The sequence below is a fragment of the Pavona decussata genome, unplaced genomic scaffold (genome assembly GCF_977016875.1).
Source record: "Pavona decussata unplaced genomic scaffold, jaPavDecu1.1 SCAFFOLD_21, whole genome shotgun sequence".
Taxonomy (NCBI): Eukaryota; Metazoa; Cnidaria; class Anthozoa; order Scleractinia; family Agariciidae; genus Pavona; species Pavona decussata.
In genome coordinates, this window is record NW_028145444.1 from 3,802,845 (window position 1) to 3,855,000 (window position 52,156).

Here is a 52,156-nt window from a genome sequence, read left to right on the forward strand (position 1 = left end):
TAAAATATCGTGAGGCCCTCGTCGCTCCACATATACAGCAAATCCTCGCTTCTTGCAATTATGGGTCACAAATAATAAGTGCAAGCAAAACAAAAAATACCTTGAATTTGTTCATCTCTTCTTTTGGTTGTTTTTGCTATTGGATTATTTTTACACACTGGCGACACCACAGTTGAAAAACTACTTGAAAAAATGTAACAACAATAGATAACAATCGCGAAATTGTTAGGTGTTGCGAAAAAGGTTGCGGACGGCGACTTGAAATTTCCCGCCAGTGCGCGCTGACCCATGTCACGTGATCGCGCGAGAACCAATCACACATTTTTCGCCAGTGGTGGCACGGACCATGACGCGCGTATGCCTGTGTGGGATGTCCTAAAATGGCGGCGGAATGTATTGGAAAGACGGGAAAGATCGTGAAAGAGAGCGCTAATTTGCCTTGTGGTTATGATGACGACTTTGTTAGTCCTGTTGACGACGATTTACAATGTTCAATTTGCTTTTTGCCATTACGAGAGCCGGTTCTCACTAGATGTGGGCATAGATTTTGTGGAGAATGCCTTCAGCGGCACTTTACAAGGTGTGTACTTTATTTAAGGACGGTGCCTACTAATACCGAAGTATTTTTGTGCGGTTTATGACTATGCGGGAAAAGTAGTTCTTGGCAAGGACTATGGACATCTAAAAAGAAAATTGGGGCTAACCACGCATTTTTTAGAGATAATTAGGCAACAATTATTCTAAAAAGCAGTAAAATACAAAGCAATGCATGGCCATTTTTCCAAATTGAAGCTTTATTATGCATCAGTCAATTCCAGCTGTGCCCTCCCCCCCCCCCCCGGGCCGACCCCCAGGAATTAGGATATTTTGAAAGTAAGCTGGCAAATGCCCCACAGCCGGGACAAAACGTTGTTCAAATGCCCCGGGGTAGGGGCTCAAAAATGTTTCGTTTTCTTCCTTTCTCGACTTACTTGCAATAAAATCTAAGGTAGTTCAGGCCAAATTTAGTCCCAGCTAGGTCTTGTTTCCCGTATTTAGTGCCAAATAGGTCATTCTGCAGCTCTAGCATCCCATTTGTGTCCTATCTAGACATATTCTAGAAGAAACTAACTGAATTTGCCAATGAATTGGATATTAGAAGAAGCGAAAATGTTATAAGGTAAAAAAAGTGAGATGGTCAAATGCCCCGTAGTCTCCCTCGCAGCCGTTTTTTGGGCTGGGGAGCGTTGCGTGACAGCCCAAAAAACGGCTGCGAGGGAGACTAAATGCCCCGGGGTAATTGGGTGGAAGGCTAATGCCCAACCCCCGACATGGAAAGTGTGGGAAAATGCCCCACTATTGCCCGGAAGGGGGGGGGGGGGGGAGGGTACAGCTGGAATTGACTGATGCATTATCTCTGAAAAATACATTGGTTACCCCCAATTGTTTGTTTGGATACCAAAAGCTTCTGTTTTCCCCAAATAGTTTTAAACCGCGCAAAAATGTCCCTGTATTAGTAGCCACCACCCATAGGAAACCCTAGTATCACGAGATGCGCAGAACATATGCGCAGTAACAATTAAGTAGGCACCATGCTTAAGGAAGCAAGTTTAAGCTTGGACCGTTTGCCGCCCAGGAAATTGCCATTAGGAATTCAGAGGAAGTCAGGAAATTATTTATGTAACTTAAAAGAAGTCATATTTAGTTTGGTAAATGGTTATGTACCAATTAATTCAAAACTTCAACATCCCCAGCTCCAGGCAGGGTAAGAAGAAGGGTGTCAACATCCAGGTAACATTTAAAATCCCCCACCCTCAGGAAGGTCTTTTGCATCAAATGCCCAGTACTCCCTGGGCACAGATAATAGACAAAAATTAATTAATGCCTAGGGTATGCTGGCAGAGGCAGGGGGATGGGGGGGGGGGGATGTTGAAGGCTTGAATTGATTGGCACATTATTTATTGATTATGTGATTCTCTGGAAGACTATTAGCAAGTTTACGCAACAGGACAGCTGATGTGGTTGGGCGGCAAATTGTGCTTGTGTGACCAACATTACCGCCAAGTATTCATGATAACGGATTGTAACATTCCTACAGCTTGTGGTTTTCAGGTTATCACAGATAAGAAAACACCAGTTTTGGTGGAAAATCGCCTAAAAATGCGAAGGTACTAAGATGTTACGTTGGTCACACGACGATATTTCACTGTCTCCTTCCCTCAGCTGACCTGTTGGGTAAACGCACTATTATTAGCGGTGGTCCAAGGGCACCAATATATTGACAGTACAGGAAACTGAATTTTGTAAGTGCAGTAGACTTTTTCCTGGGTAAATTACCTCGGGGAAATCTTATTGTCTATAGCTTGGATATGTCGAGAGAATAAAAGAGTCTAGCTGACCTTTGACAGCTACCCCAAAGAGAGATACAGAAAGTTCAAATCCCAAGGTTGCTGACCGATAGATCAGCCTGCCAGCAAACGCATCAATTACAGAAGTGGGATCTAATACCATAATTATAGTAAAGTAATTTTGCAAACTCTACCACCTGTGTACACCAAGACGATGTCGCAGCTAAGAATAAAAATGTATCTCTTATATTCAGTTTTGATTGCCATTTGTATTCCAGCCATCAGCTCAATCAGCCAATTCATCTCTCCCATTACCTAGTTGGGACTTCAGTTATGAGTGAAAGTTAGTTTTTACATGACAATATAACCCCAGAAAGTGTGACCTTTGAAACCTTTTCACCTAGGAAAATGATTACTAGTTTGGATGCTGATCTACCACTGAGCTACAGGAGACTAGCCGGGAGCTAAACTTCCCAAGTGGCATCATAACTTGACATACGTACAGTTAAATGCATGAATGTGATTGCCAATGAAGATGTACCTGATTTACAACGAACAACTTGCCAAAAGCTGGAAAAAATATAGTTGAAAAAGACGTGAGAAAAAAGTGAAGTTTGCTTATGCCATCAGTGTACTGAGCAAGATTATGATGCATGCTTACATATACTCAAATTATTTGATGTGTGGATTTGCTAGCTGCATGCTTTGTTATTATATTCCTGGAATATTTGTAGTTTTCTGTAGTTTTCTGAAGGTACATGTAATTGTATCATACTGTAATCTTTATTACTTACACTTCAAAAATGTAAACCATTCCTGAAAAAAAGATATAAATAAACATAGTCATACTGTATAAGCTTGATCTGCTTGCAAACCAGTGATTTCTAAGAAAAATTTTCAAGTGGCCCTGACCTGCAGTTCACCGCTGTTAAAAAAATAAGATGTATTTTTTCATTTACATCCATTGTGACATGGGTAAAAAACAATTACTGTCTTGCCTTGGCATAACAATTAACAGTACTGCATTTTCATTTAACAGGCAAGAAAACGAACAACAAGAATGTAATTGTCCTGTAGACAGGGAGAAACTTGTCCGCCACAGGGTAAATAATTATTTATACTTTATTATAAAGAGTAAATTAACATGCAACACTGAACAGAACATGCACATGCACACTAAAATTCTCTTTCCTTAATATTATTATTCTTTTTCTGCTTTAATTTGTCATATATCATTTCTCTTCTCTTTTGGCATCTTAATTCTGTTAACAAAATAGACCCTAGCATACAACCTTATCAATCCAGTTAAAAAAAAAAAAACAAGTTGTTAATGTGGCCAAGTTAGTTTTTCTTCCAATCTTTTTTTGTCGTACATTAATTTTTAATGGTGTGAGTTCAAAACCAATATTATATTAAAGAGCACGATGAAAATTGCCTATACAGTGTACTTGCCAAAAATCAGCATCTTATTGCAATTTGGGAACAAGAAATTAGCTCTGTTATGCCCCGATGACTCCATACAAATCCTTCTAATTTTGTCTCTGCTCTTATTGGTGATTGGAACCATTTATACAGAGCAAATGACATAATCATAAAGCATTCACTGGATTCTTAACAAAACGTTGGGCTCCCAGGGGCCCCCACTCACATATTTTAATGACGGGGGGGGGGGGGGGTCCGAAGGATTTATTTGGGTCTGATATTTTGGCCAAAAGGGATTTTTTTTGGGTCTATGAAAGACGCTGGGATTTTTGGGGGTCGTGAAAACAACACAGGGATTTTTTTGGGTATATTTCTATTTTTCATCAGCTTAAATCAACAATAACATAAGTGTAATTTACTGCTTGTGTGGTATTACGGGATATTTCTCAGATTGTAATCTATTTGTTATAGCTTTCCAGAAGATAAATAAAATTTGCTGATGCAAAAATACTGAGGGATTTTTTTGGGTATGCTAAAAAAAGTAGGGATTTTTTTGGGTAGACAAATTCTGAAGTTGGAATTTTTTGGGGTATAAAATATGAACCTCTGTCAGCCCCCTCCCCCCCCCCCCCCATCATTAAAATATGTAAGTGGGGCCCCTGGGGTTGGGCTAAAACATCATATGCTGGAAATTGATCACCCAACCTTCCCATCACCAAACCGAAATCTTCCCATTTAAACCTTATTTAGCAAGAGTTGGTGACTGATGCTTGGATTCATTTATAAAACTACAGCAAAAGTCACCTACAGCCCCATACTTTTGAGAAAAAACAACTCATCTCCATGAGTTGCCTTACAGGGACTTTATCAGTGACACTTAAGACAATACGAGTAGTCTCTTTGTTCTGGCAGTGTGCAATTGATTTAGTTTACTGTCACTTTGCGCACTTGATCAGATAAATTAATCTTAATAATTTATTTTCTTTGACCCCAGTTTGTTGAATTTAGCGAGACAAAGTAAGAGATATCCTGTTTTCAATCAGGTTGTCCTGGGTACTAAGAAAGTGCACTGTACAGCATGCAATGATGCACATTGCAAATCAAAAAGAAAATAGAAAATTTGTTTGTTATTATTATTATTATTATTAATGATGTACAAGTCATGGTTGATTACTCACGTCTCCCAGACATGTTGCTGCTTTGTGGGTGGTGGGTGCAAAGGCCATATTTGCTCTCTCATAATTCTTCACATTCATAAACATAAGGATGTTGACATTGATAAGGTTGTCACTGATTTGGCAAATGTTAAGGACAGGCGTTTGTCTCGCACGTTGCCTGTAAAGAATCTGATAACAATCTTTAGTTATTTTTTTCTTAATGTGCGAGTTGGTAGAATTCTCTAAATTTAAATCATGCTGAATTTGATTGATTCCAGTAGTGGGCGGAATTTTTCCATCTTGTCCACAAAACCGGAGATATGTCCAGAATGCACGCTAATGAGATTAATGAACTGTATGATAGACATCACAAGGTGTCCCCTAACCTTTATTCTTACTAAAACACAAAATTATAATTCTGTCAGTTGACACATGAAGTCATATGAACACAACAAAAAGGTATGTTTTGTATGAAGTACCCAAATTCAGGGTTAGGTGTATTTCTGGACATAAGTGAAAAACTGGTTGGATTTGTTGTGTGGTTTGTTGCAAGACTTAAGGTGGGCGAACACAGTTTGCGCGCGCTTTACAGATTCTGTTAGTGATGCTAATAAACGCGCGCTAGGGTTGTGGTACGCAGATACGGCAATTGATAAAGTGATCCCTCAATTTCACATGAAATGGATAATAAAGTTAAGTTTTTATCCTAAATAACTAAGTTTCTCATTTCTGGACTCTTTTTTCTTTTCTTTCCGAGCAAAAAAGTCATTCACCAAGACCTTTTGCATGCTTTTCATCTTTGCCATGAAACCCAATTAAAGCCGCGCATGCGTATTTGACCAAAAAATTGTGACTGGTTGTTTTCGTGGAAATGAACTGTTTTCTAAGCAACCGCTCATTAGAATTTCGTGACATTTGGCATGAAAATAGTTCCCTAAAAGCGTAACTCGCCTTTAAAGAGAAACCTAAATCTAACAGAGGGTATCTTCACAGAACATTAAAATGCAAAATCAATATTTACAGGAGATCTCTGTTAAAATTACATGAAAGTAGTGCAATTGTGTCAGTGTTTTTGGTTATTTTACCTGTAAAATATAGTTAACTAATGGGAGCTTAACACAACCTTGGTCCTTAGTGCATATCAGCGACTTCATCGCCACTAAAACATCTATTACACTCATCTCGCACAAACAGGGACCTTGCGTGACATTACTTATTATATAGCTGCCTTGTTCTGCATAGCAGAACATAAACTGACCTTTGTGTCTTTGAACAGTACTTCATTACAACTGGACATTGTTAGTAAAGGTAATCGATACCAAGGTATGCTTATATCCATTAGGTCCGAATTGCGTGCCTCATTGTTTGCCTTGCGAGCACACGTTGCACAATAAGTTTTATCAAGTTTACTTCGCCTTAGTGCTGTATTTTGTCCCACCACTCCCTTTGCCCCCTATTTCAATAAAGCTGGACTACTGGCTTGGGTGCACACCTGCCACTTCCCTTGCATGTTGCAGGCTGGGTGGGGCTCTGCCCCACCTTAGCTTTCACTTACACCCGGGTGGGGACGCACCTCACTCGCTGGCTCATCCATACTTTGCAGGGTGTGTCGCTGCCACCCTTGTTACGTTACTTATCATTGCTAGGGTGTGTTGCTGCCACCCTTGTTGCCTTAATTACTTGTTATTGCTAGGGTGTGTCGCTGCCACCCTTGTTGCGTTACTCATTATCACTAGGGTGTGTCGCTGCCACCCTTATTGCCTCCATTTGCAGGGTGTGTTGCTGCCACCCTCCATTTATGCTAGGGAGCACCCAATGTCTTTAGTCCCATTTACTGCCAAAGATTGTGTTGTGTGTAGTTATAACTACTATGTTTAGCGACAAGTTGTTAAGTTAGTTTTGCTGGATACAAAAAATGGAAAAAATCTAATGAGTACATTTTCTAAAAATAAAGGAAACCTACAATTTATGGACGTTTAATAGTTCGCTGCGTTGCCTTGGAAACGGTACTTAGCTCAACAAGATGTTCGAAAATACATTCCTTCTTAGTTAGTCCTACACCATACCGATTTTGGGCGTCCAGAAGTACATAATATAGTTTCCAAATAACGTCTTCTAACACCTGTACACTAAAAAACTGTATTCGGCCACCTTAATCCTTGTTTTCTTGCAGAAAAAAATTAAAATGTTATTTACTGGCCTAGGCTGGTACATATTGGGAAAACCTGTGCCCTCTAACTTGAGTACAGCCCTTGGCCGGCGCAGTTTTTTAACTTTTTCTCTTCCTTATAGTGATTTTAATTTAGGTCTTCACACTGAAGAGCCCCTGGTTGATGTGTTGCAAATAAACTTTCATTATTACCAGTATATTTGTTATTTTTGTTATCAGTAAAATCCAGAGCAGCTGTTTGGCTTTTCTCAGCAGAAATGGATAACATTCAGGAGGTGATATTTTAGATATATATAATTATATTATTTTGTGAAAGTGTTTATTTAGTAAATCATATACAGTGTAAATGAACTGACTGGGTCTAATCATTTCACCTTTTCAATAGGATATCTTCCCTGACAAAGCCACTGAAAGGAAACTTCACTCTCTTGTCATCAAATGTTCAAGTGCCAGCTGTGAGTGGATAGGTGAACTGAGTCAGAAAGAGGTAAATAAGTAATAGCCTAAGGGTAGCAAGATAGGCCTTAGCATTACCAGGCTTTTTGAAACAACATGTCTTCTTCCAAACAATGTAAACAATGTTTTAAGTGGAGCTGGAGGGAAATGTACTGAAAAAGAGGTGGACTTCAGGAAAAAGGGGGGCTGGAGCTGGGATGAAGTAGCATTTTGGTGTAAGAGGGTGGGAAGTGGAATAGTGGCATTAACATAAGTGGGAGTTGCCAAGGATGGGAACTAGGAGTAAATGGTATGGGAAGGCAGTGACGAATTCTAATCATTCCTTCTGTTAAGGGTGTTGTTTTCAAACTTAAAGAAAGCATTTTAAGCCCCCTTCCTTGCTACAGGACTAAGAGAAAAAGGGAGCCATGTCTTAACGCATCCAAGAAATACCCCGAACCCCCTTCCCCCCTGCCCCTGCCCACAAAAATAAACTGAAAGAAAAGAAAAAAAAAAAAAAAAAAGACGAGAATTACCCTTAGATTTTAAGATAAGGTGTACTATAATTATGTATTTTGTTGTTTTACAGGTTCATCTGTCATCTTGCTCTTTCAAACTTGTTTCCTGCACAAATTTAAACTGTGAAGTCACGATAACCAGAAGATATCTTGAAGAACATTCGACCACAGCATGTCCGTGGAGGATTGCAGCTTGTGAACATTGTAGCGATCGAGTCACATCCAAATTGTCAGCTTCAGGTATTTCACCAACAAAGGAACCGAGTTGATCAATTTACAGATTGTCTCGGTAGACTGCTACAAATTTGTTGCAGTAATAAGAAAACAAAGACCCCTAACTTCAAATTATCATAGCCTATGAGATGGTTTCCTTCAGTGGGTTTAGAGGTCTTTAGTCTAAGGATGAGATGAGAATGACAAGGCTGTGAAGTTTGAGCTGAAGAGACCTTGTAACTCATGCCTTAGTTTTGCAGTCAAACAGAAATCAACATCAAGAAATTAACCTTTTATAGTTCTTATGCAAAAATGGCCGACATTTAAATATTCCCTTGTCTGCATTCAAATTAGCCCTACTAGCCTCGTTTAAGGTAAAGTATTCAATGTTAACATTTTTCCACTCAAACTCTATTCACGCTCGTCGTTTTTGGAAGAGGGTTAATGCTTGTATAATTAATGTATGGGGCTGTGCGGAAATCCTTCACCGAAAACACTGAGTGCTACGGTTGAGTCAAGTTCTGAATTTAAAATTGAAGCACCTATTTTTTTGCCCCTAGGACCATGTTAATAACTGCAAGAAGAAACCTGTGGAATGTCCAAATGGCTGCGGCGAGGTCATTGTTCAAGATGAGGTTGGTGCATTTGTTTAGTCAACTTTCAAGACTAACTTAATTTTTCTTGCACTTTCGTCCCACCTGTTTTTGTCCAGTTGCATTCTCCGATTTAACCTTGAACTTGCACTTTAAATTTAAAACAATTTCGTATTTTGCTCCTTCAGTTGTAAATCATCCTCACTGCCAAAACACCACTCGCTGCCTTAGCAGAATTAAGGTACGGGAGGTAAAACTAAGCCAAGGCACGAGGTCGTAAGTCAGTGAGGAACACAATGCGGAACGTCTTCGAAGGGGTGGAGGGAGGGTAAAAATATTCTATCAGACGAGGCAGAGCGTGTAACTTGGCAAAAGAGGCAAAAAGAACCAGAACAAGAGAGAGCCATTTAGTAATGAACTATTTACAGGGGTTGTTTTAAGGTGTGTGAAAACAGTTTGCGCGCGCTTTACAGGTTCAGTATAACTCAGTTTCTCGTTTTTGAACTCTTTTTTTTATCACCAAGCAAAGAAAGTGGCTTCACGAAGAGCTAAGCCTTTTTGCATGCTTTTATTTTTTATGTAAAGCCACGCTGCACATTTGACTCAGAAATTGTGGAAATGAACTGTTTTCTAAGGGACCGCTCGTTAGTATTTCGTGAATTTGACAAAACAGTAGTTTTCTAAAAGCGGTACTCGCCTACAAACAAAAACCCAAATCTGACAGAGGGTATCTTCCCAAAACAATAAAGTGCAAAACAAATATTTACAGGAGATCTCTCTTTCAAAATTACATGAAAGCAGCGTCACTATGTCAGTATTTTGTGAGTTTCCTTGGAGACAAACAATTGAAAAAAAATCTAACGAGTACATTTTCTAACAAAAATAATTATTTGTGGACGATCAAAAGCTCGGCGCGTTGCCATGCCAACGGTACCAAGCTCAACGACAAGTATCAAAATACATTCCTTCTTAATTAATCTTGCACTCTGCTAATTTCGGGGGCGCAGAAGTACGTAGTTTACAAATAACGTTTACTAACACCTGTATACTAGAAAACTGTGTTCGGCCACCTTAAAGAGGTAAAAATTCTGCCCAGCTGATTACGGGAGTACTTTAGCAGTAAGAATAATTGTATAGAATGGCAAGAAAAGATTAGTGAGAAGTTTTGGTGTGATACAAACTTTTTTCTACGAATACGTGGATTGCATTGCCGCCATGTTGGTGCCAAAACAAAATAAAATTTGCTCACATAGTTTAAAAAGTGGAAGTTAACTCCCAGAGGAAAAAAATGTTATCGTTCCTATCCACCAACATGACCGCCATGACGTCACATGCAATCAACCTATTGGCTACTTTTATTTGAGAGCTATAAATTATCGATAATCATGAAGCTCATCGTTTAAATCTAAAATAGCAAAGCCCTAAAATAAATATTTCTTTTTCTTTCTGTGGCTGATTACGGCCAATCCACCTTTACGTCAGTCGAATTGTTTATTAATATATTTTTCAAATTTCATAGAGTAGACAGACTGACCAATAAAGTAAAACTTGTGGAATGTTGTCAAGATTACTAAACCTGTCCGTTTGCTGTCCATTTAGATCGCGTGTCATATTAACAACGGATGCCCGCTGACTTTGATCTCTTGTCCGTATACTAAGATGGGCTGCAATACAAAGGTACATGTAATTTGCCAATACTTAGACATTGATAATACGTCGCATAGAGAAGAGTCGGCAGCCACGTAATCGAGGGTTTAAGCACTGCTGCGCGTATTTTTTTTTCTTGCCAAAACACGTACGATAGTTTTTTGTAAAATTGAAAATGATGTTATGTTCTGGGGCTCTAGCCTATTACTGTATCATTTGCAAAGCCTGTTTGTTTGTGATTTTGCCAGATTGTCCGCAGTTGTTTTCAATATACATCAATAAAATTTTCCCTCGTTAGCAACCCGGGTGGCACCACTGTCAGTTACCTGGTTGGTTATAAGATAGACTCGTATTTCGGCTGTTCTGGGTCGAAACATAAGCGGAGCTACCTAGTTTTAAATTTTCTTTGACCAACTTTATTTGCTCTATATATTTTGTCATCCATTGCATTGTTGAAAACCTCACAACTAGGCTTGATTGTACCGATTTTTAGACATCAGCAGATCGGAGATTCAAGTTTTACAATTCCTTATTGGAAGCTTATGACCAGGCCATAGTTGTTCAAAGAGCGGATAACTTAATCCAGCGGATAAAATGTATTGGTTGGAGTACATTTTGTCCTCTCGATAGCAAATTATTCGGTGGATAGAATTATCCGCTCCTTAAACAGCCATGACCAGGTGCATATTACTTTGCTGCTTAACACATTTATTGCCCAGTTATTTAGCTGTAAAGATGATTTCGATTTACAAAACTGATTTATTTGTTGCACATGTTTGTTTTAGATTCTGAGGAAGGAAGTTACAGCTCATCTCCAGAGCGCAACAACACTTCATCTTGACTTAGCTTGTGTAACTTTCAAAGAAACAACGGAGAAGCTTGAGCAGAGAGTGAATGGACTCCAGAAGCAAGTCCAACAATTGACGGCTGCTAATTCAGTTCTCAGGTCCAAGGTAGATGCCCAAGAGAAAAAAACTGAATCCACTACATTTGTGTATAGAGTAGATGGCTTTGGCAACGCCTTAAAGGAGGCCAGGTGTGGAAACATTAAGGAATTATTCAGCGAACCATTCTATACTGGAAAACAAGGTTACAAGCTACAAGTTTGTATACACCCGGATAGCGTTCAGGCAAATAAAAACAGGTACCTTTCAGTATATATCGCTGTCATGAAAGGCAAGTTCGATGCCTTATTACCTTGGCCCATTCAACAAAGGATGAAATTTACCTTGATCGATCAGCAAGATGACCCGAGTAAGAGGCAAGACGTGGTTATGTCTTTTATCACAGATTCTTCATGGCCTTCATCTGCGAGGCCCACTGCATACCGAAATGAAGGGCATGGTTTCCCAAGATTTGTGTCACACAAGATTTTGAAGACAAGACGCTACATTGTGCATGATACATTGTTTCTGCAAGCGGACATTAGTTCCCCTGATTGATTGTTATGATTCTGACTCTGCTTGAGATGAGTAGCATCATAGAAGTAGGACTTTTAACTTGAGCCAGTCAGTTTTATTGAGCTAAGGGGCCGTTCATTATTTATCGTAGGGGTGGCTGGGGGTGGGGTGGGGATAGGTGAGAAAAAAGGGGGACTTAAAAATTTTGCCAGTGCTGTGCTGAAAGGGGACTGGCATTACTTGCTGAGTTATTGAGGGAGGCCTTGAAATTTTTAAGAAAGGCAATTTCTCAAACATAAAAAGCAAAATATACACAGTGTACGCGCCCCAGTATTTTGGTGAAATCAAGAAGTAAAATTTGTCATTGCAATTTATTTATTTTTATTTGGTATTTAAGAATCTGTTTATCTAAGAATCTGCACCCAAGATTCTAGAGTTGCTCTCGGCTACGCCTCGAGCAACTCTTACGCTTCTCTCGTGCTCTCCAAACTTCCCAAGTGCTTCTATAACTCGATATACGCACAGCTAAAAGCATGAACCAATTCTTTTTTTAACATAGTGAAAATAAAATGCTATTGAGATCCTAAAATAATCGTATTACAACTATGCAATAGTAACTGAACAACGTTGGAACTCTACTTTTACTATTGCAGCAGTGGATCATTGTTTACTGGGCCTTAAACTTGATTGTCCAACACATTGTACTTTTCATCTTATTCTCATTTTCATCCATGAGTCACCAACCTTTCCAGTAGTGTGTTGTTGTAGCTGGTGGGATGTTGGGGGAAGGCGAAAACTTTGTATTTGCGCGCGGATAGTACCAGCATCTACGCAGGCTACGGAGGATGAAGTAAAGGAAGAATTTGGTAGGTCGGGAGACATATCTGATGACGAGCTGCAGCTCGAACCTTTGGAAAAATGGTATATTTTGAATAAAAAAGTATGGTAAATCACACACAAGTTTTATGTAGCCCACATGGCAGAGCTTAACCCGGTTTCTGTGGCATAAAGCAACTTAGAGTAGTGCTGGATGGGATGCTAGCCGATCGCAAGGTTATCCCCAGCATTTTGTCGCCGATACTCAGTTATACAACTTGGTGGAAAGAAACAATATCGAGCAAAGTTTCTTGTCTAAGAATATAAAACCATGGTAGGGACCAGGCCTCGGCCCACCCACTACACCACTGAAAAACGGTGTGTGTCCATACTATAATGGTACAACTGCATAGTTCGTAGAAATGTTGTAGTGTGTTAGAGGGTAGAGGCCATTGAAATATTCCCCTAATAAAACGGGGGGTCTAAAAATCACTTTTTACTTTTTACTCGCCCATTCCGGGGTGACGTGCACCATTTGCAACGTCTTACATGGTTGGTCGAGAGGACAAAAGAACGAACAACAACAAAACGCCCAAACACCAAAAACAATGCAGCTGCAGGTTATAAGGATGCAGTGAAAATAGAGTTTTTGAAAGCCATAAGGTGCAAATCTACTGCCCATTCCACCCCCACCGACAAATAATGAACGGTTTCTAAGTTTCAAATTCATTTCTTGAGCTACATTCTAGTTTGTTAGTAAAAGCGATTCATGGATTGAGTTCTACTGGCTGTAGTTGATAGTTTTTCTCGAGTAAAACGTTCGGATGCAAACTTATGTCTCATGATTCTTACTTTGATTTACATACTCTGTGAAGGAAATTCTACAGTTTCATGGTTCCAGTGAATGTCACTCATTTAGCAGTGTGCAACTTGTTTTGTTCTTGCCTTGTTCCCAACAATACATGTTTACAACACGACGCCCACCCACCCCCTCCCGAAAAAGGGAATCAAAAACAAATAAGTCCCTCTGCAAACTAGGGGGTAAAAAAAACTTAGCACAGTGATGGGGATTGAATTCTAAATAGATTTGAACGTGATGCAACTTGTCGATTTTGAAGTAAGTAATTATTCACTAACAATTCGTAACTCTGGCGGGTTCAAATTAAATGGCTTGAATTTGCCGGAGACTCGCGGGAAAACAACGTTTTGGGTTAAAGTAAAAAAAAAAAACAAAAAAAAAAAAACTAAAGAAAGAAAGAAAAATCGCGATCTAGAAAGTTTTTAAAACTTGTTTTCTTGAGGAAAAACGACCCCGATCTTGCTCGTACGTTAAGTTTTTCGTGACTCTCTGGACATAATGTTTATACACTGTATCAAGTTCAAACCCGAGTTTCGTGCCAAGAGCTTACACCATCGTAGACGTTATTCAGCTCCGTCAAACAAGAAGGACTCTCACAACCTGGTGAGTTTGTCAGCGGTCTTTTTTCTTTACATCGTATACAATCTCTTACTCAGAGTCTTCAGGCTCTTTGGCTAGCGGTTGGTCGCCAGGAGAGACTCTGTGGAACTGAAATTTCATTCCCGCAGGATTTCTGCGGTAAAATAATGCAAGCCATTACGGAGCAGCTAATTTTTTCGAAGTTCCCAGAGTCTCTCCTGGCGCCCAACCGCTGACCAAAAAGCCTGAGGACTCTGGGTACGAGATTGCATCGTATACTTCCAGAAAGAAAAAATTCACCTATGATGCACCTTCATGTTATCAACTATATGTATGGGCCAACTTGCCATTTTCTAAAGGTAACTACATTGTTAATTTTTAAAAAAGCCGTCCATTTGGGGCTAGGCTGTGGTACGAGTGACCTTTCACAGTATACTGATGTTCCTGAACCAAATTAGTTTCAATAATGTAGGAGTAGATGACCAGGTAATAAGGAGCGTTACACGTTACAGTGTTGAGTAACTCCATTAAACCATAGGGAGACTAGCATCATGGATGCTAAGCTAGTATATTATCTTTCCTGTTGATTAGGTGAAATGGCCCGGAGGGATGGGGAAAGGTTAAGGGTTAGAGAATTGTTGTCAGAGTCAACGTTTTTCAGAAACTTCTCAACCTGCCCATCCAGGCCCCGGTAGTTCAAGGAGTGGATAACTTTATCCAATGGATGAGTCGCTATTCATTGGATAAAATATTCTTCGATTCATCGGGTGCATTTTGTGCCCTGGATGGCGAGTTATCCACTGGATAAAGTTATCCTCGAAAACTGGACGTTACTTCCCACCAAAATGTATGATTCAGTTCAAAGCCACTAGTATCTTTCCCCTGTTCCAGGCGGAAGCGGCGCAAATCAGTAAATCAGCACCCTACATGAAAAGTGAAATAACTTAGAATAAGGGAACTATGTCCAAAAGTTGAAAAAATCATAAGTTCTCCCAATGGGAGTAAAACCAAAGACCGTTATTGACCGCTTACATGGCTTTGTTACAAACGAGTCTTCCATAGTACAGTCACCCAAACGACACCCTGCGGGAAGGTCACGGGTTCGACAACCTTTGCCGGCGGGAGCTGAGGTTTTTGGGTTGAGAACAGTCTTCATTTAAATCTGTACCCAAATCCAGTAAAAACATTTTATTTTCAGACCAAAATGACTCAAAAGCCATAGCCTTTGGTGCCGCAAGTATCTATATCAATTTCTTCCTTCTACAAGGGAGTACCTCCTCTCCCCAAGCATTTCTCCTCTGAAATATTTGTACCTTGAAAAAGCGTATTTCATTATTGCTTGGTCTTCTTTTAATTTTACAATATAGAAAAAGCGTTACGTCGCGTTACTATCCTCGGTATCAGGCATTCAATGTTTAGCTCACACACTGGCCGGCAACCGCACGCTTACAGGCGTCTTCAGTAGGAGGACTACATGTAATTACCATAGTTATACCCATGTAACTTTCGAATACCCAACTTCGCTCAAACACTGCATTTTAATCTCCCAACAACGACCCCGAGTAGTAGCAGCAGCAAACTTTGTCGCCATTACTTTAAACAATTGGTTTATACACGGTGATATGCATGGACATTATTAGATTAGTTTGGCTTAGCCTTTTGAAAAACCAACACCCCAGCGCCTCTCTTAAAGACATCAGTCCATCAGGTTGAAACTGTTTCACAACTGGTTGTAACCGTTTCCAATTATATTTTAATTTTCCTCTTGTCTATCCTTCAATTACTTTGGTCTTGATTTTTATTGATTGAAATATGACAAATTGGGAATAGCGGCGTGTAATCTCGTACCCCGATCTCAGTCGTCGGTTCGGGAATGTCGAAATGTGAGATCTGGTAAAGTTCGATACAACGCCATTTCTGGTTGGTTACCAGAATTAAGAATGCCTCATTCTAATCTGCTCTGTGATTGGCTCTTTCCTTCTGTGTTTGGTTTTCGCTCAGTTCGGGGAAGAAACAAAAACACGGAAAAGTTTTCGCTCCGATTAAGATTGTCATGCGACGTTTTAATACATACATGCCCTTTGTGTGGGGAGAGAATAGTGAGAAATTGTTTTTTCGGAAGACAACAGCGACTTTAGCCGAAAAGAGTTTGCAGTAACGTTTAAACGGCCTTGCCAAATTACGCAAGTTTCCAACACGATGGATATAAGCTTGCTTACTTTTGGGGATAAAATGGAGGTAGGTCATATATTTTTTTTTGGTATTTCTTGACAAAAAATGATTTTTTTTAAAATGATTATTTATTTAGTAAATGCAAATTAATTTCCACAAAATACTTTACCTTGAGTTCCTGAACACGCGCGCCGCATTTGCTAGCATATTTTCAGTTTTTGTCTTCTGCTAAAAGACTATTTTCCTTCTATAAATTGAACTGGACTTTGAGTAAGAGACTTCATAATATAATATTAGTCCTTTCAGACCAGTGTGCTTATTCCTTCAAGATCCATACAACATCTCTCATAGGACTTTGGAGAAATTGATAGAGTGTCCACACAATATTATTATTCATCTGCTGGTGAGATCAATATCCCTCCCACCCCTCAGCTAAGAGAAACGAAAAATGTCCGACTTATGACCGCCAAAATAATAGTAATGAAACCCGTACTACAACAGAGAACACCTTGTGTGAACCGATTAGGGCTCTTTATGTAAGTGTAGTTAGTTTAATTTTATCCCCTCTCTCCCACCTACTGAGTTAAAAAAAATTTGGATCCAAAATATAAAACTAGCCTTCCTCTAAAATAAAAATGGGGACATTGGTTTACATGTCTGTACCACCTAATGTTTTGCAGGTCTATGCTTGTGATAGGCTTTAGAAAAGAAGTAGTTTTAAAAGGAGGACATACCTCTTTGGATTTGACATCACTTATAGTTTTTAGAATCTTTTTGCCATTGTTCTTTTCTTCAAGATAGGGGAATTTCTCCATTATTTTATCATTAGTATGGAGTCCTTGAAGTACTAAACACACTTCATTTACTACTTCCATTGTTAATCCTTAGCACATTCTCTGATACAAATAGTTATCACTGGCCTCAGTTTCTCCTTTATTTCTTGTTAACTCTGCCTTAATTTCTTCCACCTGATTTCTAGGGAGAAGCAAGTTCCTAATTAAAAGTTCCTATCAGTGATGTGAATATCTTCAAGGGCTAAAACAGCTGGACACAGCTCAACACATAATTAAGAGCAATGACAGTCATTTCGGACAACAGATATCACAACAGCTGCATTTCTCACACAAAAGCCAAAACCAAAGTGGTTATAAGCAAAAATTTTCCCCTGCACAGATTTCTGGGGTATTTACACTAATCTGTCATGATGGGTTGCATTTCTTCAATATTTGCACCAATATGATTGTTGTTAAAGTAAAGTTTTGATGTAGCAGGCTTCCCATCTCTTCCACTTTCTTGGAAAAAACTTTCCATGGTTTGCGGAAGACCAAAATGAATAAATTATTATCCTTCCAACACAATGAGAATCAAACCCCATTCCCAAAGATTGTGCCAAATAATATTCATTGTCAGTCTGTAGAGAATGAGACTGAGCCAAAAGTGCATTTTGAGGAATTTGGGGAGTAAGGTAGAACTGGTGATCCCCAAGCTTTCCACCCAAAAAGGCACCCCCAAATCCACACAGTACTAATGATGAGTAAATAATAGGCTGACAGGCTTAATTTTTGACATTGGTGGTGATAAGTTCATCTGCTATGGGCGAAAATATGTAATCAAACTGGTCAACATTACTTTGTGTTAAGATAGGAGGGCCTTTGTAGTACTCCATAAATCTTTCATATTCAAACTTTGTATGATTGTAGTTTGGTTGTTTTTCTGTTGCTGTTGTTGTCATGACAACAATCTTCGCTGTAGGGAATACTGAGGAAAGTGTTCCTCGTTTGCTGTACTCTGAAGTTGTGCCCCCTGAACAAAGATGCAATTAATTAAGAAAAAACTGTAGTCATTCACTGGGATGTTGTTATTCTTTCCATTAGAATAAGACAATATTAAATTACCAGAAAATGGATAATGAGAAGGCTGAGTAAAAAGGGATTCTCAAGTAACTAAGCCCTTTTTGACGCATGGGGTGGTGGAAGGACGAAGCATAAAAGAAGCTGCGATAATCACCAACAATATGGCTCTGTATTTATTAGCTTTTAACCTTTAAGCCTCAGTGTCAACATACAGTTTCTCCTTACTGGTCTCTACATGTCCATTTTTCATAGTAGCATTATAGGGAGGTTGTTGAAATATCAAGAAATTTCACCACTGGTGATCTCATGACCTCTCCTTGATTGTGTATTGATAAATATTAGGAGAAATTTTGATACTGATCACTACTGGGGCTTAAAGGTTCAAGGCTCACTGTTCTGATATTTTTTGTGTACTTGTGTGAAAAGTCCTTGAACATAATTTTGTGTCGCTGGTCTTAATATTAAGAAAAGTTAGGACCTGACATGGGTGCAAATATCAATACAAGAAAATTTTTTTTGCTCAAGGAATTGGCATCAACAAGGAATTTTCATCCAAGACAGACACTGTTTTCAAAGTTTCTTTTCCCCACCACTTCTCTGCAGTGGGTTTGTGTCTGACAGTTTGATTAAATGTTGTTTCCTGGCTATGGAAGGCCATGGTTAAGGAATACTTAGGAATTCATGGTTACTGAAGATCAGCTTACTGTGAAAGCTGTTTTTTTGCTGCAGAAATGGGTGACAGTTCATTAGAACACACAGACATGCACAGGAAAACAAATAGTGGAAATATTTTTTTTTATTTGTTTTCTATTTATCTGCCATTTGCTACTTTTATGAGCCCAAAAGACCTTCACACCTTCCTATTATTATTGTTATTATTGTTTTTTGCTGAAATTAAGGATCCCATCAGAGGTGAGTGTCCAAGCACCAAGATAGCTGCTTTGGACATAAAGAACCTTGTATTATTCTTAGTGTATCATCCTCTATGCATGTACAAATAATGCAATGCTCAGTACAACAATGATTATTTAAGCAGCTCATTGTGCCTTGCAAATCAAATGCAGATAATGACCTCTGTTCTTCATATCAAGAGTCAAATATTATTGGACTTGTGTATTATGTGGTTCTAATTTTCGAGTCTGTGGACTCCTATGTGTTAAATTATAACCTTTATTAACTTGTCATCAAAGAAGCAGTCGAGGGGGCATGTCCCCTAAACTTAACATAAGTTTCAGGTGAAAACTTTTCAAGTGTTATGTGATAAAGGTGAATCAAGAACCACTGAAATGGAAAGCTCATCACTACCAAATAAAACTCTAATGGGAAACTCATAGGGACTTGCTCTGTTTGCTCACATGTTGCAAGTAGCCAAACGTTCTTCAGATCCCAAATCCAGATGTGGTACCTCCATTTCCCAAAAGACATTCAAACTTCCATTTTTGAGAAAAAAAACCCCTTTAAAACAGCAAGGGCGTACTCGGTATTTTAATGTTGGACATAATTGGGCGCCTACCATTTACACGGACAGGTCTTTCTGGTTTGCTGGTATATAACCAAGACAGTAGCATGGTGTTAGGGCTAGGATGGTTCATGGTTCATTTATTTCACACTATTTACACAACATTAACATAGAAAGAAAAGTATTACAACAAATGATTACAAGATAAAAATAAATACAGTACAAATTATACAATGTGTGTGGTGGTCAAAGTAGCAAAGGCTTTCTAGCTGACCACCACCTACTTTTAAGTAAACAAAGAAATGACACTGAGCTTTATTGAGATATTAGAAAATGTAGGAAATGTTTGTAGAGCCTAGGATGTACAAGAGAGAATTACATTTGTGTAAATTAAGGTATGCTCGAGATATACTGAACCGAGCAAGAAATCTAAACAGGACAAGCTTAATAAAAGAAGAACAAAACAATAAATAAATAAAAACAAAAAAAAAGCAAAAAACAACATACAAACAAACAAACAACAACAACAACAAACAAAAAGAAAGGAAAAGGACAACACATCATCAGCAGCAACAGCAGCGACAACAAAGATCAAAATATAAGCAGACAATTATTATTATTATTATAATTATTATTATTAATATTATTATTATTATTATTATTATTATTATTATTTTTAACTCTATAATTATTATTAGATAGTTACATACTATTATATTTGATCATTAAACAGAACATATATTATTTGATTGACAAGAGATCAGGTGGGCCTTATAAAGTTTCTTAAACCTGTTAAAAGTTTTTGTTTTTTTCAATGCCATGGGGACAGTTTCCCATATGACAGAAGCAGAGTACTTAAAAGTAAATTTGCCTATGTTAGTTCTAACTTGTGGTCGGTGGAAATTAAGCTTGGCAGAATTTCTGGTGTTATAGGAGTGGACAGTTGTTGTAGGTAGGAGGAGGCCCTGTTTAGCTGGTTCATATAAAATTATATGATTACAGTGACCTTGAGTTGTGTCCTTTGGCCTGTAAAAGAAACCTGCCGCATTTACACAATCCATTTGGTTTGGAAATTTAAACCATTAACTTATGGAAGAAGGAGAATTTGTGTGACCAAATCAGCTGAAAGACTACAAAGAGAAGAAATAATTTTTACGTATCACTGGTAGACCACAATTTCTGAAACTTTGCAAATGAAAATATGACATGAACCATTTGACTTTCCAATGCGAAATTTAACACCAAGATGCCAATCAGTAACTCTATTGTGCCTCATCTACAACAACGACCACAAAATTTTTCTGATAAAACTTCGACAACAAAAACTCTCTGCACTGTCTGTTGCTACCTTTACCTTGGGGTGCACAAAAATTATGTGACATTTCCCTGCCTGTAAATTACAGTATCTTCAATACAGTTACCATCTAAGGCGAAAACTGGTACAGCTTACTCCGGTTGACTTAAGTCTTTTTAATTGATCGTCGATAAGCACGTTGATCTTGAGTGGAGAAAGCACAATTACGATGGATTTGTTCTTGGAACAGTTTTCATTACAAAGATGGTCTAGATGGTCACAAAGGGTAGGAACTAATCTTAGTAAAAAAGTGATTTACCGCGCTTGTTGATTGCAATCTCTCCTGTTGCCTTTTTCGTTTTGGTTTAAGTTTCAAGTTTTGTTGTCCTCTGACCCGACCGAAGAACGTTCCGAAGAGCATCCTCGAAAGCGAAAACCTCACCAGGAATGATCACAGTTACGCGCAGCACGGTGGACAAAGGATGATGGGCAGGCCCGTATTCCGATCGAACTTTACCAGATCTCCCCTCCGCCTGACCGTGGGAGATCTGGGTACGAGATTAAGCGGCGTGACCACTGCCAATGCACAGCCGATCCCTGTGACTGGTTTGGGAAATTCTGTGTAACGCACACGTCTGTGAGATATAATTTGATGGGCTGAGATTTTAGCCCGGCTTTATGAAGAACACCCCCCTATCAAAAATTCCGAAGAGCACCCCACTCGGGACCAAACAAGTTGTGAAAAAAACACCCGTTAAGGGGGCTGCGGTGAACTTGGTCAAAGGAAATCACTCGGATTCTTATTTCAATGAAAAGTTTCCTCTTTGACACCATCTCGATTACAGTTTTCGAGGAGTAGAGAGACGTTAGACTCGATTACCAGCCCCTGTTCGGGAAATGAGCACCACGCTCACCTTCGGAGAGGAATCGAGATCAAGAGAGCGGCGGAAATCGAGCCTACGAGAAGCGTTGCGTGACCTAGGTTTCGTGACGACCAAAACTTGCCCCAGTGGTGAAATCAGGGCTAAATCAACTACCGATATGTCATGGCGGTAAAACAAGGCAGCACGATGATGGTTTGCAATTATATTTGGATCCTTTTTGTGGTTACATTCGCAGATAATCTTGAAGCAGACATTTGTGAAAAGATCGATCAATGTTCGTGTAAAAAAAGCAACGGGAAAATGATCAACTTGAGGTACAGTGATGGAACAAATGCAAGACACAATGCCACAGCAATTGCGTAAGTTGACTGTAGGTCTCGTTTTAACTGCCTTGTTTATTCCGTAATCAATTAAAAGGCTAATTTCTGAAATGTACGATAAATTCGGCGAATGTTGGGGGTTGGGGAAAAGGTTCCATCCTTACAGTAATAAAATACTCGAATGAATAATTTCTTACCCAAGGATGCATTGACTGTCGCAAGTTAAAACTCGTACCATTACAGTCGAAGAGTCGTCGAACCGTAACCCACTTAATAATACGGACAACTCAATTATAAAAATATTCGCGTTTTTCTTCTAAAATTTACGGGCGGAGTCGCGAGGCGGGGAGCGACGGAAGCGTGGATTCTCGCGCGAGCCACAATTGTCTCCTACGGCTGTCTTGACAAGGTCCTTCAGGCTGTCTATCTGCCGGAGTATAACTTTTCCACCTTATCTGAGTCCGAGAGGTATTGACGATTAGTCGTGAGAGTTTTCTGTTCGTGAATTCGAACTTCGGCCCGTGTTCACTAAATTGATAGAAAACGGAGACGAATTGTTACAGTCAGTTTTCGATTCTTAATAGTTGATTGAAAGAATACCGCGGTGAAATGTCTACTAATATTCGTTATTTAGGCCTCAATTCTGTGTGGTTAATAACTCTTTGGAGTCACCTTGGGAACACAAACATGTCTGCCACCTTGTTGCAAATATTATTTTTCTTGCCTAGGTCCTTTGTAAACTGAGCTGTTAAACTCCCATTACATGATCATGCTACATGTAGTTTCATGCACGTTTCGTGAACTGTATGGTCTTCTTATGGACTTCTGTGTCCTCTTATGGTCGATTCTTTACATCTCCCTGTATTTTCCTTTATAATATCATGCAGTGACATAGGTTGGTTGGTTGGTTGGAGGCTCCTTCGTAGGCGAGACATTTCTTGCAATTAATGTGACTGCGTGATGCAGTGAAGCCTTAATGTGTTGCTTGTGATGGACTGTGTGACTGCGTGATGCGGTTCGTAAGTCCAACCCACAAAAATGACCCTTGCTCGCCAACGAGTCCTCAGTAGCTCAGAGGCTAGAGCATCCGATCTAGAACACGGAGAGTCGTGGGTTCGAATCCCGTCTGGGGCTCAGATTTTTTCTGTGTCCTCTTATGGTCGATGAATAATAATAATAATAAATAATAATAATATATAATCTTTATTAACATATACCAAGCAGCTGAAATTGTTATTTACAAGTTAAAAGTTGAGAAAAGAACTATTAAAACCTATTTACAATTCATTCCGATTTCGAGACTAATTTCAAGCACAAACTTTTCAAAAGAAAATACAAATGTCATAATAATAATAAAAATAATAAAAAACAACATCTTAATCAACATATTCCAAACTATTTACAAGTTAAAAGTTCCGATTCCAAAAAAAAAAAAAAAAAAACAATTCACAGAAAATCAACGGACACACGCTTGGCCAGCGTTTAGGCGACAGTCTTTTGTGAAATCCCCTTGTGGAATTCTTAATAATAATAATAATAATAATAATAATAATAATAATAATAATAATAATAATAATAATAATAATAATAATAATAAACTAGTTTGGACAGAAAAAGATTGGTCGCACCGGAAAAATGCAACATGCATATGGTCCACAATTTAAAGAACAGATTGCCCTTCAAGTGCACTGGTCGTCACTGTTAAACAGTGGAACCTATAAGTGATTTCTCGGGTCTAAAAGTGTTCAGGTAGGATATTCCATGCGGAGCCGGGGTAAGATGGAAACGCTGCTACTTGACAGCTCTTTGGAATTAAAGAAGTCAAGCTTAGTCAGCCGCTAGTTTTAAATGGTGACCCTTTAATCTACAGGGATTCATCGATTTCTTTCCAGTTACAGATCCATTCCATTAGTAAACGCTGGTGGACGCTGGCCTTTCGTGTACGACTGGAATCCGTGTACAAAGTTCAGTGAAGGTCAAAACTGCAAAGATATGCTGGTGAGTTCATATAGAGTCCAAGGACCTAGAACTTGAATTTTGGAATTCTGTTTTTCGCTTAGTGATGTTGATTCCTATACGTTTTCGCCTACGTTGAGGGATTGCTTATTCTTAAAACTTAACTTAAAACAAGCAGTTTATATACAGAACCATTACTTTTAATTGCAGTTATCCTCCCACACAAAACAAGGACACTAACCGACTTCTTGGTCGTGCTTGTTTGTTTAGCCGAGCTTTGTTCATCCAACAAACACAGTTTCTGCTATAATTACCGTTTATTCCTCAATTTCGTTCTAGCCGGTGGTCATACAATTGAATATAACTTGAAAGCTCTTTAAAGCCCCCGGGGGTTAATTTATTTTTAGGCCTCATTAACGGGGGGGAGGGGGGAAGGGGCTTATGTGTGTGTGTGTGTGTGTGGGGGGGGGGGGGTAGGGGGGGGCTTATTTCACATCATAAAATACCGTTGTCGTCTTAAAATAGTTTTTGTACAAAACTCAAATAACTGCAGGGAAACTTTAAATGGAACAGCTTTTTTTATAAGAATGTTGCAACTAAAACATCGTATTTGTTTAAAAACAAACCAACCAGGGAGGGGGGTGGGGGTTATTACAAAACCCAACTTCCAACCGGAGGGCTTATTAGAGAGGGCGGGGGGAGAGAGAGGGGAACTGAATTAATATTTTCAACCCACGTGAAGTATCGTCTATCTGTTGTTTCTTGGATATCGAAAACCTATTACGCATTTTGGCGAGTGCTGTTGATGTTTTCATGCTTCTCTTACAGTTTGTTGTAAGGTCAATTTATTTAGTTTATTTTTCTTCAAGATGTGCGAAAGATATGCTGCTGTTTCAGAACTTACAAATCCATGTGCCACCGCTGTCTCGCACTTTGCAATACAGAGCGATGGATCCACTGTGTTAACTTACATGCCTGTCACTGATAGCACACCAAAAATGAGGTACTTCAGTTAAATAACCACCCAGCTGCATATTTCAAATACCATGTTTTCACTTTTCTGAACTGTAGATACCTTCAGCTATAATTGACAAATAACTCTGGCACAATAGCCACTTTCCAGTTATACATATAATTCATACAAGTACATGCCTCTGTTGGACTGTATCTCAGGAGTACGGGTTTTTGTTTATATTTGCAGTTTAAGAAGGTCAGACGAGGCGTTTTCAAACAATTTAGACAATTTGATTCTAAGAAAAATGAGGGAAGACATACTAGACCCTATCCCGTTAAAGGAAACAGAGCATAGGGAATTTTAAACAGTTGGGCGGTATCCTTCCCTTCTTCCGTCGGTCGTTAAGTTTTTCTTGTCGTAATGTGGATTTTTGTTATCAGTCGTCTTAAAGGGACAGTATCACACTATTTTTAGTAACACATCGAAAATCGGAAAGACCGGCTATTCGGTTGATAGCAGCCAAGATATAATGACAAAATTCCATTAAAAGACTATCAGAATGCAAAGAAACTATTCAAGGATATTTTCGCCGGCAGATGACCAAGATAGAGAGGGGTTCAAATTTGAAAACGTCTGGCGGACGTTTTCAAATTTCGCTGTTGTAACGCACTAAAAATCGCCGTTTTTACTATATTTTGGTTCAACCTTTCGTCTTAGAATCACTATTAATATTTCTTTAAATTAGCAATTGAGAAATTAATTAACACAGTGTTCAAAGTTTAAATTTAGTGAATTTTGGCCAAAAATCATGATATCTCCCATCGATCTCCCATGATACTGCCCCTTTAATTTGTTAGCTTTCGTCTACCCTTACTGGTTATGACTGGTAACTAGCCTCCAATTGGCCGAGCGCGAAGCGCGAGACAGAAGCGTAAAGTGAAGACATGTGCTAGTTTGCTCACGTGTCGTGCTCCACCGGCGCTCGTTTCAGCTGCATGCCTTTATTATTCATAACTGGAAAAGTTAGCATAAATTACAGTAAATTAACCTAAGAATCACACAACCAATAACTTTACTTCCAGAGGTGGATGGCGTAATACTCGCACAGAGTGCAGATTCCATTCTTGTTTGTAACTTAACTGAATTATTCGATCAGTGACGCGACTTAAACACGACGCACACATTTCGTCTCATTCAGTCCACTGTTTAATCAGTCTCTTGTTTCCGCAGGATCGTTCACATTACTCTGAAGTGTGACGAAAACGTGTTTCCTGGAAATATCTCGGGTATTGACGGAGATTGGAAGGATACTGATGGCCTACCGACAGTGGTTTTTGTATGATTTTATTTTGTTGACATAAAATAATTTCGTTCGGTATGGTGGTCTATTGTGCTCTAAGATCTTCGTCGAGCAAAACTATGATCATGGTATTACCGAAAATAGTTGCTCCAAGACTTTATTCTTGCATACTGCGTTTTTGAACATATGTCCTCTATCGATTTACTCCAACCCCTTCCTAAGGAAAGCATTCTCTAGCTTCAGGCTGGTCAAGGGAAGATAGCTGCCTAGAGTGTAATCAGAAGGAGGCTTTTTTTCAGGCCACTCAGTTATATCAAGGAAAGAGCGATTCTTTCTGGGACACTCACTACTTTTTCTTGTTTTAATTAACACCCCCTTGATCCCAGGGCAGTTTTTTCATATGACTAATCAAAATGTTAACGAACCATTTATGTCTATAGTATTTCAAGCCATAACATTGGGGCATATCGGGAAATGTGAAAGTCCAGCAAAGTTTAATTGCTTTCCTCTTTATGGTTTTTTGACATTAACAACTACAATAACTTGCTTATTTTTTGGAATATTTTAAAATTAGCGCCTTTGGATCGTTGATAGCAGGCGATATAGAAATTTATTATTATTTTAAAAATAATTTTAAATATTATTTTAAAAATAATAATAATAGTAATAATAATAATAATAATAATAATAATAATAATAATAATAATAATAATTATTATTATTATCATCATTGTTGTCATTATCACCTTTCTGTATTTGTTGTTTGTTTTTCTACTAAAAAAGTATTTTTATTATATATTGTTATTATTATTATTGTTATTATTATTATTATTATTATTATTATTATTATTACTATTATTATTATTGTTATTATTGTTATTATTATTATTATTATTATTATTATTATTATTATTATTATTATTATTATTATTATCATTATTGTTATTATTGAATTGGTTCACGTTTGTCAGTAAAAGGTTTAATCCCTGTTTTATATGCTTCGTTAGTACCTACAACAACAATGTTTTTTGATAGAATGCGACTTTCACATCCAGATGTGCTTGTGATGATGGTTGTGTTGTTCTTCCTTACCCTGATCCGGGGACTTCCCAGGGTACCAAACTCGGACCTGGAAGCTATCTGTTAATAGGGTATGTTAAGAAATAACGTTTGTGAACATTCAGGTGCCGTTTACACGACAGGCAAAACAAGTTACCGACCCGTTAAAAAAGTGGTAGGGTACCCATAACTTTTGAAACAGATCGGGCATTTCTTCGCAAAAATTATGGATACCGTGCCACTTTTTTAACGGGTCCGTCCCATTAAATTTGGTTGTCGTGTAAACAGCCCTTGGAGCCTAAAATTAGTAAAGCTTCACATTCGACACAGGCTTTCTTCTTCAGGGTATTGCTTACAAACCCAATTACCGGTTTTGAAATTACTTGTCCACCTGCGTATCGTCCTGCCGTTACTCCCAGAGGTGTGCTTCGCTCAGTAAAAAATAAAATTAACTTGACTTCTAGTAGTAGTAGTCGTTCTCGTCGTCGTCGTCGTCGTTGTAGTCGGCGTAGTAGTGGTAGTTGTAGTTCCTTTCTTGACAGTCAAGACCCCAACCGAGCACATCTCAAGGAAAGCTGAGCCAAACAAGCTTCCCAAGTAGAGAACTGGGGATGTACAGACCTCTCCCCAATTCTCCCCTCGACTAACATGAATAACAGTATGCCTGCGTCACTTTCTTGAATAATCATCATTCTTATTCATTCACCAGGCTGGAAATATACCATCACACTTCTCTCATATACCACACGTTCGACATTCAAATCCTAGCAGTATGCAGGATGTTTGTCCCATGAACCTAGTTTAATGCCCTTAGCTCCCACGAGTCTCCTGTAGCTCAGTGGCAGAGCATCCGAACTAGTAATCGGAAGGTCTTAGGTTCGACTCCTATAGGAGCACTCGGATTTCTTTTTTCCGAGTATGCCTGCGTCACTTTCTTGAATAATCATCATTCTCAAGAATAACAGTCTTCTAATAATTTAGGTATTAACACACAATTACAATTTTAAACCTTTGGATACCTCGCTGTCTATTACTCGGCTTTTAGGGTTTGTGCCGCCAAGGATACCTTAATATCTATCCCGCCCTTCTGGAACGTAATTTACCTACATGGTTTGTATGGGAAAGAGACGGTGGGTTTGGAAAATCCCGTACAGTCCCCGCATTATTTTTAAAATGCAAAAAGCAAGGATGCATGAACATTTACTTATAAATGTTGTACTTTTTCAGGTTCGTCGCATTAATTTTCGTTTACCTCATTGGTGGAACTGCGATTAACGTGTACAGAAAGGGACTCAAGGACAACAAGGCAGAGTTGTTGCCTAATTACGAATTTTGGTCTGGAATGCCATCTCATGTCAAGGTTTATAAGACATCAACTCTAGATTTTTTAACAATCCCAACCATAGTTCAATGAAAAGGTTTTGTGGGGTGTGAGTAACGTAGACTCAGAAAAATTGAAAAATGAATTCCTTTTGTTTTTGAAGAGTCGGACCAAAAAAAAAAAAGAAAAGAAATGGCGAGCTAGGATTTTCGGAAAGCCAACAGCAACTGGTTAATTCGGGAGATGGGATTCTATTCGCTTATAAGACGTAGTATCCTTTCCATCCTTTCCTCCACAATGGACCATTCTGGCAGCAATTTCTTAACAACAAACAAAATGAAAATATTGCGAACTTTACAGGAACTGCACCTCTTTCGTTATTTTTGCGGTATGTTTTGGAAAAGGTTTTTGGTCCAACTGAGTGCAAAATAATTTAAGGCCGTTTACAAAGGCGATGTTTGATGCGGTTTTGTTAAAGATTTTATTTCAAGATAACAAATCCTCTAGGTAAACTACTGGCGATTTCATCTCAATCTTGTTGCGACGAGAGCATAGCGCCTATGATGTCAGCTGTGGCCTTGAGGAATCCCCAACGAAACTTCAGTGAAATGTTTTATGCCCATATCTCGAAATCGCATTAACAAATCGCCTGTCCAAACAGCCCGTTAGGTTTCCATGTACGTAGCTTGACAATTAAGTCTTTGGGACCTCAGAGGGGCTGGCGGCTCACAGAGGCATTCCTGAAACTTAAATTAAGCATATGTCAGTACTTTACGGCAAAACACGCTCAGATCCTTTGTTCTTTTCCCTCTATTTTCAGGCAGGAGTCGTGTATTCGTGTGGTAGCTTTAATGCTGTATGCTGTTCCATCTGCCAGAGATGCACACCAGACGGATACGCCAGTATTGAATCTAAAAGTTAATCCAATAGTGATGAAGCCAAAGGTTTAAAAACAATATTCTTTTGAATTCGTTCACAGACTGAGCAATTTACAATCCTTAAGAGGCAGTTGAGAGAAATAGCATCCTCGAGCCGAGATCCCTTCCGTTGCAGGCATGTGCGAAGCAAAAAGGCCTCTGGACAAGTCTATCATTTAGAGCACCATGATTGGTCCTTTAGTCTGCGAACGCAGACGTATTTCCGGCTGTCGAGATTCTCTCGACAGCCGGAAATACGTCTGCGTTCGCAGGCTGTTGGTCCTCCAGAAAAACATTGAAACGCCTTTATTGGCCCATTCTGTGTGGGATGTGAAATTTAGAGAAATGAAAAACAACCAATTCAAGAGAAAGGTGTCATTAGTGAGTACTGAAATACGATCTAAATGATGCAAGGGAAGCAGAAATGCAATAAATGTTCATTCTTGTTATTGTTGTCCTCAACAATAGTCAAACATGCGCTGTGAAACACAGGAAGCCATAGTTTCATTACGTGTGTTCGACATAAGTTCGTTTCATTTTGTCTTTTTGCTTTTAAAAAAGCTCTGCTCATATAAATTGTACCAGTGAAGTATTGCGCGTATTATGCCATAAAGTCATGCTAAGCATTACAACATTTACGAATTTCTGCCAGTGGTTCCGAAAATGGATACGTGAAAGATATCCAAATGGATACGTGAAAGAAAAACTGGTCAAGAATTTCGCAAAATATTTAAAAATATATTCAATATTTAAAAACACATTGGAATTAGTAAGTTCGCCAAGTTCGGGGAAACCCCATTTTACAGTCGTGTGAGCTTAGTGACAGTAGTATAGTAATTGGGGCTACCGACGCACCATCTTTTTTACATCGTTTTTACATCTTTTTTACATCATCCTCACAAAAATCCCACACAAATTTAAAGTGAAAATTTAACTGAAAACCCACGAGCGCACAGATAAAATCTCACACAAATTTAAAGTGAAAATTTAACTGAAAACCATCATTTTTACATTAATTTTAACTCAAGATTTAACTCAAGATTTGACTGAAAAACACGAACGCACAGTTAAAGTTTCACATATTTTTTATGTCAAAATCATACCATCAAGACACGAACGCACCTATTAAATAATCAGCAATTTACATCAAATATATAAGGATTCAACAAGCTTAAAAAATGTGATTAACGAGTGCACTCGTTAGTTTTGTGGATATTTTACATGAGTTGTTGATGTAAAATATTGAGGGATTAACCCATTAAAGAATATTCTTATGACCAGCATCCGGTTATGAGAAATTAGCATACGTGTTCATTGAAGTGAAACGTGCTGTCACGCTAACACAAACCACTCATGTAAAATATCCTGTTTTCATGAAATACACATGCGTACTAAAATTTAACATGAGTGTTGTCGGTATTTCATACCACATGTGAAAGCTTTTTTGAACTGTAACATATAAATAGGCTGTTTGGTTGAGATATGAATTGGCTGTGTATGCTCAGTAGTTAACCATTGGAAAAAGCAGGGGCCTTTGGTTACCGAACGGTATACACAGCCCCTATAGAATGGTGAAAAACCCCTGCCGTCATTCCATAGGTTAACTCAATAATTAAATAATAAAACTGTCGCCCTAAGATCGGTGGCAAGCTGTTGGGTAGAGCTTAGTTGGGTTAATCCCTTCAGAAGTGCCGGTTCAGCCCACACCGTAGGGCGACAAATACAAAAGATGGCTTCAATCAAGGAGTCTGATAGTGCTCAAAAGAGCGGTGTGGTGGAGGGCAAAAAATCAAACAAAAAAAACCTCTCATGAGGGACAGGGTGGGAAAAATTAAAAAAGAGTAAAGTCCCTCATGAGAGGTTCTGGTGGCCACCAGTTTTGTTTTTTCTATTCACGGTCATGAATAGAAAGTCTGTTCAAAATATCTCACAACGCTTTTACGCAAAGATCATATCGTATTTTTTCTCAAACTTGTCAACAATCGGCGAATTGTCGAGAATGAAATCGTCATTTTGTTGAAGTTTGGACAACAGTTCTGAACCGTTGAATTGACCAGATCTGAGAATGTCTTTTATCTGAATCAACAGATGGCCATACGTTTGAAAAGCATATTGACATTGATGTAGCTTGATATCAACGTTCTTATGTTTCATATACGCTTGAATAAGCACACTCGCAGGCGCGATGGCAATCAAACTGGCACCTGCAGTCGCTATCGAGCTGGCCAGACCGCCTGTGGCAAATACTATGCTTGAGATATTACCTGTCAACTGCCACGCTTTCAATCGTTTGTAAGCAGCCTTGTACATCCACATCTTTTTGTGGTACGTTCTGTAATACGATTTCAGTTCAGTTATCTGTGATTTGGTCAACTCTTCGGATATGTGGTTGAAATTGATGATTGATTTTTTTGTTTTTGTCATCGTTTATTGTTCACTCAAGATAAGATCTATTTCTTTTTTCCTCAAGCAAAATCCTGTGAAAGTCCAAACTGTCGACGTCAATAAACTTATCAACCAAACCGATTTTATTCACGAAGCCGTCATAGTCGATTTCGAATTGGCTACTTTGAAAATTAATCGGTCGGCTTAATGTTTGATTGATGTGAGCATTATAATTGCTTAGCGCCATCTTGTACAGACGTTGGGTGGCATCATAACATATCCAAATGCACAACTGTTTATTTTTGAAATCGCTTGTGAAACTGACTGATTGAATCGGTTGTTTCAAACCTTTGACTCTCCCAAAATCTGTCCTGAATTGATCAGCTGTTATTTCATATCTTGGGTACAACTTTTGTGGAATTGGTGATGTGTGGGACCAAGAGATTCTGCAGGATTTGGTCTCGTCATGTTTGAAAGACATGAAAAACGTGAAACTGTTTGTCTGATTGAATGTTTTTGATGTAAGAATATGTGTATTTGTACTTAATTTCAAACCATTGTTGACGTCATAGTTGTTGATGAAACGATCCGTCTGAAGGATAAGATTGGGGTGTATTTTGTTTATCACAACACCGCTAACACCCTTGATGAGATTAAAACGTGATGTTTCAATCAAATCATAGAATTCAGAAAATATACTTCTGTAAGCATGATTTTTTGTGAAATATGACACGGAATCCAAACTTAACTTATTGACAGCGTCTCCATCATCAATTGGGTTTGAAAGATGCACTATTCTTTTGTTATTCATGTCTAGTTCAGTCTGCATTTTCATGTCTCCATTTTCGTATTTGAACATAACATTATCCAACCCATCGTAAATATCTGGATACACACTATCCGACCAATCTTTTACACCGTAAACAACCAGATGACATCCCACCTGTGTTGCTGTAGCTGTTCCATGCATCGTCAAATAGATGTAATCTGGAGTTTGTTTGCTGTTGTTATTGAATTGAACCAATAGCTTGCTATAATCAGTGAAATCACGTTGTATTGATTTGTGGATATACGCAGAAGATGCAGTACATGATAATTGAATATTGGTCATTTCTGGTGGGTAGAATTCAAACACGATAGTGTATGTTCCTATAGCGAGTGAATAAAGATTGAAACCTATCCTTGATCTGTAATTATTGGTACCCGCATCCTTTGTCAAAACTATGCTGTAAGCCTTTTTATTTTGATGTGGGGATCCATTGAAATCAACAATACCATTCACCGTGATATTGTACTCCGAACTGCTCTCGTCACTATCTATAAGATATTTGAATTCATTTGTTTTATGACTGCTGACAAGATGACTCTGCTCCAATCTGTCCTCGAAATATTTTTTGGTAGTAGCGTCATTATCATCAGTCGGTTTGGCGATGGATTTGATCTGTTTATTATTCATATCAAGGTTTCCAGTCATTGCAACACTTCCATCTTTCTTCAAATAATCTGCACCGGATGGTTGTGGTATTTTGGCTATCTCTGAATCCACATATTGTTTATTCGCAAGGTCATTTTGATCCGTTGGTAAACCGGCGTAGGTGATTTTATGACCCCTCATGTCGAGATCACCCCCAAGAGAATTTGGTGTTAACCTGTTGAGAAAGTTATGATCGACATAATATTTGTTTACCGCTTCAGTATTTGAGTTGGGGTTTGCAACGTTCGCGATCTTTCTATTTCCCATATTCAAATCACCAGTCATTGCAACACTACCATCTTTTTTCAAATATGTAGACAAATCAGGTGATGGTATTTTTTTAATCTCATCATCGACGTACTTTTTATTCGCCGCTTGATCGTTATTATCGGGTTTTATCACATTAAGATCGAAAAATGTTTTCCGTCCGGTAATATGTTGTTCTGTTGATGTGACCATTATTTCGCTTTTAGCTCGTCCACCATAACCATCAAAGTTTTGCAAATCCGGTATATGAAGGTGAATATTGTCATAAGACTGATGTTCAGTCATTAATCTAACACTATTGAAGCTACCAGCACCGTCTGGTATGTCTTGCAGATAGACGCTGTTGGTATGAACGCTACCTGTGTTGCTGTAAATTACTGCTTTATCAGCTTGCACATTTCCGGAAATATTATTTAGCAACTCTATCTGTCTCTTTGTGACAACATCATTGGGATCAGCTCCTTGTTTGACATTAACAAGTTTTTTGTTCTGCATATCATAATTGTTGTCACCATCTAACTTGAAACCAATCCCCGGTAAACCTCTGACACCTCTCACGGCTGTGGAATGGTTATAATCTAATACTCCGTTATAGAAACTCATTTTATTAACTGTTCAGATTGTTTTCATCGAAATTTTTTGCGATTAATTTTCTTGGCTTATCAACATACAGAAAAGTGTACGGTTCTTTTGTTGCTGAGAGGTAGTCGTCTTTGTTGATGTTTAATTCTTGACAGATTCGACTCTGTTCATTCTTGCTTGGAAAATCGAAAATGCAGTAATGGGAACAGTTTAATCTGATGGTTTTGTCCGTGTTGTAAAAAGACTGAGATAGATAGATGCAGCTGCAATTTTTATTTCGAGAGTTTGTGAAATAGTTTCGTATCTCTTGATCATTTTTGGTTCCGGTGTTGAGGTAATCATCGAAAATGATCAACTTTTGATTTCCATCATCCATGTCGGATAATGGAAATATCTCACCGTTGCTAGCTTCAATGATATCATAACCGTACTTTTTTGAAAGAGGCTCAAACATCTGTAACAAATATTGATACTTGTTCTGTTGCAAGTTTTTGGCATATAGATGGATCTTGTCAAAAAATACCAGGGGTTTGATTATCATATTAAGCAATAGATTGGTTTTACCACCCCCACTCGGAGCACAGATCAACATTCTGAAGCATTTGTCAGGCATGAAAGGATAGATATAGGTGAAATCATCGTCATCTTCACTACCTTCAACGTCATAGTTTGATAACTTCATTTTATTTATATACAACAGAATTTTTTGATTCAGGAAATTTTTTTTAATAATTTTATACGACTCGCTATGCGACTCGCTATGCGACACGCTATGCGACACGCTATGCGAGCTTTTTTATATTCAAAAACCCATTTTTATCCAAAAAAACCCCAATATTTTGTTTCAATTAAATAAAATGAGTCTCCTCAAGTGGAAAGAGATGGCTGAAAAAAGATCGAAAATCGGTCAAGATATCAATACTATCAGGGAAACGCTGAAACAAAAGAAAATAACTGATACAATGAGTGATGTTGAAGCAGAGAAGCTTTTCATACCGATTACATCCGGTTTGAAGGAGTTGACGCAACCTCAACCTATAAAAAGACGGTTGCTAAGGAAAAAAGCAGAGGTTCCAGATTATGGCATCAATATCGAAGATGAAGGAATACCAGATTACAATCTTGAAGATTTGTTTGATGAAGGGGTTCAACCACAAAATACGAAACAGCTTGTTCCAAAACCACCCTCTTATGATGAGGTTCTCAAAGATTTGGAAACAGGAAAAAAGAAACTATCTATCGATCCGGAGTATATGCCACAACTTGAAGACCCCCCAGAATATGAAGAAGATGAAGTTCCAGATTATGGGATTTTTGAAGAAGACAGAATAAATGAGACTTTGGATGAACTTGGAATAACCAACTATGATGACATTGAAGCACAACTCAAAAGGGATGACATGACAGAAAAAACAAGGCATTCTTTCTTGTCAAAGAAAATCGAAAATGCGGTCAAGAAAAGACAACAACTTCCTGGTTACAAAACACACATCACAAAGCAGTTGAACAAAAGTTTGATAAGCCAAGCTGAAGCACAGTTCAGAAGAAAGGTCATCGACGACACTCGAAAAGTTCTCAACGATTATATCAACTATAACAAAAATAAGTTGAAGAGTATCAAAGGTTCTGGTCTCAAAAGAAAGACAGCAAAGCGAGGTGGAAACGCAAGTGTTGTTTTTCTTAACCCTAAAGAAGCCCTCGAAAAGTTAGAGTTAATTGTTGGATCAATTGGCGCTGGTAATAATAGTATAGAGCTTAGAAACACCGGTGTTGCTATTCTCGATATTTTATTGAGACATTCCATAATCAACAAACCTCAATACAACAAAATTTATAAAAACTTTTTTATGTTAATATATTAAAAATGCAACGACAATTGGTGTTATCTTCTCATAGCGTCAAAAACCAAACAAAAAATAAGCCTAGCGATTTTACAATCAAATATACCGAACCGATAAAACTTAATCCAAACAGACAATATGAACTCGGTTTAGACCGAATCATATCGATGTCTTTCACATGGTTCAATATCACATCAGAGTTGAACAACCAAAAAATAAAATACTCTTCTGATGGTGGGAATACTTGGAAAGATATAACCTTTCCACCAGGTACATGGAATTATGTTGATTTCAATGATTTTATCAAGGAACAGACAAAAACAGGGACTTCAACCAAACCTTCATATCCAATAACCTTAGAATTTGACAACACAACTTTCAAAACAATCATAACACTCGCGTCAAACTATCAACTAGACCTTAGAACATCAAATTTCAGAGATCTAATCGGTTTCAACAAACGAATTTTGACCGGTTCTCAAAATATTGGTGACTGCACACCAAATCTCAGTCAAGATACAGAGATTTTGTATATATATTGCGATCTTATTTCAGAGAGTCTTGTTGATGGGGATGAGACAGATATCATCTAAACCTTTGGCACAAATGATTTGACTCCATCCTATGCTTTCACTAAAGAGCCTTTGAGAGTTCAATATAATCCAGTCAATAAGTATCTCATAAATACTATACGGATATACATCACAGATGGTAAACGACGAATAATAGATTTGAATGACGCTGATACCGCATTTTCTCTTATTTTGAGAGAAAAAATATAAAAAATAATTATAAAAGATAATTATAAAATGCCGACGTATCATTACAAACGAATTTTTCATCCGAAACTTGGAAGATTTGTTTACAAACACAAGGGATCGGGTTTGATTGTGGACAATATTTTCAAACCGATGAAAAGGATGTTGAGCGCAGCTACACAGATGGTTTTGAAACCTCTCGCTAAAAAAGCTTTGAAATCGGGAATCGAAAGTGCTGGTGATAAACTTGGTGAAAAAGCGGTCGATTTTGCAGGCAAAAAAGTTGCCGAAAAATCAGGCCATCTTTTCATGAAAGACCTTCAGTCTTTGAGAAAACAAGTTCCAAAAGCAACAAAACCTGAACAAAAACAAGAAGATTACAATGTAATTTTGAATAGATTGATTTCTGGAAGCGGTATGAAAAAGAAGAGAAAAAAACACGTTTAATTCAGAAGCACATAATTCTTCGCATGAAACGTGTGAAGAAAAATAAAAAAAAAAAAGTTTCAAATATATAAATAACAAGATGACTTTCAGAACAAGTGATAAACTGCAGAGATATGAAATGGTCAGATTCTCCCTTGACAATATCATTGAACAACCTGGAAACAACAATTCTCAGAAAAAAACAGGATACAAATTCACAATAACCGATAGATCAACTCTTTTCGATTATTATAACGGATATTTCGAGGTATCTAAAGAGCTCCAAAAGAAAGCTGATGGAGCCGGTTTTGCAGCTGCTGACCGAATTTCGATGATTAATGGGTCACATTCTCTCATCAAACACATGGTTATCAAATCTGCTGGTAAAATAGTGTACGAGAGCGACAACATTCATAGAATCACAAATGCTAAAAATTTGCTGGAGTATTGTGATGATTTCAGCAGATCAGTTGCCAAAAATAGTTTTTGGTATCTTGACACAGATGGTACAACAGCAAATACGAATGCGGGTTTTGAAGCAAGGCGAGTTTTAACTCAAGCAAACCAGGACAATGGTGGTGGTGGGGCTAAAAGCATAAATGAGGTCATTCCGTTGAACAGGTACAGTTTCTTTGAGGAATTGGAAGACAAGATGATTCCTCCCATGCAGCTCACATTCGAACTGACATTGAATGATGATGATGAATTGATTCACAAAGCAGCTGCTGCTGATGATGGGCGGGTGGTTGTCACTCGACTTTATCTTTGGCTTCCAAAAATGATTCCGAAAGATAGCGCATACGGTGAATTCGTGAAAGATTTTCTAAAACCAACCAAATGGGTGTACATGAGAGATCTGTATAACCAGAGTGCAAACACAAGATCAGTTCAAAACATGTTTCAGATCAGCCCAGCCATCGACAATGTGAAACATGTATTCATTTATCTGCAGAGAACTGATGGTCCAAACAATGAGGAATCGGAGAGAACTCCTTACATTTTCGACACTTTCAAGCTGAATTCTGCAGATACCAATAGCTCTCTTGCTTCTTGCCGTTTGGAGTATGGAAACAGCACTTTTTATCCTGAATTGGAGTATGATGCCGATTCAAAAGTGAGAATCTTCAACGATCTGATGTCTTATGCTTTTCGAAAGAATGATCTGAACACAGGAACGCAGTTGAATCTGCATAATTTCACATCTCTTTACGGTCTTATCTATTTCGATTTGACCTATCAAAAAGAGGCTATTACTCGAGATCCAAAACAACTGATTTTGAACTACAGATTGAATACGGCACCGACAGCTAATGTGAGAGCTCATGCTATTGTGTTTTATGAAAGTGAGGTTATTGTCAATAAGGTTGGAAATGAACTTATGATGGTCTGATTCAAAAACCAAAAGTTGTGTTTTTTTTATTGAATTTATTTTATTTGTATCAGATAAAATAACAATGACTCAATTGTATGAGATTAACGTCACGCTTTCTGACAATCAGAAAAAAAATCTGAGTAAAGCTTTCCACAAACGTGAAACAATTGTCTTGAGGTTGACAAAAGATGCCCTCAACGGAAGTGATACTCTTTATGTGCCTGTAACAACTGTGAAGAGGTTGGAAAAGAACCGCGCAATGAATAAGGGAATGGATATCAAACTGTCCAAGACAAATATCAGAAAACAGGTTGGTGGTTCACTTTTTAGTTCAATCTTGACACTTGGTCGAACTTTTGGACCGACATTAGCAAAAACTTTGGGAATGTCAGCTCTTGCTGGTGCCGCTTCTGAAGGAGCATCTCAGATTGTCAAAAAGATATCTGGAAGAGGTGTACAGACAGGTGGTTTTCTCATTCCAAATTCCAAAATAGATCAACTTATCGCTCACAAACATCTATTGAGTGATAAACAGAAAAAGGATATTCTCAATGCCCTGCAAACAGGCTCCGGAGTAAATATCAAACCCACAAAAACACAAACGGGTGGTTTTCTTGGCACACTCTTAGCATCAATCGGTATTCCACTCGCCCTTGAGGCTGTCAAAAAGATGACGGGTTCAGGAGGTCCCAGAATCGGAAGACCTGCTAAACAAGATGGTGGAGCAGCTCCGAGACTTGGAGCGTATCAACCACCACCTCCATTTTTTGGAACATGGGAACAAGCAAGAGGAAGAGTGGGTGCTGGAAAAAAAGGGGGGAAAAAAAAGTCGGGAAATGGGTTGCTTCTAGGGAAAAACAGCCCATTCAATGGGATTCCACTTTTGGGAGCAATCCTTTGAAATTCCACAAAGACATACCCTTGAGCAACCACGATCTGTTAAGATGGTGTCGTCATCTGAAAATACCGATAGCCAAAGGTGGTGTGTTGTCAAGGGACCAAACTGTTCCACACAACCACAAAATGGCGCTATTCATATATAATCTTGAGCCGTCATACATGAGTGGAAGCCATTGGGTTGCAACACATGTCAAGAATGGGATAATCAATTATTTCGACAGTTTTGGGTTGCCACCATTTCAAGAGATTGTAAATCATGCAAAGAACAATAATCTCACTCTGATTCATCAAAATAACCAGATACAAGCCTTGAACACAACGACTTGTGGATACTTTTGTTTGTACTTTTTGAATGAGATGAACAGAGGCACATCATATTTTGACCTTTTGCAAGTCTTCGATGTGCATGATACCACGAAAAATGAGAGATTCATCGAAAGATATTTCAAAAGTTTTTGAAAAAAATTATCTAACCTGATTGTAAATGAAAACATATTGCGTCAAACAGAAGAAACAAACTGAGTGTGTTGAGCCTTCAGGCTACAAACATGCAAAAAACGGTCGACTTATGTTCTTTTGCACATGTGCTGAATGTGGAATAACCAAAACCAGATTTGTGAAACAATCGGAGGCGTTGAACCAGGGAAACTGATTGGCCCGTCTGAAGGGGCGGGCATTTTGGATGCGATGGCATCAACCGGCGCTGACATGTTAATTCAACATGGTATTCCTTGGCTTGGAAAAAAAGCTGTAGAGATGGGGCGTTATTATGGTAGTGAAGCTCTGAGGAACCCAAAACTACAGAAGAAGGCTCTCGATTATGCGTTGGAAAGAGCAACCCCTTTCATTCAAAAAACAGGATCAGAGATGTTAGATCAATTATCAACAAAGATACGACCCAATAAAAAATACAAAACCGATAGAAAAGATCTTGATGGAGGTGGGATTGACATTCATAAAATGATTGGAAAACTCCCTAAACCGAAAGGGGGTTGGACTCTTCCGGGACATAAACACACGGGTCCCTACAATGATCTTGAAAATCAGGTCAGATGGGATCCAAAAACAGGAGAAATACTTGAGATATACGACAAACCAACGGGTAAGACCGATGCCATAGCGATGCAACATGACGTTGATTATTCAGTTTGCAAAGATGATAAAAAATGTAAGAATGAAGCCGATAGGAAAATGGTCAAAGCGCTGGACTCTGTTCCTTATAATGAGAGACAATGGGGTCACTGGATGGCTCGAAATATGATTAACACAAAGCAAAAACTTGGTCTCGGCGTTCCAAAAAACGTCAAAAGCCGTCGGGTGAAGACATTGGGTGGCAAGAAAAATTAGCAGATGAACTGCATAGACCCATAAAAAGAAAATTCACCCGACGGCGCGTCATTGTGAATCACATCGATGAGATATGGGCTGCTGACCTTGTTGAGATGCAGCAGTTCAGCAGATGGAATAAAGGTTACAAATATCTTCTCATGGTAATCGATGTCTTCAGCAAATACGGTTGGATTGTACCATTGAAGGATAAAAAAGGTGAGACCGTAACCAAAGCATTTCAAAACATCTTCAAAGAGGGTAGAAAACCTGAGTTTGTGTGGACTGAAAAAGGTTCAGAGTTTTACAACAGACATTTGAAAGACCTGTTCAGGAAACATGAGATTGAACTGTATTCAACAGAGAATGAACAGAAATCGTCAGTGGTGGAGCGTTGGAACCGAACCATGAAAAATAGAATGTGGAAGGAATTCACTGCTCAAGGCAATACGGTGTATCTGCACATACTACCCGAAATATTGAAGCGGTACAACAACACCAAACATCGTTCGATAAAAATGACGCCGGCAGAAGCGTCGAGGAAAGAGAATGAAGGAACCGTTTACTTCAACCTTTTCGGTGATACCCATTTTGCGCCAACCTCAACAAAGCCAAAATACAGAGTCGGTGATAAGGTCAGAATATCTAAGTACAAACGTCCTGTCTTCGACAAAGGATACACACCCAATTGGACAGAAGAAGTTTTTACAGTCGATAAGATACAATACACCAATCCGATCACTTACAGACTCAAAGACCTCAGTGGTGAGGAGATATCCGGTTCTTTTTATGAACAGGAGATGCAGAAGGCTGTTCAAGACGGTAACCGTATTGAGAAAGTGATTCGACGAGATGCTCGAAAAGGTAAAGCGTTGGTGAAGTGGAGCGGTTACCCAGAAAAATTCAATTCCTGGGTAGATATAAACGATCTGATGTAAAAAAATGAATTTAAAAAAATCTTATCTTATATATAAGAAAAGAAAATGGCTTCACATATAACTCTTCAAGAGCTTCGAAAAATGGCTGTTGGAAAAAAAATCAAATACTACATGAAGCTCTCCAAAACAGAGCTGGTAAAAGCGTTGAATCTTGATGAAAGACTGGTATGCAAGCCATCAAATGTGAAGGAGGTGTTGATCACCAATGTTGAAACGCAAGTTGCCACAAGATGCAAAAGTATCTATCAGTGTTCAAAACTGTTGAAGAAAAATGCCGGTTTGGTTCATTATTACATAAAATGTGGAAATGAGTTTACGAACGAGGATGGAAATAAGGTTAGATTGTCTTTTGCTTGAACTTTTTTAAATTTCACGTTTCATGAAATGAAAAAAAATTTAAAAAAAAATTTTTTTCTTATTTTTTCTTATAAGAAAAGAAAATGGATTCACAAACAGTTTCTCAGTTGAAGGTCCTTGCAAAAAATCTTGGTTTGCGAGGTTTTTCACGCTTGAGAAAAGCAGAGCTAATCAATCTGATAAATCAACCGAGAGGCGTTGACACTATTCCAGACACAGTTCCTGAGTTGAAAGCCTTTGCAAAAAATCTTGGTTTGCGAGGTTATTCACGCTTGAGAAAAGCAGAGCTAATCAATTTGATAAATAAACCAAGGGGTGTCGACACCACACCAGTCACACGACCAATTCCAGCTCCAAGAACAAAAGTTGCAAAACCAATTCCAGCTCCAAGAACAAAAGTTACACGACCGGTACCAGCTCCAAGAACAAAAGTTGTAAAACCAATTCCAGCTCCAAGAACAAAAGTCACAAAACCAATTCCAGCTCCAAGAACAAAAGTCACAAAACCAATTCCAGCTCCAAGAACAAAAGTCACAAAACCAATTCCAGCTCCAAGAACAAAAGTTGTTCCCTCACACAATCATTTGCAACTATCAACAAACAACAGCAAAACAAAGAGAAGAAAGAGAGAGCTTGCTCGTCTGACGAAGAAAATAAATCGAGCAAAAAACAAGAAACATTTACAAGAGAAACTGGAAAAGCTCATCAAAAAACTTCAACCAAAACAGGATGAAGAGTCACCACCGCACGTGGAATGGAATGAGAGAGCAAAGGCTCTAAAGGGGTACACGATTTCGTATGAAGTTGGTCTCACAAACACATTAGATCCATTAATTCAACTGCAGAGCACCCGTTTGGTGATTGAAAACAATCTGAAAAAGGTTTTGCATGACATGAAAGGTTTTAAATTTAATGAAGTTTTGAAGATTACATTCGAAAAACAGAAAGGAGATGAGTTGATTGAAAAGACAGCTTATTTCAATGGAAAGGTGCAAAAAATCTTGAACGACACAGAGATTGCAGAATCGTTGCAGATAACACAGAATCAGATTATCAACAAGATTCAACAATGGATTTCAGAAGGCTCTGCTTGGCTAATTCAATCAGTTGATGGTCATTTCATCAATGTTGTAAAATATCAACCGTTGAGAGGTTCTTCATATATTCCATTACCCAAAGAGCTGCAAAACTCAGCCAAAGGCATCATAAACATTAAAAACAATGACGATGAATGTTTTCGTTGGTGTCATATTCGTTATTTGAACCCTCAAAAGAAAGATCCGCAGAGAGTGAAAGAGTGCGACAGAAAATATGTGAAGGATTTGGATTACTCAGGAATTGACTTTCCAGTTTCAACAAAACAATACAACAAAATCGAGAAACAAAACAGTGTGTGTGTCAATGTCTTTGGTTATGAGCAAGGACAGCCGTATCCAATCCATGTTTCAAAAGAAAAGTTTGAGCCTTGCTTAAATCTACTTCTAATAACCAAAGATGAGGTTAAGCATTATTGTTTGATGAAGGATTTCAACAAATTTATGTACAAACAAACAAAGCACAAGGGAAGAAAGCATTTTTGTATGCAATGTCTCCAATGTTTTAGCTCAGAAAGGATTTTGGAAGAACACAAAGTCATATGCATTGAAATCAATGGGGTGCAATCAACTAAAATGCCAGAACCTAGGACATAAATCTCCTTCAGAAATTACAGTAAACAGTTGCCAGCACCTTTTGTGATTTATGCTGATTTTGAAGCCATTACTGAAAAGATTCCAAATTCAGATAAAAAATCCAACACGGAACAGTATCAAAAACATATCGATTGTGGATATGGTTACAAAGTTGTTTGTTGTTATGATGATGAATTTTCAAAACCAATCAAAATTTACAGAGGAGAAAAAGCTGTTCACAAGTTTATGGAGGACATGTTGGATGAAGTCAAGTGGTGTCAGGGTGTTGTGAAAAAACATTTTTCAAAACCTCTCAAAATGACAAAAGAGGATGAGGAAAGTTTTCAAAGAGCTGAGGAATGTCACATCTGCAAGAGACCTTATATCACAACCGACATTAGAGTAAGAGATCACTGTCATGTTACCGGCAAATACAGAGGCTCAGCACATCAAGATTGCAATTTAAATTTCAAATTGACTGATAAGATACCTGTGGTGTTTCACAATCTCAAGGGGTATGACAGTCACTTTATAATGCAAGAGATTGGTGAGATTGTAAAGAAGAATTCATATGTTGATGAAAAAGGAAAGAAGCATGAGATGAATATAAATGTCATTCCTAATAACATTGAAAAATATATGGCCTTCATGTTGGGTCAACATCTCGTGTTTATCGATGGCTTTCAATTCATGAGCTCATCGTTGAGTAATTTGGTAAAAAATCTTCCTGCCGAAGCGTTTAAATATACAGGACAGGTATTTCAAAAGCGAGAATTAAGCTTGATGGCAAAGAAAGGTGTCTATCCTTATGATTATATGGATAGTTTTGAAAAGTTTGAGGAGGCTAGGTTACCGAACAAAGAAGATTTCTTCAGCATTTTGAACAATGAACATATTACTGATGAAGATTACCAGCATGCGCAAAATGTTTGGAATGAATTTAGTCTATCATCAATGGGAGAGTATCACGATTTGTATCTCAAATCAGATATTTTGTTGTTGGCCGATGTTTTTGAAAATTTTCGTAGGATGTGTCAAGAATACTATGGATTGGACTCCGTTCACTATTTTACATCACCCGGTCTGAGTTGGGATGCAATGTTGAAAATGACAGGAGTTGAACTGGAGTTGATGAGTGATGTCGATATGTTTCAATTCATCGAAAAAGGAATGCGCGGTGGAATTAGTTACATAGCCAACAGATATGGAAAGGCAAACAACAAGTATATGAAACAGTATGATGATAAGGCACCATCAAAGTACATAATGTATTTGGATGCAAACAACCTTTATGGTTGGGCGATGAGTCAATATCTTCCAACAGGTGGATTCAAATGGTTGAAAGATAACGAGATAGAAGAGGTTGATTTGGCTAAGTATCATGATGAGTCTAAAAAAGGATTGATATTGGAGGTTGATTTGGAATATCCAGAGGAGCTTCATGATCTTCACAATGACTATCCTCTTGCACCAGAAAAAGTTAAAGTAACTGAAGATATGCTTTCTGATTATTGCCATGAGATTGCAGAAAAATTTTCAATAAAAACAGGCATGGTTCACAAGCTGATACCAACTTTAGCAACCAAAGAGAAATATGTTTTGCACTACCGAAACTTGCAGTTGTATTTATCTTTGGGGTTGAAATTGAAGAAGGTTCACAGAGTTCTCAAATTCAATCAGAGTCCATGGTTGAAGAAGTACATCGATTTTAACACAGAAAAGCGCTCAAGAAAAGGCATAAACTCTTTTGAAAAAGACTTTTTCAAGCTGATGAACAATTCAGTGTTTGGAAAAACGATGGAAAACCTCAGAAAGCGACAGGATATCAAACTTGTAACAGATAAAGAAAAACTATTGAAATTGGCCAGCAAACCAACTTTTATAAGCAGCAAAATATTCAATGAGGATTTGGTTGCTGTTCATAAAATAAAGCCGACTTTGCTTTTGAATAGACCAGCCTATGTTGGGATGTGTATTTTGGATTTGTCCAAAACGCTGATGTATGACTTTCATTATAATTACATCAAAAAGAAGTATCCGGATGCAAGGTTGTTGTTTACAGATACTGACAGTTTGACATATGAAATTGAAGCAAATGATGTATATCAAGATTTTCGGGAAGATAAACATCTATTTGACAACAGTGATTACCCAGAGAGTAGCCCATTTTTTGATAATACAAACAAGAAAGTCATTGGAAAATTCAAGGATGAGTCACCCGAAATCCCAATTGTGGAGTTTGTTGGTTTGAGATCAAAAATGTACTCTTACAAAAAAGACAATAAAAAAGAGGGGTCAAGAGCAAAGGGAATAAAAGAGAGTGTAAAAGAGCAACAATTTCGACATGAAAATTACAAAGATGTGCTTTTCCACAAAAAGCAGATGCATCACACGATGAGAACAATCAAAAATGAAAATCATCAACTTGGAAGCTATGTGTTTAATAAAACATCATTGAGTTGCTTTGATGATAAAATATATATTTTGAGTGATGGAGTGACCAGCTATGCTTATGGTCATAAAGATATTTGATTGAGAGAGATTTTTCACATAAAATTTGTATGGAGATTTTATGTCGATTTTTCTGCGCATGCGCAAATTAGGTTGAGAGATTTTTCACTTTAAATTTGAGTCAAAATTCATGTGGTGCGGTCGTGTTTTTTTAGTCAAATCTTGAGTCAAAATTGATGTAAAAATGATGTAAAAATGATGGTTTTCAGTTAAATTTTCACTTTAAATTTGTGTGGGATTTTTGTGAGGATGATGTAAAAAAGATGTAAAAACGATGTAAAAAAGATGGTGCGTCGGTAGCCCCAATTACTATACTACTAGTGACCTGGCCTTTTGAGAAGTTGACTTTGTTTTGATACAAACCCTCACTGCATACCTCGTATTTCGCATAATTATACCATTCTACAAACTCATTGCGCCTTTTACCCTCACCAGTGGTATAAGGAGGAAAAGAGCGTGGTTGAAGGAGAAGATGAGAATGATATTTAATTGTTTTCTTTCTCTGAAACTCGGAGGCGATAGAGAGAAGAGTACTAAAGAGAACTACTTACAAATACTTTATCAATTTTTTGCCGTAAATCCGTATATTGCTTCTAAGGCAATTCAAACTAATTTCCAAAATAACAGCAACGGTGTCATACAGACAAATTTTGACTGATGGTAAAAATAAGGAGAAAGTAGCAGTGGTGAAGAGAAGCGAAGCGAGAACGAGATTGAACAAGAATTAAAAGTGCTACCAGGAGCCATAATCAGGGATGGAGACCGTAACGAGATGCCATTTTGACTTGTGGGCTTGTCCCCATGTGTTGTACCATGAAATCTATTTTTAGAAAAAATTGCGCCATACGCGCGTACGTGCACGCGTGCAAATGGCCAGGATCGCGCGTCATTTCTCCGGGAGAAATTGAATTTTTCTTCTACGTTTAAAAATGGCGTCCAAATCTTAAAATTCTGCCAGTGAATATCTCCTCGGTGCCCAAATTTAAGGAATTAGACTCTCGGAGAAAGTTGGAATAAAAGCATCAATTGATCATATGACTCTCACAGTAAAGTTAAAAAAAAAAAAAAAGGCGCCAAAACGGTGGTGCTGCGTGCGTGAATTTTTTCTCAGCTGCCTTCTGTCACTTTTGCCAGTGTAATATGGTTCAAATAGTACCCGAAAAATGTCTAAAGTTCAGTTATTTGTTGTTGGAGAAAGTCTAAACAGCTGTGGAAAGTTATGATGCTGCAAAGTTGTTACGCAGTTTTCGCAACCTCCATATTGAGCTCTGTCAGCTTTCACTGTTTTCTTGCTCATGTTGAACTGGAAAAAGAGCTTTTTACTGCTTGAAATCAAGTTCCGTGACCATGCAAAGGAAGAAGCAAAACAAAAACCGGCGACATGGATGGACTTTCTAACCAGGAAAAAGAAAATACGCTAAAATTATACCAGCTTTATACCTTCTCACATTCGTAAAAATCGCAGCCGCTTTCTTGGCTATAAACAAAGCCTGTTACTGTTGCCGGGATATAGAACAGTGGAGGATGCATTTGACTGTGACCGACACCGAGTTGAAACATTTGGATTGGTTTCTGGGTTTAATTCAAGATACGTACTTTAAAATAAGGTAAAAAATTTCTTCTGTCATTTTAGCTTAATATTTGTTTTCACTCCCGCGGACATGCAATCCATGAAAACTTGTTGTTTGTCTGCTAGTAGTTTTGTTTCACCTCTTCAGTTCTTAACTTCTGCTGGAGGCATTTTGCGAATTATTAGCTTATTTCGATGTAAAAGTTGCTAGTTTGATGTTGAGGAAATTTATCCTGCGAACTTGAAAAAAAGAAGGAGTTCGAAAACAGATAAAAACGAGTTTACAGCTTCCGATGACCATAGAAATCACAACTATAAACGAATAAACATTAATCTCGGAGAAACAACAACAACAACAACAACAACAGGATATTAAATGTGAATAAGGGAGAAATGAAGACTCGGAAAAAAATCAATCTCAATTAATCTCAACATGTAATACTTCTTGAAAACAGTAAGCTAATAGCCGTCACAAGAAGCAGTAAGTTTTTCGGCGAAAACAAGTAATCAATTCACTTTTGACCGATGTTGACAAAATTGGCACTGATCTGTGAAAGAAATCTGCTCAACACGGCGGCTTTTAGCTTGAATACATAATTTCTGCCAATATCAAACCTGAATTCTTTGTAACCTTTCGCTCGGTAATCCCTGACTTGTCTAACCATTACCTGTTTTACAGGCACTCGGCATCAAAAGTTTTTTATGCTAAACTATGCCCTGCTTATTACCGAAAACCATTAACTCGTAAAATGACAGTTAACAAAATTTGGCCAGGGAAGCGCCGAATATTCATGCCAGTGAGCGCGTAGTAAACACTTGAGACGATGGCCTTAACTCGTCTCCACAAGGACTTACCACCAATTTGAGATAAATGGTTGAAACTGTCTTTTCAAATAAAATTTAAGTTTAGATATGTATCAGCGTAGCATTGCGAGAATATTTTTATATTTGTACTGTAAGGTTTTTATGTTTTCTACTCAGCCAGGAGAATTTCCTGGAGTTGTCCCCAATGCTTTAGTTTACAGCTGTAGTTTAGTATGGTTAGACCGAGGAACTAAACCATGTACAGGGTAATAAAATGTACTTAAAAATTATGTAATTTTGTCGAAACCGAACTGGACTTTTTCTTCCATTTTCCATATAAGGTAGTAGCCCCGCGCAAATTTGCGTGTATCCGCGCGGTTTTATGACGTGAAGGGTGGCGCAATTTTTTCTAAAATAGATTTTTTGGTATAGCACATGGGGAAGCGTGGACCCCACGCTTGCGGTCTCCATCCCTGCTCATATGGCTCCTGGTGCGACTGTGATCAAAGTTTTATCTTTTCTTTTATCTTCAGAATTCGAATGTATAGGAGGAAAGTACTACCCATACCAAATTTTAAGTTGTAATTCCAAGAGGAAGCTCGATTATTTTAGCGTAATTTCCACTTTCGGTTTGGCGCCACCATTCAATCCAAAATGTCCGCGAATCACACGGAGAGTTGGGCCGAGTAAATTTGTGACGTCATATTATCCCTTCACTTCACTCAGAATCACCCCCATTGTATTCAAAACTACCACTCGCTTTAGAAATGAAATCAGAGCCATATTCGGTAGAGGTAGGGAAAGAACTTAAGCATTTCGACTGCTTTTTCTCGCTTTACGATGCCGCCAAGATGATAAAATGACTTCACGAGAGGGAAGCCGCTGCACAAAATTTGTCCGCTCAAGTAGTTGAAGTTTGAGTTGTGGCGGACGCATTTTACGTAGGACGTTACTAAAAGCCGGAAACGGGGAACGGGAGTCTGGGAACGAGTGTACAACGGTAATCCCTATAAGAATTCAAACTAGGCGATTTAATGCAACTTATGGGGGGATTCTACCTATATTTGAGTAAAATTTGAAGAGGTTTTAAGAAGGGATAGAAAAAAGAAAATGATTTTCGGAACCTCAAAACGTTTTCAAATACAATTTGGCGTGGCAAAATGACAAAACTTTCTTGGATTTATTTTCAACAAAATGCCCTTAGTCGGCATATACACGGAATGCTTAATGTTGCCCCATTTATTCCCCATTGTATGCTTCCCAGATTTTTAAAAACTATCCTCCCTTCGCAATTAATTGAAATGATTGAATGGTTTTATTCAGAGAGACTGCGTGATACTTTAGCGTTGTGTTACTAAGAATCATACCGTAAATAATTCTGCGATAACGTCATAACACCCGCTTGAACTGGTCTGGTTTCCTTTGCGTTGAATTATTCGATCTGTTTGTAAAAGCGTAGTTTCTTCTCGGTGAACTCTCCCAATTTCCACCGTCTTAACTGTCGAGTACTACTTGGATTTACGGCTTGAAAAACGGTTGTTTTCTCTCTGAAAACGGCAGATCAGAGTCTTAAATTCATACATGTGGCCGCCAATGAACGAAAACAACCTTCTAAATGATGTTTGTTTGACGTCACACAGGTAAAGATGGGTAGGTCCCCTCCCTCGTGATATACGCGTCGATAATGGATTTTGATTGGGCCGTTTTTGTTCAAGACAATCAGAACAATAAATCCCTTCTGGGAGAGGGCAAAATTTAATGAATACAATAAAATCTGCAATTCCACAGCGACAAACCAATGAGTGGTGCCGGATCACTTGTAGACCTGGATCAGCAAATTATCTCAAATACAAAATATTAACGGCAGACTGATCCCAACGGCGGAGGTGACGAGCTTGATAGAACAAACAACAAAAGCTAGAATAACTTAAATATATTTGTTTTTTAAAGAAACAAATTTTTGCCCGATATTTCGGTTTGCAATACAAACCTTCCTCGGGGGCTGAACGAAAAAGAAAAGGATCGTTACAAAGAAGATTTAAAATATAAAATGCATGACAATGATTGGTTGTTTAGGACTAAGTTACAAGTGTGAGACATGTCATTGGCGTGTTTTGTCACGTCTATTTATACCAAGAGGGTGCAATGTTTTAGCTTTGTTGATTAAATGAGCTTCACGAGCCTTTCTAACTGAGTCACGTTTGCTGCGTATAAGTTCAAGCGGGATTAGTTGGACGTCGTTGATTGAGTGGCCAGGTTGGTTGAAATGTAGCGAGACAGGAGTAGGGTTGAGTAGTTGATGGTGATTCAGGATAGATCTGCGATGCTCCCCGAAACGTTCATTAAGTTTGCGCTTTGTCTCCCCAATGTATTGGGAGTGGCATTTCTTACACTGGATTAAATAGATTAGGTTTTTGGAGTTGCAAGATATGTAGTCAGTAATTTTGCGTGATTCGTTAGTGTTGAAAAAAGTGTAGTTCGTTTGACCTTCTTGGAGAAATGGGCAAGTTAGGCATCGTGGGTGGTTGCATTTATGAATTCCAGCGGGTTGTTGATTGGAAGGTTTGTTTTGAGGTAGCTCGGAATGGACCAGGAGATCACGTAGACTTGCGTTACGTTTGTAGGCGATAACTGGTGGATGAGGGAAAACTTGTTTGCAGTTGGCGGAGGACTGGCGGATGTTGATATGTTTTTTCACAATAGATGAGATTTTGGGAATGCAGGATTGAAGGATATGACGAACGGTGTTCTGTCTGTTTTTGTGGCTGTAGTGTTGCGTGACGTGGGATGTGTAGTACGCGATTTGCATCTTTTTGTAGGGAATAGCGGCTATAACCACGTTGGACCAGAAAAGGGTGAGAGGGTCCCCTCTCTCGTGATATGTGCCTAAATAATAGATTTTGATTAGGCCGCTTCTGTCGAAGATAATCAGAACAATACATCTCTACTAGGGGAGGACATGCTTTAATGCATAAATTAATTTGGCGATTTGTGACTACCACGAAGAAAAAAAAAAAGATGCCTGCTATACTGGCATTTACGCGTGATGCTGTGGCTGATTCATTTATTCCAACTGTATGCTTCGCAGATTTATAAAACTATCCTTGCTAATGGAATAGTTTGAGTCACGAAGATCGCGTTACGTTGTTTCCGTTGTGTTACGCTACTCGTGGTTTCACCGGAAATTCCATTACGATAACGTAAGCTTCTTAATGACCTCTTTTCAGTCTGCCATCGTGGTCTAAGACTGTCAAACAAATCACGATTCCTTCGCCAGGAACTCTCCAATTTCCATTGTTTTAAATGTCGAATGCTTCTTAGAAGTTATTCTTTCGATTTACCGTTTCAA

General features: G+C 38.3%; 3 protein-coding genes and 1 long non-coding RNA gene across 5 annotated transcripts; all 4 read left to right on the forward strand.

Annotated features, from left to right (window-relative positions):
• Nucleotides 1-339: 339 nt before the first annotated feature.
• LOC146486286 (TNF receptor-associated factor 6-like) lies at nt 340-10,505 on the forward strand. 2 transcript variants are annotated; one of them, XM_085099855.1, is made up of 6 exons: nt 340-580; nt 3,367-3,430; nt 7,462-7,563; nt 8,101-8,244; nt 8,782-8,877; nt 10,435-10,465. In XM_085099855.1, exons 1-5 carry the CDS (start codon nt 381-383, stop codon nt 8,800-8,802), a joined length of 531 nt encoding a protein of 176 aa, XP_084955981.1. In that variant the 5' UTR covers nt 340-380; the 3' UTR covers nt 8,803-8,877; nt 10,435-10,465. The 2 variants fall into 2 exon arrangements, with proteins under 2 accessions (XP_084955981.1, XP_084955978.1); XM_085099852.1 differs by having other exon boundaries at nt 341-580; nt 8,101-8,269; nt 8,803-8,877; nt 10,435-10,505.
• On the forward strand, nt 10,495-11,924 carry LOC146486287 (TNF receptor-associated factor 4-like). Its single transcript, XM_085097016.1, has 2 exons — nt 10,495-10,512; nt 11,268-11,924. Exons 1-2 carry the CDS (start codon nt 10,495-10,497, stop codon nt 11,922-11,924), a joined length of 675 nt encoding a protein of 224 aa, XP_084953142.1.
• A 4,051-nt stretch (nt 11,925-15,975) lies between these two features.
• LOC146486288 (uncharacterized) lies at nt 15,976-17,997 on the forward strand. Its single transcript, XR_014859406.1, has 2 exons — nt 15,976-16,374; nt 17,288-17,997. It is a non-coding gene; the product is annotated as an uncharacterized LOC146486288 (long non-coding RNA).
• Nucleotides 17,998-21,929: 3,932 nt separating this feature from the next.
• On the forward strand, nt 21,930-29,954 carry LOC146486289 (uncharacterized). Its single transcript, XM_085096136.1, has 7 exons — nt 21,930-22,157; nt 24,011-24,116; nt 24,944-25,077; nt 26,260-26,365; nt 27,365-27,480; nt 28,616-28,748; nt 29,530-29,954. The coding sequence occupies exons 1-7, from the start codon at nt 21,961-21,963 to the stop codon at nt 29,629-29,631; spliced, it is 894 nt and encodes a 297-aa protein (XP_084952262.1). The 5' UTR covers nt 21,930-21,960; the 3' UTR covers nt 29,632-29,954.
• The last annotated feature ends 22,202 nt before the right edge of the window (nt 29,955-52,156 follow it).

Bases quoted from the DNA above. Each gene is read 5' to 3' on its own strand.
- LOC146486289 (XM_085096136.1), top strand. From the start codon at position 21,961: ATGGCGGTAAAACAAGGCAGCACGATGATGGTTTGCAATTATATTTGG. The intron at 22,158-24,010 runs GTAAGTTGACTG...ATTTCTTTCCAG, and splicing joins CACAATGCCACAGCAATTGC to TTACAGATCCATTCCATTAG. The intron at 26,366-27,364 runs GTATGATTTTAT...GTTTTTTGATAG, and splicing joins GCCTACCGACAGTGGTTTTT to AATGCGACTTTCACATCCAG.
- LOC146486286 (XM_085099852.1), top strand. From the start codon at position 381: ATGGCGGCGGAATGTATTGGAAAGACGGGAAAGATCGTGAAAGAGAGC. The intron at 581-3,366 runs GTGTGTACTTTA...TTCATTTAACAG, and splicing joins CTTCAGCGGCACTTTACAAG to GCAAGAAAACGAACAACAAG. The intron at 7,564-8,100 runs GTAAATAAGTAA...GTTGTTTTACAG, and splicing joins GTGAACTGAGTCAGAAAGAG to GTTCATCTGTCATCTTGCTC.